Genomic DNA, 65,055 nt, shown 5'->3' on the forward strand with positions numbered 1-65,055 from the left:
AAATCAGGGTGGAAAATAAGTATTTGGTCAATAACAAAAAATACAACTCAATACTTTGTAACATAACCTTTGTTGGCAATAACAGAGGTCAAACGTTTACTATAGGTCTTTACCAGGTTTGCACACACAGTAGCTGGTATTTTGGCCCATTCCTCCATGCAGATCTTCTCAAGAGCAGTGATGTTTTGGGGCTGTCGCCGAGCAACACGGACTTTCAACTCCCGCCACAGATTTTCTATGGGGTTGAGGTCTGGAGACTGGCTAGGCCACTCCAGGACTTTCAAATGCTTCTTACGGAGCCACTCCTTTGTTGCCCGGGCGGTGTGTTTTGGATCATTGTCATGTTGGAAGACCCAGCCTCGTTTCATCTTCAAAGTTCTCACTGATGGAAGGAGGTTTTGGCTCAAAATCTCACGATACTTGGCCCCATTCATTCTGTCCTTAACACGGATCAGTCGTCCTGTCCCCTTGGCAGAAAAACAGCCCCATAGCATGATGTTTCCACCCCCATGCTTCACAGTAGGTATGGTGTTCTTGGGATGCAACTCAGTATTCTTCTTCCTCCAAACACGACGAGTTGAGTTTATACCAAAAAGTTCTACTTTGGTTTCATCTGACCACATGACATTCTCCCCAATCCTCTGCTGTATCATCCATGTGCTCTCTGGCAAACTTCAGACGGGCCTGGACATGCACTGGCTTCAGCAGCGGAACACGTCTGGCACTGCGGGATTTGATTCCCTGCCGTTGTAGTGTGTTACTGATGGTGACCTTTGTTACTTTGGTCCCAGCTCTCTGCAGGTCATTCACCAGGTCCCCCCCGTGTGGTTCTGGGATCTTTGCTCACCGTTCTCATGATCATTTTGACCCCACGGGATGAGATCTTGCGTGGAGCCCCAGATCGAGGGAGATTATCAGTGGTCTTGTATGTCTTCCATTTTCTGATGATTGCTCCCACAGTTGATTTTTTCACACCAAGCTGCTTGCCTATTGTAGATTCACTCTTCCCAGTCTGGTGCAGGTCTACAATTCTTTTCCTGGTGTCCTTCGAAAGCTCTTTGGTCTTGGCCATGGCGGAGTTTGGAGTCTGACTGGTTGAGGCTGTGGACAGGTGTCTTTTATACAGATGATGAGGTCAAACAGGTGCCATTCATACAGGTAACGAGTGGGGGACAGAAAAGCTTCTTACAGAAGACGTTACAGGTCTGTGAGAGCCAGGGATTTTCCTTGTTTGAGGTGACCAATACTTATTTTCCACCCTGATTTACGAATAAATTCTTTACAAATCCTACCATGTGAATTCATGGATTTTTTTTTCACATTCTGTCTCTCACAGTTGAAGTGTACCTCTGGTGCAAATTACTGACCTCTGTCATCATTTTAAGTGGGGGGGAACTTGCACAATCGGTGGCTGACTAAATACTTTTTTGCCCCACTGTAGCTTTTCAGCTCTAACTTTGATAATGAACTATGCTTGAAGTCTGGTAAAACAGCAATGCATAATGTCTGGATAGCCTCTTTAAATGAAAGAATGATTCAGCTAACCAAAGACCACCCTGAAAGGAGCAAGCTGCATTGCCACTGATTATCTGGCGTACAGTTAATAATTTTTGCTTTTCTAGGGCTAAAGTAAAGCCCACCTAGTCAAAACATACCTTAAAAGTCATACTAAGTCATACTAATTTTAGCATGTTAGCCTTCTAACAGTTCCTAAATAGTGCTAAGTACAAAGTGTAAATGCAAAATAGACTGAGAATATCTCAGTCTTGTTGATATAAAATAATTACACTGATGTTCATGAGGTAAATGTGATCACTATCCCTCTGTCAACCTTCCTCACAGATAATGCAGTTATAAACCTTGTCAAGGTGCCAAAGCAAAAGTCAGACGAGCACCAAAACATTTAGAACTTCTCCTGCAAACATAAAGGGGATGACAGACATCTTTTGAAATACTGACACATTTTTATCCAGAAGATCCTCTGCTTTCAACTCATACCTCTGCCCAGTAACCATATAATCCCACAGACTAGTCATACAGATCCTTTCATATACATTTAAAACAGCTGTTAAGAAAGCAGATTGCTTAGCTAACGCCTGGGTGTTAATATATATTGTGTCACGTTTATTGACACATATATTGTGTCTCAGTGTGATTTGGAAATGGCCGTTTATTCTTTTGTTTCTCACACTTCGATTAATGTAATTCATTATTGCTTTGCCCGAGGAAATTATTCCTGAATCGGTTCTCAATGTTACTACGAAACTACTCACCGGGTCCTCTATAAGGTCCATTGTGACGCCGATTTGATCTTCTTCATGCTGGTAAAATTTAGGGTTCAGTTTTGGTCATCACATTTAGAGCGCTTCATAATCAGATGTCCTGGATTTGGATTTATTAGTCTTTTTTTTTTTTTTTTTTGCCTGTCCCGTTTGGCTCTTTTGCCATCAGAATTATTGTCTAAAGGCGAAGAAAGATGCCCAACGGATTTTCTTTACCAAATTGACCATCCCAGCTTTGCCGTAATGGTCCATTTGATTCACCTTTTATTCTTTATTTTATTTTCACTTGCTGAATACGGGACAGACTTGACTGGGGGAAAGAAAAGGGAGAAAGAAAGAGGGAAAGAAAAACAATTGAGAAGAGGGACAGGGGAGAAGGGCAAAAAACAAAAACCAACAGAATAAGCAGAAAAAAAAAATACATATATCGATCACCTGGATCACCTGTTTGAGAAAAGAAAAAAGAAAACAAGCAGAAGAAAACGAGAGTAATACAATAAAACACATCACAATGATATATGGAAATATGACAGTAAATACTAAATATTAAACATTATTGTGCAGCACGTAAGATCAACAGCACAGTGTGCTTTGAGGTAGGAGCCAAAAAGGGTGTAGTTTGTGTGTGTGATCACCCGTGTGTACACCTGTGAGCATGGACGCGCTTGTTTCTTAAAGGTTCCTTCATGTAATGATCTGCTAGAGGGTGTGGGGGGCCACTGCCCCGTCCTCCAGGGCATGAAGCAGGTATGGAGGAGATCAAAACTCCAGACATCCAGAGGCCCCCAGAACACAAGAGACCAAGGAAGACCAACAGAGGGGCAGCCGTGCCACTGTCCCAGAAAGAGCTGAGGAGAGTCCCAGATGAGGGGTCACTCAGCAGCCACGGAGCAGAAGCCAGGGGGGGTTGCAGTGACGTGCCCCGTGAGCTCTGCCGGCAGCCAGCCTGTGCCTGAGTGACCGAGCCCCAGGCCGAGAGGCCGGGGGCAACCCCACCTCCGAAGTGGCCCAAGCGAGCCCCCAGGCTCCAGGCCCCGATAAGCAGCCGCCAAGGAGTGAGCCGGTGTGCTACCTGGACGCCCATCCCCGGACACAAAGAACCACCAAACGCACCGATTGTCTGAGGGAGTCCGTCCCTGTCAGGGGAAGTGGTGGGGGGAGATAGGCCTCCAAACCTTGGAGGGCCTGAGATGTCCTCAGAGAGGTGGCGTCTGATACCCAACCTGACATATGGACACAGACATACAGGCACACACAGATACAAACATCCATTCCCACCCTCATGCTCTCATATGCACTTACTCCACACTCAACCAACGTGGAGACAGCCATAAAGAGACGCTGTACCACACAATCACACTCCCCAAGCGTACTCTACGAACCGTCTTCTACATCATCCACATGCAGTTGCTAGGTCTCTGAGATCAGCTTGCTGGCTGCACCTAGATCTAAGTTAAAGACAAGAGGAGATTAGGACCCACCAGCCCACAATCACCTTTAATTAGTTTAATCAGTTTATACTGTTTTAATTGTTATGTCTTATTTTGTGACTTTTGATCTTGAACACTGCAATATAACTATACAATGCTTACTTATTTACATGGCCTAAGGTCAACCATCCATGATGATCTCTTGATCAGATTGTGTTGAGACCTTTTCTGACAGTTCACTGCTCTTGTGTGCCATAAAGACTGGATGTGGTGAATTTCATGCAGATGCTTTACCACTCAAGGTCACTTTCTTATGATTCTTATGGGTGGCTAAGCTTGGAAGTACATCCAAGCTGGTGGAAGCTGCTGCTGCTGTGTGTGTGTGTGTGTGTGTGTGTGTGTGTGTGTGTGTGTGTGTGTGTGTTGGGGGGGGGGGGGGGCTCCGTGGCATTCTGCACTCCTTCATTGTGGTAGCAGCAAACCATTCCAAGTGGCCGCTGACTTCCCTAGGATCTCTTACGCCCTGTGTTCTCACAAACGCTATCAGCTCTTGCTGTGTAAGGAGGTGAATCAGGTCCAAAGCTGATTTTTGCAGCCCACCTTTGGATATAGTTGTTTCCTCCCGTTTTCAGTCAGTGTGTTAAGCTAACCAGCTGCCAGTTTTACAATGAACTGACAGATGGCAGTGTCATCAGTCCTCCCACAGCGCACATAAAGAGCAAGCATGAGGCCAAAAAGCATTTTTACTATGTATTTTACTTCAGATTGCAATGGATTGTGCACACACAAAGTCTTCTTATTGTTCTAGACACTTGTAATTGTATATGAGAAATTTGAATAAAATTAGTCTCACACATCAATTCATCTACACATAAGAATCATCTCAGGCCTGTTTAAAGGCCTTTGGAAATGAGTCCATCTAGCATAAAACAGAAAGGGAATTCATGATGTCTTTTTTTTCCTCTGGGAACTTCTCATTTGAATTTTAAACATCTCGACTCCCATTATAATATAGATAACACCGCTAACAGAAAGTGTGAATTGGTTTGACTGGTGCAGAGTGCTAATGTAATGCTTCTTGCCATCATACTCTACTCATGTGACTGTTCTTGCATTTTAAGCGCATACATCGTGAGTGAAAGGAAGAACAGAGATGTTCTGAGAATCACTCGGGGCTATAAAGAGGCCTATGCACGACCCTTTGTGGTTCCACTTGTTCACTGTTCAAGGTTTTTCCATATTCTCATTCTCACTGATTGCCAGCAGCTCAAGTATATAAACTTTAGGTCACGAGTGAGCATGAACGTGTGCGTCGCCTCTGTAAAAAAAGCACAAGTATTGCTTCTCTATATTTTAGCATACACAGAGCACTTTGGGAATTTTACAGTATGCCACACAAACATGCTGATATATTGATGCCATTCAATGTATTCCAGTTTTTTTTTTTTTTTTACACCTTTATATATAAAGGAAGCTCCTTATTGGTTGGCTCTCCCTCCGCCCCCTTTCCCCTGGTTTCCCGGGCAACCTTGTCAGGGTGGAGGAAAAGAGCAAATCATGTGAGGGTAAAGCATCTTTCTCTCTCTCTCTCTCTCCCCTCATTCCCCCCTCTCCCTCGTTCTCTCTTGTCAGTGAGTGTGGTGTGTGTGTATAAAAGCCTCTCTCGCCATGCTGTCACTTCACTCTGAGCTCTTCATTGCATCGCAGTAGGCAGGCGCAAGGGTTGAAGACAGGGGAGGGGATACAACCAATGGAGGTCCCTGCTAGGCATTTCCTTTGACCTTCCCTCCCTTTGTGCCTCTGTCACCTCTCCTGCCCACTTTCCCCTCTTCTCCCAGTGTGTTGTACATTCCCCTCCTGTCGTCCCCGTCCATCCACTCATTAAACGTGTCCGCTCAGCTTGGACGGTGGCTGCATCGATGCAAAATGGGTTGTGGCAATTCCTCAGCCACCAGCACCACAGGAGGGGGTGAGTGTTTCAGGAATCTCTGTGTACATCTGTTTGTGTGTGCAATACTGGGTGAGCGTGTGTGTGTATGAGGTGGGCGAGGGGGTTGGAGGGGTTTGAAAGAAAGAGTTGCCACTGTATTTGCAGCGATGGGAGAAGATGTCTTGAATGTCAATGAAGTGTGTCGGGGTTGCCCTTGCGTTTAAAAGAATGTGTGTGTGTGTTTGTTTGGGGGTGGTCTCTCGAAGCCATGGGTGGCAGATCGATCATGAAGGATCTCCCTCGTCTGAGGCACCTGGATCTGAAGAATGCGCCGCTTTGATGCAGATCGCGGCTCCTGACACCATAAATGTGGCGTTAACATCTAAGTGAACAGCTTCTCTCTCAGCATCTTAGTGCTTGTTTGAAAGGGTTCGCTGAGGATGGAAGACAAGCAATTTCACTGACATCCATCCATCTTTGTCTTCCCGCTTGACTGATGTTTGTTGTGCCCTATAAGCAGGCGGCACTAAAAATGCCTAATCAACAGCCAGGTTCATTCATAAAGCCTGGAGGACATATTTGAATGGAAAAAAAAAATCCTGTATCGCGTGATTTTACCAACTCTCACTGGGCTATCGTGCTTTTCTGTTTGTTATTTTCCTCATAAAACACCTTTCTTAGTCGATTTAGGCTGATTTTAGACATGTTTCAAGTTTTGCGAAGTAAATCTCTGGGCTCCAGAGTCAAATTGAGGTAACTATTTTCCTGAAGTATCTGCAGGATTACCTCACCCACCACTACCTATTAAAGCACGGTGTGTGTTTGTGCTTCTGCAAATGTGCGTGTGTGTTTGCAGGTACCTAATCAGTACTTAGCAGGTGCTTTAACAGAGCTCAGAAAGCTACAGGGAAACACAGTCCAGTGTTGTTTTGTGCTTTAAATGAGATCCACCTTGAGGTACACAAACAGCATCTCGGCAGTTGTGTGAGTGTACTGTAACTGTGGTTTGTTTATCTATGAAGGACAGCAGCTGTGTTTGTTTCTGCATGGCAGGCCCTAGCCACTTTTTCTGCTCTTAGAGGTCAGCGATCAGCACAGTGTCAAGGGCATGTGACATCCTGTCACTCTGATAAATTTCGACTAGTGGCTGCACTCATTTGTCCATAGAGGCTGACACCAGGTCAGAATCAAGTGTTTCGCCTTCTGTAAAAAAAGATAAAAGCATTTCAATCGATGAACAATTATTTTGTCCCTATGATTTGTTCTGTTAGTGATAAGTTGCATATATACACACACATACCTGTAACTGGAAAGTTAGCCTGCAAGTATTCATCACAGAGATCATTAAGTTCAATAAAATTAACTTTGCTTTGCTTTGATTTTAGTGAGGGACAACGTCAAACCTACAAATGCACATTTTCAGGTATAAAGTTTAAGAACTCTGATGTGCAGCTGTTATTTTGCTTACAAAACTCAAAATGACGGCTTTAGTGGTTCTATATCACATTGCCTGTCCCTAGTCTTATGCACCCTGATGTGCTGCCTTGGATATGAATGAGCTTTTGTCAGGCCACTGAATAGGCCCTGTGTCATGTCAGCATTCCCTCTACGAGGATAAAATGTGCTCTAGCCTATTTGTGTGTAATGTAGATTATCCAATTTTCTACTATTGCAAGTGATTCTTGTGGTGTTCTTTTCAAGGTACATTTCTACTCTTATAAATAAGGTATAACATGAAAAAAGCAATTGAAGGACACAACTGAGGCTTTTGTTCCACCGCTGTTGTCCATGTGCGACTGTACATTCAAGAAAAAAGTCTGATTATCCTCCTGCAGAATGCATTATGATGTTATTACAATTCAAATCAAGCTCAGTTGACTGCCTGCAGTTTGGCAAAGCACAAAGTGTTCTCGGTCCATAAAAGAGTCAAACAGCATGGAGATGAGCTCAGTGGGTATCTGCAACTGAGGCATCATACACTGTATGTCCAAAGTTATTTTACAATATGTTCCTCTTTGTAGATCAAGTCATCACGATGGTTCTTATCAACCTGTTAACGTGCCATGTCACAAAGCTCAGATCATCCCAAACTGGTTTCTGGAACAGCTCATTTAAAGGCTATGAGAATCACAGACATCTCAAACATAGGCTGTAAATGCTGTTAAATTGGGAATGTTCATGCTGTGTATTTGCAGTTATAAAAAATGAATGAATAAATCCAGCATTAGCTATAACTTTGGTCACTAAGTGACCAAAGTTATAGGTGTGCAACTACCTCCACAAAAAGATTTCAGTAAGTAAATAAATAAAACACCAGCTTGCAGTGATGTTGTGAATATTATTGTGAGCACCAAAGATTAGTGTCACCAATTCAGTATCCAACTAAATGTGAAATAAGGCCAATATCACATCTTCTGTTGCTGAATTATGGTGCTGAGTAATGGCCAGAAAAGCATTTTTACAGAACATTATAAGGTCACAGAAGTTCACCGGTCATCACCTCTATTTGATCATATTAGGCATTTCTATTTGTCACAATTTGCATATGAATTTGAGTGGAAGTCAAAAATATGTTGAGTGAGGATCTTTGAGCACCAGATTCTAATCAGTTGATCCTTGTATCCCAGATTTAACACACTTCCAACCAGGTGTTTCCGAGATATCCTATCATTTCCTGGATATATGTTATTGTCCCAGTATTTAAACGTTGTACATTGTGTATAAGGTTTAGTGTGTGATCTGTAAAATGTTAGCTGCTGAAAAATGTTCTAAGGCATTAGAAATGAATATCAAATATTACCTTTTGAAATGTAGTGAAAAAATTAAAAGCATCTGATAACAAATAACGGCTTTAAATAAAAATGTCTCTTTACCTTAAAAGGTTGTCTCATTCGCAAAATTTAGACTGCACTAGCTAAGTACCTTCTGTATCGTGCAGCTTTTTATTTTAATGGACGGATATGGGTTGAATGTGTGTGTGTGTTATTTTTTTCAAGCATTTCCGAAAATGACCACGTCTCTGTAAATCCTGTATCTTAGTCACTGCAGGGTGCACTAAATTGGGTCCATCCTGTTGTTCAGCAGCAACATTTCTCAGTACAGGAAATGCATCTGCTGTGACTGAGGGGAATTGCAGTTAGGTAGTCAGCAGTGTTTACTTGAGTTTAAGCAACAAAAGCATTTTGAATATAGTTGGCAGAAGTTGTGGTTTTGGTTAACAGTTCATTCAGTTTCAACAAATAACAATTGTAATGCCTGGTTGAATTTCATGTTTGTCGAAACCGCACGTGATAATTACACTGGGAGGGGTTTGCTCTACACCTTTCCGAAAATATTGCCAGTTAACGGTTCACTTTCGTCACCCTAGCAATTAAAGGAGCCAATAAAGTGTTGAATTTTTGTAAGGCGAGTCTGATAAGTGTGGCAGATACAGAAGTAGTGTAGGCATTGTTTATGCACATTGAAGTATCTAAAAATACAGTAGCCAGTATACTGGGCAAGGCCTTGTTTTGCTCACAAAACAGCCTCTATTCTTTGTGGCGTGGATTCCTCTAATGACATATTTGCATTACATCACTCTTGTAGAATCGTCAGCTGCACATTCATGCTCCCTTTGTGCTACTGGACATATTAGCAGTGTTATGCTGAATGCAGATCTGCTTACTTGAGATACTCTCAGGTCCACCAGACTCGTCATGAGACCAGTGTGAGACAATGTTTGTGATGTGGTGTTCTGTCATACTTTATGGGAACATATACTGGGAGCATAAAGGAATCAAGTCATTGTAGCACATTGGGTGCATGGATTTTTACCCTTGAGACATTGCACTGCACTCTTGGAGCAAGATTGACAGATTGGAGAATGATGTATGAATGACGCTGGTGCATAGGTGTTCCTAATAAAGTGCTCAGTGAGTGTGTAGTTCACATTCAGTGACTGTTGATTAAAAACCTGCTGTGCAGTTCACTGATTGTAAATGCAAAGAAATTAATTATCAGTTTGGTAAAACACACCCGCTTTGACCACTTGTACATTTTATAATGGAATGAAATTAACTTCTGGCTTGTCATCTGTTCTCAGGGCCAGCAGAAGCCTCCAAAGATGTGTAAGTACTTAAGCCATTTTCTAATTATTTAAAGTATTTCTAAAACTCATCATCTGCAGGCTCCAGGCCTTGAAGGTTTGCATCAAATTTTACACTGTACAAAATTAGCTTTATGCCTCAATGCTGTATATTAACACTGACACTTAGGGTCATTTAACAATGGTAAATATGCAAGGGATTTGACAGTAAAGATCATTTTTAATTTACATGTGTCTTGACGCATGCTCAATCATCCAGGTAAGAAAATCTCTAAAGGTTGATTCTGTTCATCTGGACGTAGCGTTTTCAGTGGGAGAAATGTTTTGTCACTCATCCAAGTGACTTCTTCAGTCTCAGCTGACTGTTTATAAGATTAGGGAACCCTGCAGTCAGCTGAGACTGAAGAAGTCATTTGGATGAGTGACAAAACGTGTCTCCCACTGAAAATGCTACGTCCAGATGAACAGAATCAACCTTTGGAAATTTACATGTGACATGTGAAGTTGGGCACCACAGTGGTGTGGTAGTTAGCAATGTTGTCTCACAACAATAAGGTCCTGAGATTGACTCTGCCATCTGGCTGGAGCCTTTTGTGTTGACTTCACATGTTCTCCCTGTTTTTGTGTGGGTTCCTCCTACAGTCAAAGATGAACAGTTAACAAAATCTTAGGCAGCATAATGTAAAGTATGGTTGGTTACACCGTTGTGCAATAAAGAGGATGTACGTTGTATCACAAGACAGCTGATCAGTTTGTTTCATTAAGTCATTTACACAAGGCATTTTGTAGAGGTTTATAGCAAATTTGGCAGTTTGTTGTCAAACAATAACTGTAATCTGGACTTTTTATTCAAAATAGAATTATAGACTTATAGACTTTATTCTTAAAATGATTTTTCCCTCTAATGTGGCCCTAATACTCCTGCGTAGTTTGCTAACTGCAAAAATTAAACGTAAATTTACTGTGGGTCCAAAAGTGGATTGTCCCAGTTGACAGTGACAGAAATATTTAATTTCAGACTAACCACTCTGCTTTTGTTGTATATACTTTTGGTTAAAACTAATTGATTTTGGCCAACAAATAGTTTTGTGTTCTGTTCTTTTGGGTTTTTTTTTTATTTTTTTTATTCTAATTGAAATACAGAAGATATACTTTTCTTTGCTATCTAGAATACAGTAAAAAGCTTTGGGAGGGGCAGCTTTTTCCAAAGCATTTCCTGGAAACACTGTGTATGTGTGTTTGTGCTTTATTGTAGTTTGTGTGTGTAAGTGTGTGTATTCTCCTTCATAACCACCTGAACAGCCAGCACAGGACCCATGAGAGCTGACAGTAAAGCATTGACTCAGTGAAGCTAATCACAGGTATCTAGGTCTGTACTACACAGCAAACTACCACACAAAAGCTCATGCACACACACTCATGCACACATGCACCAACACACACACTCACAGAGCAAGACACATTGTTAATGGAATAATATACTCACAAAACTGAAAAGTGTGATAGAGCTTGGCTTGCATAGGGATAGTGCACACAGTGAATAAACCTTCACATCGGCTTCATGTTGTTACTATGTTTGATCTTAATGATCAGCCACCACATCAAACCTGAGACCACTTTAAGTTTGTTGTTCAGCAGGCCTGAAATAAAACTGGTGGTTTGGTTTATAGAAGTTCCTGACAGTGAAGTATTCCCTACAGGGCTTGAGCAGCATACTGAAGATTTCTGAGGCTAAGCAAAAGAACAATGTTTGCACTTTCTCTCTATTTTGTATATTTGTGATTTTTTTTAAATTTCCTCTCTGCTCCCATACGACCTGACCTGTGCCCATTCTCTCAATCAGGACAGAAGATCCCTCAGCAGAAGATGAGAAAAGAAGGTACTTTGTAGCGCCCTTGAGTGCACTTTGCTAAGACGACTATACTTGAAATGAAATATACTTTAAATTTTTTATCGCAAAAATGTCAAATAGTTTGTTTTGCAGCATTCTCATAATAAAGTGCAAGGTCTAAACAAGTAAATGAACAATAACTCAAAAAATAAATGAATAAAATGATAAATGAATTTCATTTAGAGGTCTGTCAGTTTGATGGGATACTGGTAATGCTATTAAAAACATCCACTAAAACAAAAATCAATGCCATCTATGGTTTTAAATTGCTACTTGGTCTTTAAAACCTCTCCTCTGCTCTCCTCTCAGGAACTATGGTGGTGTGTATGTAGGTCTGCCAGCAGACCTAACGACTGTAGCTGCCAGCCAGTCCAAAGCTACACGTAAAGGTGAACTGCAGCACGCATTACGTACATGAATCTCTCACATTTAGAAGCAGAACTCGGTGTGGCGAACAGTGAACTGTTATACCGCCGACATCTGGCAGCCTCTCAGGCATCTCACCACATGAAACCCCGCCACCACGTGGAACCACGTCACCAGCAGCGTCTTCGGTTTTATTTGACCTTTATTTTTACTGAATATTAATGAGAAACATTTACTTTGCTATACCCAACGGGGTACTGATATTTGCAAAGTTAAATATAGTTGACGACAATTATTCTGTCCAAAAATTGTATTTTTAATCAACATGGGCTTTACAGAGAGCCACATTTTTGTGCATATTTTAAATGTTATTCATTTTCTCTGTTTACAAAGTAAAACATCTTTATGTATGTAAAGGACTTTCTGATGGAGAAATATAAGTGATAAACTGCCGTGCCTCCTGAATTAGAGTAAACTCACATCGCTCTTGCGTGTTGCGGCCCTGAGGGCTTTCTTCTTGCATACATGTCCTTGTGCTCATTGAGGTTAAATATAATAATGGATTGATTCAGTTTTGTATCCTCTGGCATGAGAAGTATTGGCTCTTGTTTTTATTGAAGCCAAGATGTTCAAACTGCTGGGTGTGGAGTGTGTGGGTGTTTTTCAACACAGCCTTGACTGTGAGACAGAAACACCAGAGAAGAATAAAAAATTTTTTGTCAAATAATTGTCCTATAAATATCTGAACACTGACTCAGTTGTTTCTTCCTTCTTGCAGACTAGCAACCATTCAAGGAAACGCAACAGAGGTACCTGAAATATGAAGCCTCTTTGTTCGGCTTTTAACATTGCTTATTCAGTGCAAAAGACTCATGTGAAAGCCGCTGACTCCATTTTTCTCTCTCATCTCGACAGGATCCTGCATATTAATTTACGTACAAACAGTCACATTACAAGCAAAGAGCATGTAAGCCCTATGATTCTGCCCCACCACAGACTGAATAAAGTCTCAGGCACTAATACTCTACGAAGATGTGGACGGCCTGCAAGGGCTGGGGGGATGTTCCCTCACAGAGTAATGGGTGGCAAAGTGAAACAGAGGTGCACATCAGAGGCCTGCAAGTGGACTGTATCATCGCCCTTTACTTTGCAAATACTAGGAAAGCACTCAATCTGGGACTAGCAGCTGTGGACAGCGGCACCGGACTTATCGACAGTCATCTGGATTTCTCGGTCAATTCACTGGAAATTTCTCTTTCTCAGGAGGAGACAGATGATCTAGCCAACTTACTAAATAACTGGGTGGGGGCTGACACACTCCCAACAGCCCTCTGCAATAATAATCACTGATCAATGATTCATTGTGTGGCAGGGATAGAGTTATAGAGAGACAGAGATAAATCAGAGTTACACACACACACACACACACACACACACACACACACACACACACACACACACACACACAAAAGCAGCAAACACATTCCTGTTAACGTATAATAACGGAACATCTCAGTGTTGTTGAAAATAGTGCTGATTGCAATCAGGGTCCTGCTGCTGCAACAGAAAAGTCTGAAATGACACTGATTTTAACAATGGCTCTAAATGTTAATAACAGCGACGAGTCAAGTCGAGGGTTTCACAGATGATGTTCCTAAATGTCCCGAGTGCAGCAGGCAGGTCGTACCTGATGTTATCACTTAGCTTGGCCCCAGACTGATTATGTAACCACAGCATATGAGTCATGATACTTAGAGGAGCTCTCCCCGTCCACCCGTCTCTCTCTCTCTCTCTTTGCGTCCTTCTCAATTGTCTGCAGGATTGTATTTTCCTGTTCCCCCTGTTTATACACTGCTTGTGGCTCATTCACATAATTCTTATAATTTTGCTCCAGATGTAGAACTGACACAGTTTCTTCAAATCTCACAACATCCATGTATGTTACACACAACTGAAAAAAGAGAAAAAAAACATGTCTTAATATTTCATATTCATTTGCAAAAAAAAAGGAAAAACAAAAATAACCAAAAAATGTGAAGAATAGAGACAGCCGCCCGAAAAAGTGAATTCTTTTCTCTTTGGTGAAACTGCCGTTGTAGCAACTCCATTGAATGTATTATAATTCTACTTTATACTGTATAAGCATAGTTGTTTTATGTTTGTTTGCTTTTTGTTATCTTTATATGAAATGTGTTATTTTGTATTTTTTTTAGACTGTCAACAAGTCCTAATGAAAAAAAAAAAAGAAATCAAAGATTCTTGTGTCTAACTTAGGCTTTGCTCAGTCCACTCTAAGGTTGAGATAAACTCTGCGACCCTGTTCACACTTAATGCTAAAATGCTTCTCGGGCGATTGGATCAAGATTGGACTACAGCGACACGTTGCTGTTTTATATCTGCGAATCTGTGACAATCATGTGTCTCCAGCTGCCTTTGCTACTGTTGAACACAGATGTTTCATTGCCACTCAAGTGCCAGATTTACTTTAGGTCAGCAAAGAGAACGAGAACTAATATTTGTGTACGAGTTATTCCGGCTATTGATATTGTAATTTGTGAGACAAAATGAAGGAAATGTTCTGTCTGCAACAAGGACGATGCTTCATAACAATTTTCCAGGTTGTTTCTTGTTTTAGGCAATTCAGAAAATGAAAGCATTGACCTTACAATAAATATGTGGCTCAAACCAACACAGAAAGCGCTTTGAGTAAGTGGATCAGATTGCATGATATTGATTGTTCTTTATCTTTATCACTGTCCGTGTGTAATTTGATCCCAGAAGGTGCAATTTATAATCAAGTGTAGGCAGAGTCTATGTGTTTCTCCACCATATTGTTAAGAGATTTCTTTTTAAAGAATTTGGGCATTGCAGGAACAAATGAATTCTAATAGATGGTGCATTAGTAGATCAATTCGTTGTTGGGATCGGTCCATTTGTGAAGTTTGTTGACCTCGAGAAAAAAATACACAATATAATCAGCCTTATACTTTAACAGTAAAACCTCATCAAGCACTACGATGTTCCCAGAAAAGAAAAAACACATTACAGCTGGGTGAGCATTAAGGTCAAAGGTCATTTGTCAGCCAGACTCTTGACAGTTCTCTCCTCTAATGAATGTACAACATCTTCCACTGACCAAGACTTTAGGGGAGGGTGGAAATAGGCCAACTTTAAACACTTGAGATTCAAGAGATGTTCTGTCTGAGCTACACAAAGCTCTTTATACGCCTGTCTGTGTAGCTCTGACTGCCTCAACTGACCAGCCTCTTAAAAATGAGGACTTGTTTCACCCTGCCAGCACACAAGCTTACTGTTTACTGTTTTATCAGTTTTTATTGCGGGTGGCGCATCGCCAGTTATCAGTCGAGCTGATACCAAGGGATTTCGTGTAGTGTCTTTTGCGAGCCATTTGTCTACTCACATTGTTGCAGTGTGTGCATTGTTCACCTGTTGTAGAGACAGATTATACTGCAGATACAAAGAGCTGCTTCATGTACTTTGTAGTTAATGGTGAATAATAAAAGGAGCTGAAGTGTGCCTACAGTGCCAGATCACAAATTTGATCAGCAAACCCACCTGAGACGTTGCATTTTTGCTGTCCCTTTTCTTTGATGTCTACATTTTTTCCCTACCGCACCGGTGGCCTTTGGCTTTTACAGCGTGTTGTGCTGCCTGCCTCTCCCTCTTCAATCAGCCTCACGTTGCCCTTTATGGTTGTTCCTCCTGTATATGATGAATGTCACTGCCTTTGCCCTATTCAGTTAGCTTAACAGGGACAAGGGGGCAGAATGTGGATGAATATAACCGTCTGATGTCCTCTACATTAAAATGCTGCTGTAGTTGCTGCAGTACAGCGTGTTGAATGTAGTAGGGGTGGGCTGTGCTTATAGAAGATTTTTTGGGGGAGGAACTGCTATGGACGTCAAATGCTAATCAAAGCTAGCTACCAGCAACCTGTTAGCTTAGCGTAAACTTTGGAAACAGGGAAACAGCCTACCTTTAAAGGTCACCATTTAACACATAACATCAAAAGTAAGTTTTAAAAGGACACGTCTGTTGATACAAGCAAGAAAGGAATGAAATGCCTTTCTTCAAACTGTAATACTATTCCTTTTGTGTATTAAATAAAATTCTTACGGTTTAGTTGTATAATGATGCTGAAAATTCTGGACACCACCTGGAGTCAGAGTAGCTGTTAAATATTTTATTTATTCCAACACTAGAAAAGACCTGAAGTAGTCATAGAAAGCCCTCCACCCCCCCACCAATGTCACTTCATGGTTTTGACCACTGTAAAATTTTATGATTCTCTCTCAAGTGAGGTTCTTGGGTTGTTCAATGATGTTCTATGCTTAAAAAACATTTTAGGGGATATTTATCATGTCTGTCTTTCACACATAAATAATATTTACTGATCACTCCTTTCTAAACCGATTCTATCAATGATGCTGAAGATTAAAAAAATGTGACTGCCTCTGTGCAACAAATCCACAATTTTCTGATTGAATTATCAACAATTAAAGACTTTTATACTGTCCGCACACAGCTGTGTTTATTGATTGTGGTCTTTGCTGAAACGTATCTGCCTCCTGTAATCAATAGGCTTCAGACTTGAGGGATTAAAAGTGTTCTTAGTAAATATTCCAGACTGCATGAAGAAATAGAATAAGATTTGCTAACTGCCGTGGGCCTTTGTGCAATAAGATCAATTGCAAGTTCATCTTGATAATTGGCTGTGCTGAGATCGCATGAGGAGAGGAAAAGAGGAGCAGGCTGGGTTCACTGTCCCCTCTTTTACTGCATGCAAACAGTTTGAGCCTCTCCACTGGTCACATATCATGTTCTGCTCCTGGTGCAGAAACTAGAAAATATAAGCTGTGCGTGAAAAAGAAAAAAAACAGAACTTCCCTAATAAGTAATCAAGGGACATATATCTGCAGCATATAGGACTGACTCGCATATGAATGAAATTTTTTTTAATCATATATTCCATTTTTCTCATATATTGTCATATACATAATAGCCTTCATGCACATATAAAACATCCCAAAGAAGCAGATGTGGTTCTCTGTGACATGCAGTGTTAGCTGAAATACTTTGTTACACAAGCTCTGCTAAAGAGTTATTTCTTCCAAATGACAAAGGGCAAAAATGCTAAGTTCTAGTATTTACTGAACTCTCGAACTCTGTCTATTGAAAAATGTGTCCTTTGTGTTACGTCACAGACTAATTACCTTGCATTTTTTAACTTTAAGATGAACAAAATCAAATAAAAAAAATCTATTCAGTACTTAAATTGTTCTGAGACTAGAATTTCAGTCAGAGAAATCTCAGCACTGACAATTAAAATCAATGCCACCTACAAGACTAGGCACCATGAGAGACGGGAGAAAAAAAATACCGTAGTCTGTATTTAGTAATATAAGTGAACAAGCTGAGTGAAACGTCCCACTCAACAGAACACCAACATCAAACACAACAAAAAGGTTTGAACAAAATTGCTCCCGTCTTTGTGTTGAGGTAATCAGGTATATGTATCATGCACAGATAGAGATCTGACTCTGTGTGAACAGTGAGAGGTACGTGATTGAGAGCAGGTCCTTAATCATATCATCTGTGCATCTGGCCCACCATGAAATAGCAGCTGTTCTTTCTCAAGCTTACATTTTTTAGTAAACACTGGCGTCTGCCTTTCACTTCATAGCATAATTACTCACACTTCTTACTTGTTTAAAAAAGGAATTATTATCCGCCTAGGACCCTGCGTCCACATATGTGGACATCACATTTTGGGTTATTTAGACCAAAATACTCAATTTTGCTCTACAAGGGCCTGATATCCACTTACGAGGACATTATACTGCCACTGTTCTATCAAAACTTTAAACGAGTATCCTCATATGGCTCTTATTTTTCTTAAAAACAAAAATAAAGTAAAAAAAAAAAAAATCTGGTAATTCTTTGTTTTTCCGTTCATCATGCCCAATCAGCCCAAATATCAAAGAGAAATTCAAAATGCATGCCATGGAAGAGTTCGGGTCTTAGGAGGTTATAGAAAATATAAATGTAATTTTTAAAATTTTAATTGAAACTAATTCACTGCTACACCCAATAATCTATTTTTTGATATATTGTGAATATTAAAAGAAATACCTCTGACAAATCATAATCGCAACTTCTAAACTGCAACCCAACTGCAATATATCCTTTTTGCCTTGGCAATCATAGGGCACTAACTGACACACAAAAACTATTGACATTTATTCCAAAAATGTCACTTTTTAAATTTCTCTAAAGCGCATAAGGCTAGCATCAGACCTAACCCTGGACCTAACAGTGTTAATTTAATTTTGCCGCAACAGCCTCTCCATTTTATTTGTGCTTTGCACTGCAGGGCAGTAGAGGATAGCAACAGCATCAACGGCACACTTGAATATCAAGTGTTTTTTAAGTATACTTAATTTTACCATTTTTTGTTCTCATGGCCACTGAGCAGCTGCACAGGACCAAACATTGGTTCGTTGTTACAACTATTTTGGCTCATGGCATAGACGATGGACATAGTACAGTATGTTATAAACAAATTCATGAAGAAAGGATATCTTAAGATGTGTATAGGGCCACCAGGGAGAGCAAGCCTGTAGAAACTGAGATGTAGCCTTTGATATTTTTCTTTTTTTTTTGCAGTTTTATTTCGTTTCATTCGTTGCATTGCATGGTCTGACCTTGGGGTGAATTTGCTCAGCTGTCTGCTCTTGGCAACATTTGCAGTTGTTCTGAATGTTCTTCAAGTGTGAATAATCTTTCTCACTGTAGAATGATGGACTTCAAATAGTTTGAAAATCACCTTATAACCCTATAAGACTGATGGAGTCAGTCATTCCTGCTGTTTTCCTCCTTGGCACTGTGTTAACGAACTCCTGAATGTTCCAGGAAGCTGCAAAAACGTCTTCTTTAACAGAGGTCCTCACACTTGTCCTGATGTATAAAACCTTAGAATTTTAAAGAGGGTGTGCTTCCTTTTCTTTCTTTGACTGTTTTTTTGTGATCCTCAATAAAAACTAAGACAGTGATTTATTAGTAAGATGGTCCATTAGACTTGTCTCCTTTCAAGGTCTCCCTTATCTTAAAGGACAAATGCAGAAAACAGCCCTATTCGATTAAATATTCTGCACTGTTTTGGCACTGCTGAATTATTATTCAGACAAAAAAAATATTACTTTGCCACCTATTTGAAATTGTATTTGTAAGTCATCCTTTTTACCAGTAGATGTCACTGCTGCACAGCGTTAGCTTCAATTGTGGCAACAGCAGTAAAAATCTTGTGCACTCTCACAGTACTTTTGTCTAAAATTTTTTCCCTCTGTAATAGCCATGAAAAATGAGAGGTTTGTCTTCCCGCCCTCAAGGCCTCTGCAGCTTCTTTGAGATCTACAAAGAGACAAAATCATTAAAGCCAGCTATCAGTTCTAACAATCTTATTCATTTAAATTGAGAGGCCAGAGGTTTGCACTAATCTTGGCACCAGAGTTGCTAATCAAGCCCAGTACATGCAACAGGGTGCAAATTACTGTTTCGGTTGCAGAAGGGGGAGGGGGGTCGTACCAGCTTTCAGGGCAGTGAGGCCAATTACATACCCCTGAGTTTAACCTGAAGTGTATACAGCCAGTTTTAAGATCAATCTGGAATTTCAAAGTTTTTTATTATGTTAAGTTTTAAACTCTAAAATGGGGGCAAACAGCTACCTGGTCTTTGATTCTTTTTAAAAATCCCTGTCAAGGCCTTATGTTCTCCTGTAATATTCCAAATATTGGAGGCAAATCTTAACCTGAGATGGTGAGGTGTGAAAGCAGTTCTTTAAACTTAGTGTTAAACATCCAACTGAAGTAGGAAGTAGTCACAGTGCTGTCTGCAGACCTTTGTGATTTTGTGTGAAGAAGGAAAATATTTAAACCTTCATTTTTAAACCTTCATATTTTTGCATAGGTGCCAAGAATTTGAATCTATATATTTGTCTATTCCTTGTGTTGGAGCTATTTATTTTTAAACCTTGCTTTAGACTTGCCAAAGAGCTTTATGTGTAATACAGAGTGCTGTTTTTGTCCCCTTACATTTGTGATAGATATGCTGCATCATCGTGACTTTTGATTTCAGCAAATATCATAAATTCCTCTCTTATGCAATCCTGTTCTGACACAAAGACATTATGTAAGAGCTGATGATGCTCGTTTCTTGCATCCATGGCCTGTCCCGTTTAGACATCACAGACCGTAGCCAATGAATAGTACAGTATGCTGCTTGTGTTCTGAAAACATGTCAGACCCAATGTCAAGGTCTCCCTTCTCAGCAAACTCGTAACTGTCACTCACATTTAAGTCTTAGGTTTGAGTGCCACAAAGGACATGTGATACAGTCGTCCCACTGAACTGAGTCTGACGTGTAATGCCAGGTCGGTTAGTTCAATAAGTGCTCTCCCACTTGGCCTGGACCAAAAAGTGGCACCCGAGACCCAAAGGGATGGGATGTGGGGCGGGAGCAGAGGAAGGGAGCCTTGTCGGCTGTGTCGGCTTCGCTTTACTTTTGACTTCAGAGTGCATGTGCTTCCAATTACAGACAAAGGAGAGGCGGTCTTGTGCAGCATGTGGTTCCATTTAGAGCAGGTGAAACAATGTAGGAAAATAGATCCGTCATCCGTCGCATTCCAGAGGCCAGTGAGAATCAGCGCCAAATCATAGCAAAGCTAATCCTGAGAGGAACGACTGGGGTATAGGCAGTTGAGGGTCCTGGAGCCAACCTCAACAAGGACATGCTCACACTGGTCAAAAGGTCCTGGAATTCAGAGAAGTATGTGAACTTGATAGATTCATCCCCTTTCATGTTACCTTGGATTTCTATTGGCTCTGCTAATCTCCTGATCCTGAGCCGTGTTAGCAGCATGGGTCGATGGATGACGCTGTCAGCCAGACCAGAACTTCGGTCACGAATGAAATGTCTGAAGAACTGCTGCAGAATCTGACGGAGACAGTCGTGTTCCTCTGATGATGAATTGCAATAACTTGGCAATCCCGACTCTTTATTTAGGCTAAGACTTAGTAAAGCTTGGAGTTTGTATTCTTCTCGGTCTTGTTTAGGTTTAGTTCTAAACATTACATGCCTCTTTGATTTCTTGCCAGATTGCACTGGGTTTTTTGGATTCATCATTTACATCTCAATTTAAATATTATCAGAAAGTCTCAAGGTGGCATCTTGAGATGATCTGATTTTTCAGAATATCAGTCCAAAACCCTCAAAAATTAGTTTAAAAATGATAAACAAAAGCAAAATAGAAAATCCTCACATCCCGACACTGAGTTTCTTGTGATATTTGTCATATTTCAGAGAGTAAAAGAGTCTGAGGCCAGACAAGGCTGTGGAGCAGGGTTGTGTAGGAGAAAAGGCATGTTATTGACTGCCCTAGTATGCAAGAGAAGGTCAGCAGCTGATTTTATCAGACCCTTCCCTTCATCTGCCCTTCACGTGAGCTTTCTGTTGGGGCCTGGAAGGTTTTCCTCTTTTCAGCATGTGGTAATAGTCAGTTCATGCAACCACTCTACTCTATTGGAAAGAATTTAGGTTAATATAGCAAGTGGGATCTGGACATCTCGCTCTCATTTGCCTTTTATAGCCCATAGGAGCAAATGCATAGTGTGTGCTCCAAGCTGTAAATCAGGGGATGTTTGGGATCCCACTACTTTACAGGAGGGCGGCTGTAGGGCTCAGTTAGGCGATGGACCAGCAGCACCCAGTAAAGCTCTCACGTGCAGAATAAAAAGGAGGGGAGATGAAAGAAAAGGAGAAATATTTTTAGCTTGCATAAAAGCCCAGTGAGTGTCAACTGGACTCGAGTTAACAAGGCGTATTTGGGTGATTACTTCACAGCTCACATGCTTTCAGAGGCGTACCTTTTCCTGCATGCTTCCGCCAGTAACTATATTGTGGGAATTAATAAAAGGTATAGATTCCAAGGTGGTGCTGGAAAAGCCATGGGAAAATGAATCCAGTCACACATTAAAAAATGTGGCAGCTGATTTTCCATGGTTCCCCTCTATCCATACTCAGTTTCAGGCCTTCATGTGCTAAGAACAGAAATGAACTCTGACATTAATTTCTTACTTCATTTGTATTCTCGGTTAATGAGCAGGATTTTCCTTTGTTTTGTTTTTTTTGTTTTCTGGTATTTTAAATCTGTTTTTTAACATTTATTTTATTTTCAAGATTGGTAGTGTTTATCATACGTGTCTAGCAGATTCTTCATTGAAACATGTTTTTATAAGGTCAAAAATTGCTGTGCAGGTTGATTACTGATTGCAGTTAATATCAGGAAACAGAAGATTTCAGTCCATTAGGTTGATCCCCCAGGATTGATTATACCATCTCTCATTCCGCATCCCACAGCCCATTCCTGACTGTCAAGGCTCTCGCTCTCTCTCCTTGTGACTTCTGCTACACAAATTCTCTTATATTATGTCTGCTTGAAACCTACTTCACACTGTTCACAAAGATGTAACTTAAACATCTGTGGTTTTATGTTCCAAGTTTTTGGAAAATTGAACTGAAGTTCAGCCAACACCAAACAACTGAGTCGGATGGAAGTTTGACTGTGGATTATTGGGGTAACAGATGGTATACAATTAGTATCCTAAAGAAAATACTTAACCAAAACATGCCAATCAACATGTCTAATACAGCTAAAGATTAAACTTGTCATTTACTGTAGGCTCCAGTGCACCTTTGCATAAAGTTTCCCCATTTTAAAGGGGAGGTAAGTACTTTGTATGAGATTATTTAATAGAAAAAAGAATGTATTTATGCTGTACTCATAAACATATAGTTAATTGTGTCTGTCAACAAACTGATGCGAAAAACTTAGAATTTATCCTTAAAAAAAACCCCAAACCATAAGAGCAGACACTGTTTTGTGTCTTGGATACAGTGGCCCAGATGGACATTTCTGTTTCACCTAAGGACAATTTATGCTTGTGGCTAAAGGCAGACTATGGACGTAGTACTTCTTATAAGTTGCTTGCAATTTAAAGATCACAAAAAGCTCTTTCAAACTATATATGACTGTCGAATATTTGTACAACACTGTTACATTTATTTCAGAGAAAGTTCAACTAACACTGGTGAGCAGCAGAAACTCATCTCAGTATCACTGTCATTGCACAGAAGTGAGCTTCAGTGTATCTGACTGCCATATCGACTCATTCTATGCCTTTACACTCTTTCTACCCATTGTGCACATACTCCAGTGGATGGTTCAGTGTCTTGGCCTGATATTCACACAGCCTGATATTCACACATGTATTGTATAAACAGAGATCAGATAGCTGTTAGGCCTGCAGGGCATTTCCACTCAGTTTTATGGTGGACAGACCCTGTGCAGCTGGTCAGTGCAGGAAATGCTCAAAACAAATTGTGTTTAATTGCTGCAATACTCCAGTGTAGCCTCCATTCCCTGATCTCTAACCTTTCCCTCCATGGCCTCAGTTGTCCAAAGACAGGCTGAGAAGGATACACAAGCCCTTCTAAGAAGATAATGAAATGTATGCTCAATCTAATAGCAGGTGAACCTGTAATCACACAAAAGCTAGCAGCCTGCAGGCACAATTCCCACTCACCCAACAATTAACCTAGTAATAAATCATTCCACAGCTGCACCATCACGTGGGTTCCATCACCCGCTGCAACCCCTCACTCTGAGATAGGGGTCGATGAGAGAGGGGATAGCACCCAGAGCTTGGGGTTACAGATGGAGTGTTTGAAGTTTGAGATGTTATGGTTGGTGTAGGAGGGAAGATCCCCCCTTGAGAGAGTGTTTAGGGTTTGGGATGAGAGACTTAAACAGTGTTTTAGATTAGGCTCCTAATCCCTCTAATGAAGGCCAACTTTAGTGCTCTACTGTTGTGTAAATTGTTGTGCTTGTAATGCCCAAGCAGCAGTGAAAGAACCAGCTTCTTGTCTTTCATCAACACAGCAGTTCCACACACAAGCAGCTGTTAATCGAGTCAAGCTGATGTGGGGAATGGCAGCATGTGTATGAACATACACATGCATGTATGCAATTAGCTCAGAGCGTGTAAAAGTGTGTCTGCACACGAATGTGGGAGTGTGCGCGCGTGCGCTTGTGGTTAATGCGCTCTTTGCAAAAGGAAATGCTGGAGCACTAAATTTGGAAACAGCATTATTATGTCTTTGTTCTGAGGAGAAAATCATTTTGCCGTTCACAGCCGAACTACGCTAAGTGTTCACTTCCTATTTCCTGAACAAAGCCTTGATGTGTGCTTAACTGCTATCACACCCACATTATGGAGTATGGAGCAACTAAAAAGCCATATATTTTCCTCAAGAATTTGCACAAAACAGAGCTAGACTTTGAGCAAAAAGGACTGCTTTATGTTGCTCTGTCTGCTTCATATGTAATTACACATTCAAATTTTGCTAAATTGACAGGTGGTGATATTCAAATTTTGTATTTTTAGGAATTGTTTTTGCTGTTTATTAATGAATGTTTTGCTGCAAAGAATGCATTTATGACAGGTTGCTGCTTTTAATTATGCAGAGGAACATAGCCAAAGGTGGAAAACATGATGGTCTTGTTTTTTTTCAATGAGTTCTTGTCAGACACTTTAAAAATAATTGGCTACATATTTGTTAAAAGCATAGACTATATCAAAAAGATAGCAACCCCAAATCACTTAGCAGTAGGCTCATTCTCTCGTAGCCATCAGATACATCATTGCAACCAGAGGTCGATTAGAGGTAACGAAAGTAAACCCACTTTAGCGCTGTCAATTTTCAAGCTTTTATATACAGTCTGCAAATCAGCAACTCTGATTTCTTTTTGCAACCAGTGTGACCAGGAGTCCCCCCTACTGGACTCTAGAAACAGTACACATCTTTTATATGCAGCCTAATGTTAGAACTTTTGTGAAGAGTCAGAAAATATAGAAAAGTGTGACAGAAATGTACCAGGCATGGCATACTATTTTATCCTCCTGAGAAAGAGAAAAACAACACTCCTACCCCCTATATGTACACCCACAGACAGTGCTTTCCTCTAATTATGCTATTCCAGGAGCCATAATAATCACCCTTTTCCCTCTTTCACTCTCACTCAATAAAAACCCTTTAGTGCACTGCTATACAACACAATATTCTCTATCCATTAGCCAAAGAGGCCTGATGCTCACCAACGGTAGCTTGTGCCAAGCCACTCTTGTCCTCTCCACATCCTCTCACCTCACAGCAAAACCCACAGCCTATACAAACACAAATGCTTGGCAACGGACTTCTCTTCTCTGTGCTGTAGGTCATTAAACCAGTCCTGGCCATGCTTGATATCGATGTAAAAGGATATAAAGAGAAATTCAAAACAAATGAGAGTTGCTGATAGATGTGGTGTTTTGGCTTTGTTTGGAGACAAAAGCTTGTTTTCTGTACTGAGCTCTGAGGCGGAGGTGGTGGCTGGAGAATGGAAGGAGATTATGTAAGATCAGAGATGCCAATCTGAAGTGAGTGTCAGCTGTGGCACGAAGAGCTACTGAGGACCTGTCAGCAGGGAGGGAAGGGAGGCTTTCCTCGGGAACACATATGTGCATTACACAATCTTCACTGTTAACATCAGTTGAACATTTCCATGATAAAAGCCTTAATGAATCATGGGTGGTGTTACCGTCCTTTTCATTCACTCCTAAAATATTTATGGTGAAAGTTCAGTTTATTTTAATTAGCTTTTATTGGAATTGTACTGTGATTTTGTATGTGAGTCTTATATAAAGAACACATGGTACAGTATGGCAATAAGATCAAATTAGTAGTATTTTGTCTAATAATTCAGTTTATTTTGATTGTTTACTCATTACTAATATGACAGAAAAAAACACTCAGCTTTCAGATGTGATTGAGTCATTCACTCCATCACAGTAAGTATCAAAACCACATCATTTACTTTAATTGTTATGTTGTCATGTAAAAAAACAAATAAAGCTGGATGTGGCATGAAAAAAGCCCGATAAGTATATTTCACATGTACATGATATGTCAGCCCATTAATGCCACAGCACACTCACAGGGTCAAGGTTTCTGTTAGTGTGGAGTTTAAGGAGGCTTTGAAGCGTGCTCGTGGTGCGTGTTTACCAGTTTCGAAGAGGATGAGCACCATGGTTATACCCTCAAGGCTTTTCACGCTGAGCGCTTTTAAATAAGTTCTGACAGAGCCTGTAATCAGCAGGTATACATGAGATGCGTGTGAGACAAGCTGCACAACCCTGTGACACATTTCATATCTGACTGGACTTCAGGGTCAGGCTGTGAGGTTAAAATAGCGTGCGGTGTCATTGGTATCTCACAGTGACATCCTAGCTGCTTTTGGAAAGTGCAGTGTTTGTTTCCCTGTACGTCTGTAATCACCATCATGGAAATTTTGAGGAGAAACACATGCACCACTAGTTGAAATGTATTCAGGGCTGAGTGTGGTGTGGTTTTGAACGCACCATTGGCATTCGCATTCTGAACCGAGGACACAATGTGCCAGCAGCACCGTCAACACACCCCGGTGAGGGAAGGCAAAAGACAGAATCGGCTGCATGTCCCACATACCTGGAGCCCCCATCGGATTAAGAGATCAGCAGCGCACAGGTGGCCTATTTCATCACGTCTTTCAAAAATGCTGATACACAAATCTGTCCTCCATAAAGCTTTACTTTGACAGAATGGAGATATACACAAAATTCACAATTTCTGAAAAAGTTGTAATCTAAAATTCACAAAAATTTATTCTTTTGTATTTTTTTCTGAGAAATCAATATCCAAACTTTCATATAGGTTTTGTTTAGACTATTAAAACTATAGTATTACCATACCAAATGTCATTGTTTAAATCATAGTATCACAAAATTCTACAACATCACATCAGCTACATGAACCCATAAACAAGGAACAAGGACCTATGTTGTTTTTATAACGCATGGTCACCTACTGTATGTACGACCAGAATTTGAAGCCACTGCTAACATTAGCAAGCTGAGCTAACTATGTTACTAACATACTTGGCATAGTTTCGACGGTTATACACTATCTGGACTTCTTAAGCCCTTAGCAATATCAACCTAAAGCTATAGGATCACTGTGATGCTGAATGAGAAATTAGCAGCACATTTTGCTTTGTCAGCTACTTTTCTAGCTCTAATACAGTTTGTCAGTAACCTCCTACACTGTTTGAATGTCTGTGTCTTGTTATACTGTTATCATGGAAAAATGGCTAACTACACAAAAGAATCAGGCTTAGAATCCCTTATTTATTTACTTGCAGATAAAGTAAAGAGAGGCCAAATTTCACTTATGATGCTGGGCTGTTTTCCATGTTATCAGTAACACTGTTGTTTGCATTCTGTGTTTTGTTTTGAAGAGCGCTCTGTTTTGCTGGCTGACTTTTGATCTGGTAATAAAAGGGCCAGAGGTCAGCAGGTTTGCAGACAGGTTAGCAGGTGCTTATGTAACTGCGCAGCTGCAGTTTAAGTTCACTGCGTGTGTGCTGACCTGTGCAACAGCAACTGAAAGATTGGAATAAAGGTGTTAAAATGCTTGAGTGGTCAACAGCGACAGACAGACAGACGGATGGAGGATGAGTGAGATGCTTGAGAAAGCAAAATGCCTTTTGAATGCTTAACTGACTGTGTGCGTGCAAGCGTGCCTCTGAGTTATGACTACGTGTGCTTCTGTGTGAGTGTGCGTGTATATGTCTGCAGTTCTCTGACAGCAGCACCCTGTCATTAACAGCCTTGACTGCTGATTACTGGCACTGCATGGCCTGTGGAGGTGCACCTGGGAAACTGCTCACACCTGTCTCTGTCCTGTTCAGGTCTTAATCTGATTTAAGGTCTCCTGTTTGCTTCCCTGTCCCAGAATCAATGATCAGACTACTCATTTCAATGTTTTATAATGCTTTTGCTCTCGTGAATCATCATGAAAGAATGCTTTGCCCTGGTCTGAAACCTCTTATGTAATGACGCAGGGACAACATGTAATATCTTCTGATGTACAGGACCTACACCTGTTGGAACATGTTGCTCTTGTTGCAATGTGTGGATCATCATCACCTCTAATCCACTGTTCTGAGAATGACGGCTGTGGCTGTAGCTGGGTCATTGCATGCTTTATTGTTGATCAGGTGTTAGATTACATGACTGTGTTTTTTTGTTTTATTTCACCATTATACAACCGTCAGATTGCACAGTGCTGAATGTGGAGTTTAATACAACCTAAGGTGTATACTTACTAGATTCAAATTAGGAACAATGCAAATGTTTGGCCATTAGCATGCAAACATCACCACTGGGAGCATATTAGCAGACATCAGTACTTAGGATAGCTGTGGACTGTGGACTGAAAACAGTCGAAACAGTCAGAGTTGTTGTCCTGACTGATAAGGGGGCGTTATCTTAAGATATCAATAAGACACGATATACAAGGAAGTCCACTTAGTGTATTTAAAGGCTTATCAGATGCCAAAAATGCAGCACAAAGGTTTCCAGGTGAGATTTTTCCAACTGTGTAAACAAACAAACAAAAAATTATGGCAAAAACAATTTTATCTTAGTCATGATGATTTCGAGGTAAACACGTAGGTAATCTGTGGCCATGCAGCACTGTGGGTTAAAGCTGGCGTGCAAATGTTCAGTCTGATTTAACCTTTTTTGGTAATGAATTAGTTTTTTTCTGGTACACTTTGCATTGTAGCACTTAAGTGCTGCTGGACTGGCTCCACGTTTCAATAGAAAAGTAACCCTGAATAACAAATTGTTACTGGAATGATCTAATTGAAATATAGAAAAAAAAAGCCAAAAATTATTAAAATGATTAAAAAACAGCTGATGCCAACTGAATAATCTGAAATTGTATTATTACGTAAAGTAATAAAGTATATTACACCAGTGTTAAGCATCTCAATTAGGTTTTGCAACTTGAAAAAAACAATCTGTTGCCTTTACCCTTTCTTTATTTGCTGACTTCTATTGTCACTGATCTGTACGTCACAGAGATGTGTTTAAGTAGTTTCTTCAGATTATGGTGTTTTGCTGCTGTTAGGGTAAAAGGACTATTGAATTCACATGTTTTTTGAGAAGAGAAGATAAAGATAATGATGAGGTTTGAGGTCTGCTGTAACAGGAATTATAAAGTGAACTAATTTGTTGGTTCATATTTATAGATTTATTTTTCTGTGGTTGCTTTCCCAAACTGTTGTTGCTTTTAATTGTTCTATTGCCATGTTTCAATTGACTTATTTTATTCTAATCCTACTCACTTCACCAGTAAGTTCTTTAAGTTCTAACCTTATAGAAAAATCTAATTAAAAAAAGAGAATTTATATTTTAAAATGCCACAAATCTGCAGCAAATTGTTGCAACAAATATTTATCGTAGAACTAACTCTTCTAAAAGTCTTCTTTCTCATCTAAAGTCTAAAAGCAGTTGTAGTAAAAAGTGAGTCTGTGCTATTCAAACAGAGAGAACTCTTGTCTTCTGTTTACTGTTAAAATAAGTGCATGCCAGTCATTCTGACCTACTATTGTCAAAGGTTAGAGGTCAATACCATAAGAGGAAATGTTGTTAGGCTGCACCTTTGTTTGACAAGTCAGGAGACATTAGCCAAGGCTTTCGTTTAAAGGCTGCACATTCACTGTCTCGGCTCCTGTCTCTGTCGAGCTCATTAGAGTTACAACCTGAGATAATATGCTAGTCATTTTATTTTTCTCTCTCTTGTTTTATTATGCTCTCTTTATCACTCCCGACTCCTATAGCTGCCTGCATGATTTGTAGGCTGAACATAAGTGGCCTCTTCACTCACATACTGTACATATAGGGGCTGAGTGAGGTTTGTGAATTGGCTCTCACTTTGAGAACGAAACTCCAGCTTTTACTTATTTCACCTCCTTTTTTATTTCTTTCAGTTTCTGGTGATGTTCTCTTCTACAAAGACAAATGTAGCACAGAGGCCAAGAGGTAAAATAAATTGCTACTTGTACATTTGCAGAAGTATGTAGCCACTCAGCCCCCGACAACCCCCACCGCTTGGTTAGTCTTGCTCTCCAAAAAAAGCCTGCTTCATATATCATCTATGCACCACCTTGAAAGTAGGTCAATAAAGGAGAGTTTGGAGTGCGGTTCTCAGAAAGCAAAAAGAGGACAAGGTCTCAGAGGTAGTTGAGTGTGGAATGTGCCAGTTATCATGACCTGTGGCATTCATGTTTCTAGGCTATCCTCTTAACGTAGGAAACACTTAATATGTAGGACTTTTTATCCAAAGTTTGTGACACTTTTATGTCAATTCTAAACTCTGAAACACTGCAGCACCACAAGATGCACACAAAAAGTCTGCCTTATTACATAGTTATGGTGAATTGTGGCCCATGGTATGTTCATTTCCAATTGAAAATGAACCTCACAATAACACAAACTGACCAGCATGTAGCAAAACTGCAGCAGGTAAGCAGCCTTGCAAAGAAAGCAGACCCAGTGTGGTGTGCAGTTTCCAGAGAACTAACCCTGTGTGTTTACTTTTATTAAAACTCAAAGATGTATGTCGCTCTAAGGTATGTGGAGGACTACACCATAGCTTACAGCTCTATTTTTCCACCTACCCTTTTCTCGTGGCCAAATACCCCACACAGCTTGAGTTTAAAACCATCCAATCCAGTCAGATTACACTCACAAAAATGAAGAATTAAGACCTGAACACCATGAGAACTGACACTGATTTCAATTTGCTGTTTCCTTCTGAGACATGAAAGGATTTCATTGTTACTTGGAATTTGCATTTCATTAGGTTTTTCTTTTCAACGCAAATATGCAATCAGCCAAACGCATGGCAGCAACGCAATATATTTAGGGATGGTTTCGATGACCTGCTGAAGTTCAAAGCCAGCTTCAGATTGGGGAAGAAAGGTGACTTTGAACATGACATGGTTGTTGGTGCCAGATGGGGTGGTCTGAGTATTTCAAAAACTTCTGATCTACTGGGATTGGATGGCCTGAAAATGAGTTCTCTGGCCAAAAATGCCTTGTTGATCTCAGAGGCCAGAGGAGAATGGCCAGACTGCTTGGAGCTGATAGGAAAGCAACAATAACTCAGATAGTACTGTTTCTGGTGATATACACATCACGTTATGACCACGGTGCACTGCGTCCTGACGCCCATGCTTTCTTGAACATGACCGTGAGTTTGTTGTACTCAAATTCTCTTCGCAGTCACTAGATCTCAATCCAACAGAGCACCTTTCACATCATGTATGTGCAGCTGATACATCTGTAGGAACTGTGTGATGCTAAAATTGGACAAAAATCTGAATCTATGCCACAAAGCATTAAGGCAGCTGTGAAGGCAAAAGGTGGTCTATCCCAGTACAAGCATGATATACCTAATGAAGTGGTACTGTATAACAGGGGTTTGAAAAAGTGAAAATAAAACAGTGTGAACTTACTTTATAGACAGATATAAATACAATTAACAGCAGAATCTGTAGTATGGAGTGGGAAACACTGTTCAATCCTCAATATGTAAGACAAAGTAAGCAACTACCTGGATAATTCAATGGAAGCATGGTTACAGGTTACACAGAGACATAACATAAAGAAATCAATACAAACATGCAGTATTTACGTTAGCCTATATCTTGCCCAATTACTGATATACAACGCTTCACAGATCAATAGAGACTTTTTAATACACAGGTATATCACAGGTAAAAGTCAGACCAGCAGAGCTCAGTTTGACCTTGTTAACTCTTGTTTCATGCAGCTCAGTTCAAAGCTCTGTGGCCTCTCAGCGGTACGCTCCATGAGCTCTCATGTGTCAGAAAGTCCACAGTATCAGATGCCTCAGAAGAGAGGAATTAAAACAAAAAAAAAGAGGGCATGAAAGAGAAAAGAACATTGGAGAGTCATGGGGAAGCTTAGACATCACACACGCAGACACACTTCCACTTGTGCATTCCTAATAAATGAAGGCCACGCAGGAGTGTTTGTTTCACACAGGGAGAGCTGTCAGTCTGTTGTTCTTTGGCGGCAGTTTGAAGATGCATGAGTAGATGGATCTGCTTTAACTAAAATAAGAAATATATCAAATTACCTTGCCACCCCCCAATCCCCTCTGGCTCTCTTTGGTGAGTCAGTCCCAACATAATAACATTGAGTGGAACTGATTTAATAAAGAGAGAAAGAGAGAGTAAGAAAAAGACCAAAAGTGACAATAGGAAGTTGCAGCTGAATATCGCTTAAAAAGAAAAGTGTGGAAAGAAAGAGTATGCCAGTTGATAATCAATGTTTGTATCCCACACAGTGTTGATAACGTGAAAACAGAGGCTTTCATGGAGCACATTGCTGTTGTTTTAGGCTCAAACCGGATTGTGAAGAAGATGAGGGAAGGATGGTGAGCTGAAAGTAGGAAGTTAGGTGGGGAAAAGCAGATGCCAATGGGATTTGTTTTTAAAATACACATCTTCCATCTGGCCCTCATTGAATAGATAAACTTGAGTATCATCCCAGTTATGCAACTCAGTTAAACTACCTTAGGCTTCCTTGTTGGAGAATCACCAGAAACATCTCTGTATGAGTCGATCATCCAAGAGGTCATGCTTTAGTTAACCAACTCAGCTTTTTTGGGGTGAGATTTAGTGTCCTGGTTCACTCTGTGGGTGAGCTGAAAGCAAGTTTAGAATGGGTGGACATTGGTATAAGGTCTTGCCATTGTTTGTGAGCCAGAAAGAGCTTGTACTGCTGAGAGCCCAACTGTAAGGCAGGAGACTGTAGTGGGATCCCTCTTCACAGGCCTCAAGAAGGTAGTTGTGTTGTTGGGATCTGCAAAGTGTTCTTCCTTAGTGGCAGTGGGTTTATTGTTCTAGTGAAAGGGGAGAGGATTGATGCTATAGGTAGCAGGGGAAAAAAGCCGTGTGCGGCCAGAGTGTCTGGAACGCATTACATATTTGTCTCCCAGTCGAAAAATACCTCACCTCACAACATCGCACTCCCCATGTGGTCCGGCTCGCTACACAAGTTTCATGTTACAGAGGGATCATGGAATTGCACGCTAACAGGCAGCGTTTGGTTTTGATCTCTGAGTTAAAATGGTAGGAAATATTTCTGGGGTGAATGGAATTTGATATATATAATGACTGCAGATATGACTTTCTTTTCACATTCAGAGAACATGTACCACTGTGAAAAAGTATTTGCCCCCTTCCTGAGTTCTTTTTTTTTCATTTATTTTCCCGAGATCAGCTCACAAATTATAACATTTGACAAAAATATCCAGAGTAAGTTAAAAAAAATGATTTGATTTATTAAAAAATTGTGAAAAATTAATTGCCCCTTAAAACTGTTAACTGGTTGTGCCAACCTCGGCAGCAAGAACTTCAATCAAGTGTTTGGAACAACTCGCAATGAGTCTTTCTCGTGAAGAAATTTGGCCCACTTTTCTTTGCAGAGTAGTTTTCAGTCACACTGAGGGGTTTTCCAGCATGAACAGCGTGATCATGCTACAGCATCTCAATCTGATTTAAGTCTAGACTTTGACTAGACCATGCCAAAACTTTTTTTTAAATATCCATTTAGAGGTGGACTTGCTGGTGTTTTAAATCATTGTCCAGCTGAATAACTGTAACATGGTAGACTAATGTGCCTGTATTAATTCAGCTCCATATTAATGTGTGAAGTTGCACTGGGTTGGGAGTGGTTGTGTGTGTGTCATGTTTTTGGTGAGCCAATGGCTGTAATGGGGTTGGACTAATTAGAGGCAGGTGTAATTGATTGCACTGATCCACTGATCTACTTATAGCCCACACTACAAACACTGCTGTGTTATTTTGTCTCTCTGTGCAGGTATGTAATGTGATGAAACCTGATATGTTTGGGATGGATGGGTTTTACTAGTGATGGGCAGATGAAGCTTCATGAAGCACTGAAGCTTTTCATCCAATTGGTTCACCCCAGCACAAAGCTTCTTGAAGCTTCATTTGCTCTAGTAGGACACCTACTGGACGTAAAAATATTAGTTGGCATGAATTTGAAGAGTGTGGCCTTTTGCACACAGCCTGTAAATGTCAACAACAAAAGGAGTGTGTAAAACATGTATATTGTAGTGATGGCAGTATACTGTGTATATTTATACTGGCAGTATGGGTAATGATTATTTGGAAATGCTTAAAATGGAAATGATCATTTACTGTGAGGTGAGGTGTGGTTGGGGTGTGGACAGTAGTTGTGCTTTTGTAACGTTGAGGTATGGACAGCTACACACTGAGGCCTCAGTCCTGCTTGTTCCCATTTTATTCTGTAAAAACTGCATTTTCACTGCTTTTATGACCTTTTTAATGGGGAGAACATAGCTAGGATTTAATGATTTAACAAATCTTTTAAATCCTTTGTCCTCCACAATGCTAAATGGCTGGGAGTCCTCAATCACCATGCTAACCAGGTCTTCATCTATTTGAGATTGTTCTCCTGAGGAAAGACAACAAAAACAAAGCACAAATATAAATATCACACACGTAACTTATTACAGTTGTATAATATTGTTATATCATTTAGTAACATTACTGCATGCTATATTATCATGGCATTTGATGGCTCACCTGGTCTTGCTCCACTATCGGTGTTCCCCTTATTCTCATGCAAAGCTCTGTAGTGCCTAAGCATGGATGAGGTGTTGTTGCTATATCCCAGCTCCCTGGCACATAGCAAACACTTCACCTTGTACAAAAGTAAAGCCGCTTAACATAAGTTTTATGGCACCATCAATATTATGAAAATACATCTTCTGTAGAAATTTACATAACTTGTTGGGAGGAATAAAATCAAAATGTTCCCACACAGGGGAGGACATCCTCCTCTTCTTAGCTGGCTCCATTCTCTCCTGACTTTCTCTCCTCACTCTCATAAAGCTCCAAACTGTCTCTAACTCTCTCCAAACTGTCTCCAAACTCTCACTAACCGCAACTCTCTATCAAACACCCACATTTTTGAATGAAGTCTGAGGGGTTTATATCGCTGTCATAGCTCGCGGCAAAGTTCGAACCACTTCCTGAACCAGTCACGTGGTACAGCCGGGCAGCGAGGCTTCGGACGTCATCATTTTCAGCTCCTCCCATAAATGAAGCAAGCCTCGATACGCGCATCGCGGAAACGCCCCCTCCATTACTCGACACAAGCTTCGAAGCCTCGATACAGAACGTCACATCACTAGGTTTTACACTGTGAATTATATAGTGAAGGTGTTATTTTGTCTCTCTGTGCAGGCCAGGGCCTATTAAATGCCACAGCCTAAAGGCAGCGGAGTTGCAGAGGTTGGAGTGACCACTGGCTATCTACTTGCAGGGTGGTGGGTCTCAGAGGACAACTGGTAACCCTGTTGAAGTTGATGTGTGGAGTGCAACTGGCGTTGTGGCATAGCTGGCTCTGGCCTTGGGACTGTGTGTTTTTTACTTGATCCGCAAATGGGACACTAGACTGTTTTATCTTTTATCTTTTGATTACTGTGTCAATAAATTATCTTTTAGAATTTTATTGATTGTCATCTTTTGCCCACGGCTGAGACGGTTGGTCAGACCTAGAATCTTTTTGGGTGTGTTACATAACCCAAGGGTGCTTAAGCTTCAGGCTGATGGCCGGACACTTTCAGGATTTTCTGGTAAAGAGCAGATTTCATGATTTCATCAATTATGGAAAGTTGTCCACATCCTGATGAACATGTTTGCCTGTTGGTATGATGTTCTTTATGAAATATTGTATTAGTTCTAACAGTACTCAAATATTTCAAAAAGTTCAACTTCTGTTTCAGGAGTCATTTTCCCAAAAGCCTTTTTCATCAAGATCTTTTTCAAATGTGGGCCAAGCCTTTTTTGGGGGGGGAGGGAGAATCTCTCTTTCTTATTGTTGAATAGTGCCATGATTCATCATAAAAGCACTGAGGCCAGGAGTTCTTTAGATGTTGTTCTGGGTTCTTTTTTGACCTCCTTGATGTGCTCTTAATTTTGTTAGGCAGGCCACTCCTGGGAAGTTTCTCTGCCGTGTTCCAAGTATTCCCAAGGGATGCGTTGTTCAGCTCGTCCACATATCTGTTGTTGCAGCATAGTATGCTATGTTGCGGATTTCCTCCAATACGTTTGCCCAACACTTGTAATATAAACAAGGCAACTTAACTTGTGTTAAGTCTTTTCAGCTGCTTGTTATGTACCTGGAGTGCATGACGCCATACATTTATAGATATAAGCTTAAGCTAAGCCTTTATTGTCATGGTCCTCAGTCTGTAACTCAGAGGTTTTGATTATTATTATCTTATGTTTAAAGTTAATTCTTGTTTTGATGTTCTTAGCGGTTGGGTTTTGGTTATATTTTGAGCTCCTTCTGTTCTGTGTCTCTGTGCCCGCCCTGGTCCCAGTCTTTGTGTTTCCCCTGAGTCTGCGTCTGTAAGTTCAGTATGTGCGCTTCCTGTTTTACTTTGAAGGTCAGTGTCTCAGGTTAACGTATTCTGTTTTCCTTCCCTCAGTCTCATCAGGTTTGATTGCTCCCAGCCGTGCTCCCCTTGTGTCTCATTTCCTCGTTACTGCCTTTTGTATTTAAGCCCTGTGTTCTCTGTGCTTAGTGTTGTCATCAGTGTCTCCTCCCTGAAGCTGTGTGATTTTCCCTGTGATTCCTTGTGTCTGTTTATCATTCCCAGTCTAGTGTTATGTTCCTTTTCATTGTAAGCCTGCAATAAAGCAGTGATTTTTTTTTTTTTTTTTTTTCCCCAGTTCTGTTTCCGGGAGTTTTGCATTTGGGTCCTCACCTGCCTGCACACAGCCAGTTCATGACATTTATTTTATGGCGTTTGACTCTTATAAACTGCTCTCTCACATGATTATTGCTTAGGTGGTAGAAGGGGTTTGTTTTGGTAGTGTCTGTGGTGGGGGATGGTTTGCTGCATATATTGCACAATGCCGTTTTCTGCTCTAAGTCAGAACCAAACAATGTCCACGCACAGAGGTAGCCCCTTGTTCAGCTCAGTCCCCCCCCTTTTTCTTTTTTCTTTTTAACTGGGCTACATGTGTCTTCCAGTGGTGTAAAGGAAACCGACAAAAGTCAAAAATAATCACTCAGAAATAAAATATGCAAAACAAAAGCATTATTTTTGGTTTGGCACAAAACAAAACCAAATTTCAGGCATGTGCGACTGTTAACTGCACACTGTTTACTCTAAATTAAACAGTAAACAATTAAATACTTTGTGAGTGAAACAACCTTTTATGTACCACACATGTAGATTTATTTAAAAGGGCTCAGAGACTAGACAAATTATACTAAGTTAAATAAAATGTTTCAGAGTCACCACTTATAACTAAACCGGCAGTGAATAAAGAAGAAAGCTAACTGTAATGCCAGCCAGTGCCCATTTAATTAGTAAAAAGAGAACAGAACATGAGCCTAAATGGAAAGATGGGAACACACAATAAGCCAAAACTAAGAAAAACAGAGCAAAAGCAACACAAAGAAACACAGCAGTGTTACTGCGGGACAGGCCAGAATAGCCGCTACTGTCCCCATGATGCATGATTAAATTGTATTAGCATCAAAGATGATAGTAACTAAAGTAAATCTAGAATTGCAAGAAGCTAACCTTCTGAATCAGTCTTCTGATTTAGGGCGGATTCAACCTATATGGGGCTTATCCAGCTACAACCTGCAACCAAAACACCTGTTTACTGCCAGTAAAATGTATTTTTAAGCTTTAAAGAGCTACACAAAACTGAATTATTGAGGGACATTTAAGTAACAACATTAAAAATATACCTTTTATGCTCACCTGTGGTTAGGTAGGGAGCAAGCAAGACATAAACACAGATTTGTTAAACCACATAAGGAGCACACAACCAGCCTCAGCATTATAGACAAGCCTTGTGGGTCCAGGCTCCCCAATAAAGCCACCATGCCCCCTTAGGTGAATTCTACAGATACACGTTATTTTTATTTATTTTTTTTTACACCTTGTTTAGCTTTTATTGACAGTAACAGTGAAGAAAGGACAGGAAATTGGAGGGAGAAAAAGAGGTGAAGACATGCGGCAAAGGGCTGTGGGTCAGACTCAAACCCAGGTTGGCCACTCTCAGCCGTCATCCATGCTGTCGCCCGCTTAACGCACTGAGCTATACATTAATTCATACTGCGTCCCAATAGAATACTTGAACACCCATGTCACTGATGAGTTATTGCAGTTGGAGCGCAATCAAATTACTTTGTTAACAGTAGTTTGGTGCTTCTGCAGCAAACGTGTTAACTAACATCACTGAGGAAGACAGTGAATGGACCTGTACAGTTCAGACTTTGGGAAGCACCCCACGTCTCTTTGAAAGTAAAAAGACTCTTTAACTTGCACAGCTAATTTTAAAGCATGACCCTTCTTGAAAAATGCAAAACTAATGGAAATGTGTTGTAGATACTGTGCGCTCACAGTGACCTGTCCTAGCGTGTGGTGAGTTCATTGATCCACTTCTGTACCTCGGGAAAATCTCCTGTTTGTTTCCTCCTTTTCCTCTGCAATCTAAAAACAAAGAGATATTTTTGCACTTTTATAACTGTGGCTACATCTCTTTGTGAGTGTACTGTGCATGTATGGTTGTAATTATGCATAGCGTGTGAGTACATTTAAAAAAAAAATGGAATAACAAAGTGATTTCAGCTGAATGCCCCCCTGTCAATGTTGATTTCCTGTCCACTTCATACGGTCTGCTGCCAACCCTGGACACAACAAAAGAATAAACACGGGAATCAAAATATGCATGATTTGATGACGTGACTGGAAAAAAACATTTAATCCACCTATTTAAAGACCACAAACAAAAAAGTACTGTTTTCATGCAGTGGCAGACACTAACTTCTGCTAAAGACAAAAAAGTTCCTAAAATGAAAATAAAACTGGATGATAAAACTTTTTTATTTGTATATTTGCTTTTTGTTAATCTTGCTGCTGCTTTCAAACCGACTAAAGAGATGGAACTAGTCAGCGGTGGACAATAACATTCAGTTTCAGTTAGCATGCAGGTAGAGGGTTTTCAGATTTACCTTGCAGTGCTCAGTATATTAATGTGTTTATAAGTGCTATATCTTTGCTACTAGGCAGAGCACTGCAAAAAAGCAGGTGTAAGCCAGCTGTGAATGGGTTCGTGATAACACAAGAGGATGTTTTGGAAAGCTACCTGGCAGCGGCAGTCTCCCCTGGCATTTCTGAAATTCCTTTGTAGACAAGCATTCATCTTAAGCCAATAAGGTTATTCTGTTGCCTCCCTTAGCCATTTCAAAATGATTTTATGGCAACCCATCTGAAGCTATTTGGGCTCCAGCTATCCAAGCGCTGGCGATCTCAGTCGAGTCTTTAAACTGTTCATCAGACAACTGTTGCTGTGTGCTGGCACATTAACACACACATGCACACACACTTAAACTGAACTCCATCTGTGTAATGTATAGGCTCATTCTAATCCAAACAACCTCTCAGTGGTTCAATCAGAGCTCATATTCTGTGCCAATCCATTCTTCAAAACATGAGGCCCAACGTGATCTAAAAGCTACCAGCCTCTTTTGATTTATTATTGTGGGAGTGATCAAACCTAAATACACACTCTCTCTCTCACACACACACAGACACACACACACACACAAACCCTATAACCACAGTTTCAAATGCAGCTGCACATACGCCACGTCAAATGAATTGTTCAATTGTTGGTAATCATGAGATCTATATTTTCCCCAAAGAACCAACAATCTGGCTTGCATTAGCCTGGCCAGGAGCAGAATGAGCCCTGAATTCAGCAGGGCATACCTAAAGAGTAAAATGGTTGCCCTGTCCACATGTTGCTTGGAGGTCTGACCAAGAAAAGACAAAAGCCCATTCTGTTGTTTTTCTGAGACACAGCCCCCTCTTTGAATTGACCGTGCCATGTTAGGGAGACTATCAGCCGAGCATACAGAGCAGCATGCCATTAACTATGGACATTGAGTTATTATTACACAGCTCTGGAAATTGCTCCATTATTAAACCCCAAGGATTATTTGGGGCTTCAGCAGAACTCCATGTCTTTGCCACAACAGAGATTAGAGTATGTCTGAGAGTGAGGGAATGCAGAGTATATCAAAAGAACAATGGAGGTTTTTCAGTATTGTAAAGTCCACTATTGGAGTTAAATTAAAAGGTTAGCACCAGATTAAAGCATTTAGGTGACACATTAGCTCAATTACATCTGAACATGGGAAACGTTTTGAACGTTTTGTCTAATGTCAATGCAAGTCCACTCAAACACTGTAGCACATTATACTCCCGGGAGCCCTGATGACCGAATTATGTCAGCAGCATGGACCTCCTACATTCTTCTCAAGTCTCATGTTGCACAGGCTGTCTCAGCGGGGAGGCCATTGGACTCGAACAGGCTTTTAATTGGCTTTAATTGCTTCAGTGTTGTGGCTTAATGAACCATGCCTTCAGCTGTACTTTGCACTCACCAACAGCCATCTGAAACTGTATTAAGCCCATTTTAAAACATGTTGATCACCAATCAAGACATACAAGACCTCAAGCTGGGTTTACTTGTGTGTGAATGAGGCCTGATTCAAAAATAGTCCCCTGACATACTAAGCAGACAGAATATTTTATATATACTAAGTAGTAATTACCTGCCTTTTGCAGAATATAGCATTTCATCATTTTACTATTGGTTAGAGAGGTGCCATTATGAAGCCTCAAGCACTTCTGTTGTCCTGTCTGTATTTTTACTGCAGTCCAGATGAAGTTGGAATTACTCCCAGTCGGAACTTTTATCTGAAACATTCTCAACTTGGAATTGCAACCAGGAAAGTTGGAGCAGCCCCACCTACATGAGTTGACAATCTGAGGTAGCAGCACGGAACATAAAACTGCGAAATCTGTGCTGCTACTGTTGAGTATTTGTGACTCGCTAAATAAACTATGCACAGACTACTGATCAATTTCTAGCCATGAATGTACTGTGTTTTGGAAAAAACAAACAAACAAACAAAACAAGTATTGTGCAGTATTCCTAATGATGCACGGATTGCTATGTCTGGCAAGAACTAAAACAAATTCTGCTTTTACTATTGTAATGCACTTAACTCGAGAGCGACGTTTAGAGACTGGGTGACATTTCACGCTTGTTTGGCAGAAGAGACTTACTAACACAAAGTAAGCCTTTCCTAAACATTGGCCGGCTTTATCCTTACTTCTGACTCAGGGGTTGGCAATGAATTTTCCCAAGGGTCCACATGAGCTTCACCAAAAAACTGAACTCAATTCTGCTCAGTATTAATTTTTCTCTCTTTATAAACTCCTACTAGTAATATATGCTACAATTGAACAATGAAAACAATTCAACTTTTTTGGACAGAAATCTGGGCTATTTTGTTCTTGAACAATTGAAGTCAAATTCAATATCTGAGGTGGAAATACGTATGACAGACAGTCAAACTGTTAATATCAAACACAAGATCTCCTTTCCATTCTGCATTTGAGAGCTCTGGAATGTCCTTACCTTTATTCTCACAAAACACTCAAATTTCTGCTCTCAGGTCCCGCAGTATTTGTACTTTGCCCCTGCTGAGGGCGTTTGACTACATTGTGGTAGCCTATGTCACCATGTTCAGTATCATGCACCTCCAAAACAAACTGATTTACTGCTCTTGCCTGAACAAGTTAAATCTAATTGTTAATCACTGACTTACACCACACCTTGTGGAATATAATACAATGCAACAAATACCGCTTTTCATCAGTTTATCTTGCATCCACTTCAAAACTGACATTTTATCTGTTGTACTACCTGTTAGTCTGTCCCATTTCAGCCTAATCTTTTAAGCATGCAAGTTACCTCTATGAACTCATTATTCTCTATTATAGTCCCTTTATTAATCTGATTCCTTTCACAGAGTTTTATAGCCTCTTCCAGTGTATATAGATGATGATAGCATATTGATAGATGAAGGAATCAGCAGACTAACAGCCACACTCACTCACTCACTGTAGATGAACAACTGCCATAGTATTTGAGGTGTCTTATGGGTAATATCATAAAATATCACAAAATATTTCAATGAAACATATATAATTTTTATTTTTTAACTTATTGCAATGTGCTATATCTATAGATAGATAGATAGATAGATAGATAGATAGATAGAATATACTGTATACACAAACAGTATGGCCTGAATTTAATGTTTTTATCTTGCTTGGCTGACTAAAACTGTAGTTTGTCCTACAGTAATCACCACATTGAGGATTATATGGGGAAGGGTAAGAAAACTCTGTAATCTACTGTTATCTTGCACTGAGATTTTACAAATTGTACCTTTAAAGATGTCACATGACAAAAAGTTTGAAATCAATGCAATATGAAAGTTTATTTGCAGCATGCCTGAAAGAACATTTTGTTTGCTGTGTATTTTTTATGGAAAGCATCAACTGTTTCAGATCTGCACAGCATGTGTTTAGCTGATGTCGTCACCAACACCCTGGAAAAGTTTTCTAAACCTAAACACCTGGAGTTATTGTGCCAATCCAGATTCACCACTGCGAACATTTACAATAACAATAAATTCTCATAGTGTGTGTTGGCGGTGATATAGGACTAGAATCATCACAATAAGTGTTTGTTATACAATCAGTGGGTACAACATTCACACAAACTACTCAAGTCTTATTTAATCCCTTTGGCTGATTGTGGAACAGCTGTGGTGAAATGAATATGTTCTTCTTGGCTCTTGAGGACATACTTGTCTATTTCAGAGTCAGTGATGGTTTTGACCACAAATATCCTCACTCGAGTTTAATCTTTCCCCACTAAGGCAGTGTCCCACCTTCTCATACTCAGCTGCCCAGGTATCATTCAGCACATCCCGACTTTATCCCCCACCTTCAATTTAGCTTTATTGCTGGCCTGGAATGCCTGGTATGTCCACAGGCACACCCAACCTCTCCATCCACACATACAATCAACAATGCAAGCACACGCCTGGACTTGTACTTATGGTTTTCCACAGCAAAGTGGCAGGCCTGGCACTGACTCATTCAGGCATAGTCGGATAGGGTTTAGCCAAACCTCTGTCGCGGCACAAGCTTCAGGCCCTTGTCTGCATGTCTGACACTGTGAGCAGGTGGTGTCTACAAAGCACGTTACAATCTGAGATTTCACCTCCGCTTACCCCACCCCTGAACTCACCCAGAGACCTCTCCTTTGTGTCGGGTGGCACAGAGGAATCATATTGCGTGTTTGAAATATTCATGCAGCACAAGCTTTGATGAAAATCTACGTTCTTCTTGCTCCCACCTTTTCTGCGGAGGAAGTGTTTAAGTGGGCTCGTCATGGGGCAGAAACAGAATAGCCTACGGATGCTGGGAAAGTGTGTCAGGATCCGAGAGTCAAATGTCCCAAAGCCAGAGAATTTGAGTGCACGCATACCTTTGCATCCACAGACACCCACGCAGGCACATAAGCAGAATGCAATCAAAGTCTTTTTTTTTCTCGTGTGCATGCATACATGTGTATTCATGCTTTGCTCAGTGGAAATGATGGATGATGTGCATGAAATTCTTTAACATATTTCAGACCTCTGACTCTCCTACATCACCTCACAGTGGGAATAGGTGGAGGTCCTCTTACACTTTAGCTCTGTCTTGAGAAATGTTTAAAAAAAGGCTTAACATGTGGTGCACATAAAGTCTTTTCTAGGAAGTTTACTGTCCTAATAATATGTCTAAACAAAAAAGTCAAACAAAGGGCTCTACAGAGACAGACAAACAAGCAACATCTACATGCTCTTGTCTGCTGATTGCTCAGCGAAAGGCCCAACCCTGTGAATCTGGGAAGCATTTACCTCTATTTCATCTTCATGTATAGACAAATATCCTGCATAACACGCAGAATGGATTCTGGGACACTTTAATGTAAATTAGAACAGGATGTAGAGGTTGATGATTTTAATGGTAAACTAAAAGGAAAGCTAATGAATGCTTTCAAAAGGAGGAATGACATCCAGGTAATAAACACTTTCTGAGTTGCACATCTTAGCTCAAACCCCTCTGAATCTTTGTTAATACGTGCATGCATTCTTGTAGACAGTGTCCTCACAGCACCTCAGCTGCTTTGGGAGGTGCTCGCTATGCTCTTTGTGCGCCGTTGACTCTGAAAAGCGCCACTTCAGTGGAATAAGCCTAGCCTGTCATTAGTGAGCATGGCATAGGCATGCTGTTTAACCATTAGCGAGGAGTGGAGCTACAGCCCCACGCTCTTCCAAGAACAGCAATGCTGCGCCACGAGGACAAGGAGGAGAAGAAAGGCCTGCTGCATTTGAGAGATACATTTTACACTCATTTTGCTTTCATATGGGAAGTCTGACGCTTACTTGCTTACTATAATTCCTTTTTCTCTGTAACCATTCCTAGCTCTCTCCATTCTCCCCATTATCAAACCACACACTCCACATTGATTGACGGCCTGCAGGACCCCAGTCTCCTAAAGCAGCCATTCAACATGTTTCACAGAGCTGTGGGCAACGTGGCGAATACGGACGAACGCACTTGTGACGCAGACTGGTCAGGGGAACTGTGGAATCGGTGTCTCTGAATTACAGAGTACAACTGAAGGCACGCTGCTAGAGCTAAACCACCTCATTAGGTCGCGGTGACTGCATTTAGCCGGCATTTCCCCCTCACACATCCAGAGAGGCCGCATCAGACATGGTGATTAACTGCAGAGTAAACACGTCCATCTCAAAGGTCTCAGGTCTCCACCGTGCAGTGCCGATGACAACAAGGTTTACTGTAACAACCAACAAAGAAACACCCGAGCCCCCCCAATAAGTAATAAACCATGATTTTATAGGCTTGGAGAATTCATAGCGTTTCACCAACACTGGGTGGCAAACTTTTAGTTACAGTATGTTGTCAGTTGAAGTTCATTTGTAATTTAGGTCAGCGTTCCTTCAGGGTTTTTTTTTTTTTTAATTGTTGCCCCCAATAATTTAAAATGTCTTATGTTAAGGCACAAAGGAATGCTGTATAATTACCCAAGAACTCGGGGTGGGGAGTGGAATGCAGCTCTGTAAACTTTTAAGAAGATGTTTCTCAGAAATAATAAGAAATAACACAGTTCCCAAGGCAAATACACATGAAGGTATAGTTTAAAATTTGCCCCATCTAAGACTAACTTGGCCAACAGGGCAGAATACCGCAGCAGAAAAGCATGCAAGACCTACATTAATTATTGCTACATCTACAGCAAAGCAGGGCTAATTTGCAGCACACTTCATTTGGTTTTACTACCCCTTGTCTCATGGGGTGTTGTAACAGAGTTTAGCTTCGTCTGGGGAAGTTTTCTACCCTTTTACTGATGTCTGTAGTCAGTGGTTTGATTTTTAATGTGAAGCATTTGCCAAGGCTTTGCTGTTGCTTGGTGGAGAAAAAAAATGAAAAAAGACAGAGGGGGAACAAAATAAGCTGAGAGCACATTTTTGTTTCTTGTGTTTACTGTACTGTAAATGGTACTCCCTCAAAGGAATACTTAATTTTATGGACTATTCAAATACAAAATGTATTTTTAGTGTATTGTGTGCTTCTGTATGGCACAGTACATTGTTTTGGTGTTCATCCAGTACGCATTCTGCAGCACTACTTCCAGCAGACAACCCCTGTGTAGTGTGTGTGGGTGGTTTTGGAGAAAGCATGCAGTTGTGCTGTCAAGGTCATGGATGCTGCGAAGAGAGGACACAAAGGTGTTGAGAAAGAGCTCCGCGCTGCAGGCTATGGGACATACCTCCGGAGCTGCAACTCAGCTTACATGGAGAGTTGTAGACACCCTGTCTGAGTGAGCAGCTGGCCAGGATGTCTGGGAGAAAAGGAAAAGGGCGGTGGAAGATACCAAGATTGAGAAAAAGAGGAACGACAAAGATAAACGACAGGCATTTAAAAAAAAAAGAGGGAATTGGGAATGTGGAACAGGAAAGGGAGAGGAAGGAGAGGTAGACAGAGGTGACAAAAAGTAAAAGACTGGGAATAATACATCCAGAAGCTCCAGAGAGGGGCCTCACTGTGGGAAAAGAATGGCTGAGGGCCATAAATCTGACTGGGCCTGGTCATCCTGGCTGCCTGGTTCCGCATTGGGTTTGTTCAGGTGGCCCTTTCCATCAGCCTCCTCCTAGCGCCGCTCCTCCCTGCTCAGCGTGCAAAAAAAGCCCTGTCAAAAGAGAAATGTGTCGAAGGGAAGGAAAAGAAGCACTTCACGGTTTTATGGCTTCCTTTTCTCTGCCGGCACGCTCACACACTGAGTGACATGAAGTATGACATGAGCGGGAGTTTGGACTATGAGGAAAGTGGTGTGGTTGAACTTCAGTCCGTGTAGTTTTGAAACCTTTATTATTTTGTTTTTTGACTTAGTACAGCTATAAGGCAGTTGATGATTTGATGGATTCAAGATACAAGGTTTGAAAGACTTCAAATATAAAGTTGCAATTTGCATTCTGTTTTTTTCCACAAGACCCAAGATCCTGTAAACATTTTCAGAGATACTATTTACCTCTGAAGCTTCCCACTGTCAGTGGAAGCAGTTTACTTGCACATCCCCTTCATGTTTGCAATAATAAGCGAGTGCCTTTTGGAGTCTGAAATTGGAACAGATTTTTATATGTCTACTGTGCTCCAAGAATATGATCCTTTAAAAAAAATTATTATTATAATACATGGTTGTACCTCTACCAGCCAGCAAAGTGGATTCAAATTGGCAACCGCCGTCGAGAAGCTGGAAAGTCATGAAGCCCATGGTTCTACTGAGTTCAAGTAGGGATTTTTTGGCACACACCACTGGAGCCAGAAAATGGCCTCTCCGTGGCTGAGGTCCAGAGATCCTGGCCTAGTGGGCAGACTGACAGTGGGAGATGATACAGAGAACAAGAGGCGAGAGGGAAATGGAAAACTGAGAAAGCAGACAGTCTCTGCATCTCATGCACAAGAGTATTACAAATGGTCTTTCAGTGGCACGCGCTCATATGCATAAAATGATAACACAAAAGCACTGCTTTTGACCATTCACAGATAAACATATGAGAAAAATGAGCGCGCAAAAATCCCCCACCCCCACCCCCTGCCTCCAAAAAACCACGAAACATATCGAAAACCATGTAACACAATGCAAGCAGAGCACAGCATACTTTTCCACTTTGTCTCACGTGCTGGTAAGAAGGCAAGCGAGTGGGCTGCGTAGACAGGCCCCATTTTTCTCTTTTTCTGCGGCCCAAGTGTGTGACTGGAGATTTATTTTGCAGCTCTCTGGAGGGAGGTCACTGTTTTGCTGAATTTGAAACATTTGAAGTATCTGAGGCCCCCATCCCTGTTCCGCATTAGAGAAATGGCCCATTCATTTGGACCTGTCAGAGTGAATAATGGTTCTCAGATCATGTCTGCTTACTGCTCGTCAAACTGGGTCCACACAAACACTCCAGCCCTTGATCTCATTATGTAATTTAGCTCTCTCTCTTTTGCACTCACTTTCTGTAAAGGTGAGACAAAGAGAGAGACCGAGATTCACAGAAAGATTGGCCAAATGAAATTCGGCCTCACGTGAGGTACGCTACAGAGTTTCATGTGGGAGGAGTGTCCTGTGTCAGATGGACCTTCTTAGAAGTTGATGTGACCTTGAGCTATCTGGGCCTTATTTGCTATTGCAGATAAAGTTATGCCGTAATTGCTTTTGAAAGATCTGAAGCCAAAAGCAAACTTTTAGAGTTCAAAGTGAAATTTGAAGTAAGACAGCGACTGCAGGAAATCTCGATGTCCTGAAAGTAGAGCATTGACCCTTAGTGATCATTTCCCTGCTGTGTTCATGTATAAGCATTAAATCTTAGCATTAAAAGTCTTAACATTAGTTGTGGCACCACTAAGCTCACATTACGTCGACATTAATGATGTAAAATTGTTGTTTTGAATTGAAAACATCTCCAATTTGAAACAGACGCCTTCATTTTGAATCTGCTCCACTTATGCTAATTGAATTTGACTCTTCCACCACTCAGCTGGTAGCTGCACCATCATTTCCTTGAAATTCAAAAGGCAGAAACTTTTCGTGTGTTTTTGTCCTCACTGGGCCAACATTATCTGTTTCAAAGTCCCATGGAAAACCACAAGGGTGCAAATATACATTTACAGACACACATTTGTCTTGGAAAAAAACAAGACCAATAAACATTGAGGCCAGCTGCTCTCAAGTGAGGTGTACCAGTTTAGAAAGGGCTAGTTCAGAACTAGGCCGGGTATTCTCAGCCTAACGAATGTTTCCGCTTTTCTGCTTTTTGTTTGTATGCTTTCATGACCTCTAAACGGCAGAGATGGGTCAGTCCTTATACGCGCTGCTTTAATTATAAAAAACAGGACAGTTCTTTTTTAAGGCCTGTTAAGGTGGTCCTCTGCGGACAGCAGCATCTGTTAGCCTGCTCATGTTCCTGCTCTGTTAAGAACAAATTGGTGATCCTAATTTTTCAGTTCCATGCTACCATACTTGACAATGGTTTTTAAGAAAATATCTAATGATTTTTCCCACCAATACTTGTGTTTGCACCACTACAGTGCTGGAAATTACATTTTAACAGACCTTAAATCTTGAAGATGGGGAAAAATAATAATCCATCCTTGCTCTGTTTGTCATTATCACTATTTTTTTTTTTTAATCTATATTTGATTGTATTCCCGTTAAATAATTCTCTGTTACTCCTAACAGAACCATTCAATTCTTAACATAGATTTTTCAAGAAAGCCTAAAAAAGAGTTTTTAGCGTCATAATTACATCAATTGTAAAATCGTGCAAACACAAATTTGATGGTGAGAAAAAACAACAAAAACAACAATGAACTGTTTTTATACCACTAAATAATCCTTAGCTATGTATACAATAACCGTTTGCACTAAGAGAACCCCCTCGTCTACCCCCAAAGAGGTGGTGACAGAGTCCATTACTTTAACTTAACAGAGGTTTTGCTTCACTTGAAGTGGGGTAATTAGCAGCACACTTTGTGCACTGGGCCTTTTTTATTGAACCTTGGCTAACTTGAAAACACTTTTACAGGAGTCAGTGGTTCATTCTCAAGCCTTTTGGGGGTTGGCCAGACAACACAAGGCTGTTGACAGTGATGAATGGAAGTTTTGCACGCATGGAGCCTCTCGGAGAACATCTTCAGTGAAGAACGCAGACTTTTTCACGACCCTGCTGTGTTTGCCACCTTGTTTGTATCTCGCAGCAGTTAAGTCAAACGCTAACAGTAGGAGCTGATCAGCAGACATGATAAAGTGGAAAGTGCTTTGCAGGTGTGTGACCTTCTCGGCTTCTCCAGCCTCTAATCAGACTGTGTCAACACTTGAGATGTGTGAGTAACCCATTTACCCACAGCATTTACCCACGTTGTTGCCTATATGTTTGATTTCACAGCTGCTAAATCTGCCCTACATAGTGGTAGGCATTTTTTCCCCACACACACATCTACTTATTTTATTTATTAATGCAATATTACAGCTTATTAAAGTCTAACTTGTCAGTACAGATGTAATTAATTTTTTAACGTTAGGCCCAGTCCTCCCTGGCCTAACGTGTTTTCCCAGTCAGGGTGCTTAATATGCAGGGACAGACCATCTCATCGCCGTTGTGATCGGAGGGTCTGGCCATCATAGCATGGTGGTGAAAGACGCCGCCTCAGAGTGTGTAGGTAATGTGGCATACAGTAGTTTATGTAGTGCAGTGTGAGCTGTGGAAAGTCATTTTCATGATTTACCTGGTAGTGGAGCCAAGCACAGGGGTCGAAGTTAAGGAGGAAGCTGCAGGGGAAGTGGAGGAGCAGTTGTGAGAGAATTAGATGATCCTCAATACATTGCTGCATAAATACCTCATGACTGCAGTGCATCTGTCTCCTTGAGCAGTAGTTACTCTACAACCTATAATACTGTGCAAAGGTCTTGAGCCACCCCTTATTTATTTATATTTTTGCTAGGAAAATAGGAAATAGATGCAGCAATTAATTGAAATGTGCAAATATACATAGAAATACAATACACTGTATAAGACAAAAGTAGAGTGTGGAACTCTAACAAGCTCGAAAGTCAATATTTGATATAACAAAGAGTATTCTAAACAAAAAATTTGCATTCATGAGACCTGTTGCCACAGATTTTCACTCCAGTTCTTGTGAAATTTGGCGTACCTTCACTTTTTCTCCCTGTTTCCCTTCCTTAGGAATTGCTTCTTGACAGCCAATCTTCCACTGAAACCATTTCTGAGAAGGTTTCAGTGAACAGCAGATGGATAAACTAAAGGACCAGATGCATGTCTGAGGTCCCCTGTCAGATTTTTGCTGGATATTTCCTATTTAATAAAAAAAGAACAAAAAACTGTTATATTTGGCACTTTTACAGATTCCAATAAAGACATGGAAACTAATCGTGTGTTTTTGCAACAGGCTGCTATTAAGCCTGTTGCAAAAACACAAGTGTCTAAAGTAACAATTAAGGACTGGTTCTTTGCTAAGTTGTCTGTTATGTGTAAACACAAGCACTGGGTTTTACCTTGAGTTATGTGACTTTTTTATGCTTAAATGATTCAGAAATCAATCTTAAGTGGGTGAACAAAAAAAATAAACAAAAAAAATGTTCCTCTGAAAAAGGTGAGGAACAAAGATGTCAGTCTTAGTTTTACTGAATCTCATTTACTCAGAAAATGAGTAAAAAAGCAGCCAATGTTCAAAGAAAGACTTTAGAGAGCTTGATGAACTATCGCTCAAGACCACTTGAAAAAAAAAGTATAGGAAAATCTGGATCTTTAGACGCAAAATATAAATAAAATAGGGGTGACTCAAAACTTTTGCACGGTACTGTGGATCATAAAGGGACATTTCACCCCTCAAATCAAAGCTGGATTCTTTTCCTCCAGCATGCGGTGATATTTATTCATCTGGATCGTTCTGGCATGAGTCCCCAAGTTTCTTTCCACCAAACTGCACCAACTATTTTGCTGAACATACAAAGAACTATGACAGGAGGCTCTTGCTTGGAAAGGAGATAAACACTGCTGTTTTGTCTCTTAAAACCTGTGCCTGTAGTAGATGTGGTCTATTTTTATTCAGTGGAAAGAAGCTCTAAACTTTGAAAGAATGTTTTAAATAACTTCAGCCTAAAAGTTATAGACTCGTTATGCAAATTCAAATTTGCTCCATGAAACCCTGTTTTATTTCCACTTACAATACCACCGATAGTGGGTTCTGCATGGCCTTCCTTGTGCATTGGCACAGTGAATTGCAGTGTGGAGACAAGTCTGTAAATGTGAGACCAGTGTGGGTCTGGCTTAAGGGTGCAGCCACCACAGAGAATTCCCATTGCTAATTCTTAACTAACTCCACATTAAATTGCTTCAGCATCTGTTTTTTTCTTCTTTTTTTCCAGACTTACACAGCCTAAATAAGGGAGGGGACTTGTATGGAAAAGAAATGAGATCAGTCTTTCCTTTTGTTGTCCCTTGGGTGTCACATCATCACATGATCTGCGATATGGTGCTCTAAACTCTCATGGATCCCGTTATACCCATCTGCTACTTATGGGGGGCCTTGGGGAGACATCTAAAAGCTGGCCACACGACACAACACGCAGAGCTAACCACAGAGGAACAAGAGTGAGGAACTAGTCCATTTGGAAGAGGATAAAACATGTATTTAGAGGAAGGCAGTATATTAAAAACAAAACAAAAAGAAAAGGAAAAAAAATCGGAAGACAGGGGTCACATATGCTTGTGGAAAGGGAAGAATGCTGCCCCGAAGATCACAAGCAGAGGAATAATTTATCACTGCTCCCTCTATCATTTCTTCTGGCAGAGACAGATGGCTTGGAGTCAGATTGGATCGCTTCTGGTTTTCTTTGGGATTTTTGCCCGCTGTGCGTTCTGAGTATATGTACATGCACGCGTTCATTTATTCTCACACACGTACGCTGGAGGAGACCGGCAATTAGCAATGTCAGCTAAATGAACATCTGCCTTCGATAATGAACCTATTTCATTTGAACGTATGATAATTGCAGAGACAGAACTCAAAAGCATGAACTCATGCAAGGTAGTTAATCTTTCATCAGATCGATTAAGGGGTATATTTAAGCCAGTTTTCTCTGAATAAAGGATTTAAAGGCGCTTTGTTTCAGATAAATGGTAATCCATCATCCTTAGCGCCGGAAAAATATTATTATTTTTGCCTGTCTTCAATTTCCTGACAGCGTTAGAAAGACAACATTTACAACTAGCATGCAGCACTGTTTAAAATCCTGTGGTTCAGAAAGGGTACACGTAATTAAAGAACATTTTGCACAGGGCCCACCTACATGCTTCCTTCAAGTTTCAGCTTTTCAATTTCTTTTAATCACTGGCATGAATGTGGCTGTCTAGGCCACTTGCCATCAGTTATTCCTCCACACTTAAAATGGAAACAGAGACTTGAAGGAAGCAGATTATAATGACAGTCAGCCAGTGGGGAAACTCACATATTACACTGAATGTATAACTACCTACTGTGAAACAAGGGAGCTGGATATTTTTAGAATGCTGGCGGAAATGACTTTTAGACAGAGTTGTTATTTTGTGATTACATCTTACTCAGATGTAAAAAATAGGATGAGGATGAGACAACGAACATCCACGAATGCATCACGAAGATGGCCCCAACTGACCAAGTGCTCAGTGAATACCTCAGGCAGCAGAAACCCAAGAAAGTGGAGGAAGGCGAGGAACCATCATGGAAGGACAGGCCCCTGCATGGTATGTACCACCGGCAGATAGAGGAGGTGGCTGATATCCAGAAATCCTACCAGTGGCTGGACAAAGCTGGACTGAAAGACAGCACAGAGGCACTAATCATGGCAGCACAAGAACAAGCTCTGAGCACAAGATCCATAGAGGCTGGGGTCTATCACACCAGGCAAGACCCCAGGTGCAGGCTGTGTAAAGATGCCCCTCAGACAATCCAGCACATAACAGCAGGGTGCAAGATGCTAGCAGGCAGGGCATACATGGAACACCATAACCAAGTGGCCGGCATGTGTATACAGAAACATCTTTGCCATCTATGGCCTGTAAGTCCCTAGGTCAAAATGTAAGATGCCCCCTAGGGTTGTCAAGAATGACCGAGTTAAGATCCTGTAGGACTTCCAGATACAGACAAACAAAATGGTGGTGGCTAACCAACTGGACATAGTAGTGGTAGACAAGCAGAGGAAGACGGCCGTAGTGATAGACATAGCGATACGAAATGACAGCAACGTCTGAAAGAAGGAACATGAGAAGCTGGAGAAATACCAAGGGCTCAGAGAAGAGCTCGAGAGGATGTGGAGGGTGAAGGTGAAGGTGGTCCCAGTGGTAATCGGAGCACTAGGTGCAGTGACTCCCAAGCTAGGCGAGTGGCTCCAGCAGATCCCGGGAACAACATTGGAGATCTCTGTCCAGAAGAGCACAGTCCTAGGAACAGCTAAGATACTGCGCAGGACCCTCAAGCTCCCAGGCCTCTGGTAGAGGACCCAAGCTTGAAGGATTGACCGCCCACAGGGGCGAGTGGGGAATTTTTTTATTTATATTTATTTGGCATTACATTGTAACTATTAATGGGACATATATACCGTACACTACAATACAATTATCAACAATGAAAGTGAATGTGGGTGGATGGTAGTGAATATACTGCTCACATCTGGGAATCCTCCTCTCTCCCCTGATACTGATATTTGCTATGTTAGACAGGTTAGCCTTTCTCTTTACTAAATATAGTGCTGTCAAATCTTTCTTAAGCTAAATGAAGGTGCATGCCTCTGAAATAGCTGAATTCTGAAACACTGGCAAGGCTTACTAGTATATGTAAATGGAAATATCATTAGTATTATTAGTTACATATGTGCTTTCCCTGCCATGAACAGTCAGTGTTTGAAGTATACAAAGAGAATTATTAATGTCTGATGTATATCCTGTAGTTCAAAGGTGCTCTGAATTTGGGTGAAAGTAAGCAAAGCTTAGTCCAAGGGGTTTGGGAATGTAGAAATCCAGGGTATAAACAGTACAGCCCTGAGTGTAACAAAGGAATGAGTGGTTATGCTGTGCAAGGCAAGGCAAGTTTATTTGTGTAGCACAATTCAACAACAAGGTGATTCAAAGTGCTTTACAGAGACATCAGAAACAAAAACAAATAAAAAGCATGATTTAAAATTGATTAAAACAAGCAAACAAACAAACAAACTAATTAACAAACAAACAAACAAACAAAACAGTATATAAAATCAAAACAGATAAAATCAGAACAGTAGATAAAATCAGTAGTTAAAATGTAAGTTTTGAAATTTAAGCTTAAGTGCGGATTTGGTGCTTTATTTAAATGCAGCTGAGAATAAGTGAGTCTTCAACCTGGATTTAAATAAACTGAGTGTTTCAGCTGATCTGAGGCTTTCTGGGAGTTTGTTCCAGGTAAATGGAGCATAAAAGCTGAATGCAGCTTCTCCGTGTTTGGTTTTGACTCTGGGAACTGATAAAAGACCGGATCCAGATGACCTGAGGGATCTGGAAGGTTCATACTGGGTCAGGAGGTCACTGATGTATTTTGGTCCTAAACCATTCAGAGCTTTATAGACCAGCATCAGGACTTTAAAGTCTATCCTCTGACGGACAGGCAGCCAGTGTAAAGACCTCAGAGCTGGACTGATGTGGTCCACTTTTTTGGTCTTAGTGAGGACTCGAGCAGCAGAGTTCTGAATGAGCTGTAGTTGTCTGACTGATTTTTTAGGTAGACCTGTAAAGATGCTGTTACAGTAATCAAGCATACTAAAGATGAATGCACGGACTAGTTTTTCCAGGTCCTGTTGAGACATCAGATCTTTTATCCTTGAAATATTCTTGAGGTGATAGTAAGCTGATTTTGTTATTGTCTTAATGTGTTTTTCTAAGTTTAGGTCTGCATCCATCACTACACCCAAATTTCTCGCCTGGTTTGTGGTTTTTAGGTGTATAGATTGAAGTTCTCTGGTGACCTGTAATCGTTTTTCTTTGGCGCCAAAGACTATTACTTCAGTTTTGTTTTTGTTTAGCTGGAGAAAATTGTGGCACAACCAGTCATTAATTTCCTCAATGCATTTACCAAGAGCCTGTACAGGGCCTTGGTCTCCTGGTGACATTGTGATATATATTTGTGTGTCATCTGCATAGCTATGGTAGTTTATTTTGTTGTTCTTTATAATCTGTGCCAGTGGGAGCATGTAAATGTTAAACAGAAGGGGTCCCAAGATGGAACCTTGGGGAACTCCACATGTGATACTTGTCTGCTCAGATGTGAAGTTACCTATTGATACAAAGTATTTCCTGTTTTCTAAGTATGTTTTGAACCAGTTTAGTACAGTTGCTGAAAGACCTGCCCAGTTCTCCAGTCATTTGAGTAATATGTTGTGGTCAACTGTATCAAATGCTGCACTGAGATCCAGTAAAACTAAGACTGACATTTTTCCACTGTCTGTATTCAGACATATGTCATTAAACACTTTGGTCAGAGCAGTTTCAGTGCTGTGGTTCTGTCTGAAACCTGACTGGAAGGCATCATAGCAGTTATTCTGTTTTAACGAGTAATTGAGCTGTTGAGAAACTGCTTTTTCAATGATCTTACTTAAGAATGGGAGATTTGAGATCGGCCTGTAGTTGTTCATTTGTGTCTTGTCAAGATTGTCCTTTTTCAGTATAGGTTTTATTACAGCAGTTTTTAGTGATTCTGGAAACACACCTGATATTAAAGAAAAGTCGACGATCTGTAACAGGTCTGACTCCAAAGTCTTTGAGACCTTTTTGAAAAAACTTGTTGGCAGGACATCTAAAAAGCAAGAGGAGGAGTTCAGTTGACCTAAGATGTCCTCCAGGTCTTTGCTGTTAATAGGGTAAAACTGTTTGATGGTGTTTAAACAGTTTTTCGGTGGACACAGTACATATCCTGAATCTGCTGTTGATGTACCAATTGCTTGTCTAATCTTTTGGATTTTTTCTGTGAAGAATTTGGCAAAGTCATTGCAGGCCATGGTTGAATGAAGTTCAGCTGCCACTGACACAGGAGGGTTTGTTAGCCTGTCAACTGTAGAAAATAAGACCCGAGCATTATGGCTGTTTTTAGTGATGATGTCAGAGAAGAAGGACCTTCTTGCACTCCTCAGTTGTAAATTATAATTGTGAAGTTTCTCTTTATAGATGTCATAATGAACCTGGAGGTTTATTTTTCTCCATCTGCGCTCAGCTTTCCTGCACTCTCTTTTTTCATTTTTTACTAGTGTGGAGTTTCCCCATGGAGACTTTTTCCTTCCAGAGATAACCTTCACCTTAATGGGAGCAATAGTGTCCATTACATTTAACATTTTAGCATTGAAGCTATTGACAAGTTCATTGACTGACCCTCTGGACAGGTCAGGTGTTAATGGGAAGACCTGGTTAAAAATCGCACTACTGTGTTCAGTTATACACCGTTTTGTGATCACTGCTGTTGATATATTTGTGTGGGCTGAGATTTTACTTTCAAAGAAAACACAGTAATGATCAGACAGGCCCACATCAGACACAGTAACATTTGAAATGCTCAGGCCCTTGGAGATCAGTAGGTCAAGAGTGTGTCCTCTATTATGTGTGGCCTCTGTTACATGCTGAGTCAGCCCAAAGTTGCCCAGAGTGTTACTCAGGTCTTTAGTCCCTTTGTCCTGAGGGTTGTCCACATGGATGTTAAAATCCCCAACAATAATTACACAGTCGAAATCAACACAGATCACAGACAGCAGTTCACTGAGGTCATTAAAAAAGTCTGTGCAGTATTTGGGAGGCCTGTAAACAGTAAGAAACACAACTTTGGTTGGGGCCTTCAGCTGTAAAGCCACATATTCAAAAGACTGAAAACTTCCAGGAGATAGCTGCTTACATTGAAATGATTCATTAAATAAGACAGCAACCCCTCCTCCTCTCCTGCTCACCCTGGCCTCACTGATAAAACTGTAGTTAGGAGGGGTCGTCTCGATGAGAACAGCTCCGCTGTTACTTTGGTCCAACCAAGTTTCAGTTAAAAACATAAAATCAAGGCTGTGCTCAGTGATTAAATCATTAATTAAAAATGTTTTCCCAGCTAAAGATCTAACGTTTAATAAAGCCAACTTAAGTGTTTTAGAGGTATTACTTGTCCCGTCGTGTTTGGGAGCAGTCTGTGGCACACAAGGTATGTTTACTGTATTTAAAGATCTTTTAGAGTGCAGCTCTCTGTGTTTTGACCAGGCCACATGTCTCCTTCTGTCACCTAAAAGTACAGAAATTTTAAAACCTTCTAGTAAACAGGGTCCCAGCTTCTCCTGGGAAAAGTCACCACTGCCATAATCCTCGCAGCCCGGACCCTTCACACATCACACATCAGACTGCGGAGACAGGGCATGAAGGTGGTAAGGAGGAACTAAGGGGGGCGAGGCTGGGCAATGTGACTTCGATTGCTCTGTTGAGGGTGGGGCTCGATGGTGAACCTTTGGCTGCTCTGGTGGGGGGTTTATGGGGGACAAAAAGGGATTGAGCCGGGGGGTAGATCTGAGCCCAGCATTGACCTGCTCCATCATCTCCTCAGTGAATTTCAGGTGTGGGGAGGAGGGAGAAAGGGAGGGGGAGGAGGGTGATGGCCTGTCAGGGGTTTGGGGGACTGGGGAAGATCGTGGTCCTTGGTCCTGGTCGTTGGTGTTGTTGAGAGAGTTGGAGGCAAATAGGGACCCCTCTTCTGCAAAGATCCAATCCAATAGTACCTATTACACCTTTAAGAGTGGATCCTGCTTCAATTAGCTTTTAAGCAAAATATACATATACGTACAAATATGCCACCTTCATCTACCTAAAATCCCGTGAGCAATGACAGCTGCCTTCCCATAATCACTCACTTGTAAGCATGTAAACACAACAGGGTATAAACATTCACAATGTCAGTTTCACCCTCATAGTCATTGCTAAAGCATCCATATAAAACAGGCCTGTGTAGTAAGGGGACACTCTTACATAAGCTAAATTAAACCAGAGAGGAGGAGGAGGATGATGCCAAAGCACAGGAATGAGCTAATTGCTGATTTGTTGTACAACACAAGTTGAAAATGTAGCGCACCTGATTCGCCTCTTTGATGTTAATGAAATACTGCTGGCCAGCTTTTACCTCGCAGAAGGGCACAGCAGCCTTATTGTAAACTGGAAGCTCTTTTTTTTCAGGATGAAACTGATCAAAGACAGACAGACCTATTGCTCTCCTTATATCTCATTTATCTCCTCTCTGTTTTTATCCAGTTTATCTACAAACACTCTCTCTCACACATGCACGCACGCACGCACGCATGCACGCACACACACACACACACACACACACACACACACACACACACACACACATGCCTTCATCCTTCATGCTCTTTGGGGAAAGTTGACATGAACTGCATTCGTGATAACCAACTTAATGTGAAGATCGTCATGCTATGGCTTTCCACAGTTCTTCCTGTGGAAAGCTGTCTCTCTAGTTCATCTTTTCTGTCAACATGCAGATGAATCACCGATTGAATGAATGAATGTACATGCAGTGGACTTGGGCAAAATGTTTGGGAATGCTGGAAAGCCTTGTTTTCATCCCACGTCAATCGAGTTATCTCGGCTTTTCATGCATTTTAGTGATGGATATGCCTACCGCCGCTCCAAGCAGCAATTTAGCGTTAAGAGGTAAATATGAGCGGGAATAATGCTCGGTGAAGAGCAGATATTGGCTTTTTTTTGAAGGCTGGAGTGGGAGCTGGCTCATTTGAGGACATCAAACACCTTCATGCTCCAGTACTCATGTGAGTGTGAATTAAATAAGAAAAGAAAATTAACTCATGATTCACAGCTCGGCTCATTCGACTGCGTTCACAGGCAGTTTGTTCTGTCTGCCAGACTCTTAGGTAAACACATACTTATTTGCACGCAAAAGACATATAAGAAAGAGAGAGAAAGAAAGATAGAGAGAATATTAAGCTCTGAAGATAACAAAAATAAAATACTGTGCCCAAACTTTACCTCACTGACACACACATTCATCAGCTGAATCAGCCAACGTGTGAACGATATGAGACACCTCCAAGTGATGATGAATGGAGTGCAAACTCTCCTGAACTTTATAATTACAGTGATCACACATGGCTATAATTCTCACTCAACACACTTTACACTTCTGGGTCTCCCTCAGCTGGCACAGACAAGATCCACATTCCTCCTCTCTGAAGACATTAAAGGAGCATTTAATGTGTATAATACTCTGAAGCAGGGTGTCAGTTTTAATCAGCATACAGTAGGCTTGTGCAATAAGCTGTAAAGAGGATTAAACATTGCAGAGCCTTAAAAAAAACATAAAAGCAAAAATAAACAGGAACGTCTGTGTTCTCTTCAGAATAAAGCAAACATCCCTAAAAATCCCTCTCATATTTGTCATTACAATAAAAACTACCCGAGTCCTAAATAAACCTTCATTTTAAACCCCTTAAAGAACGATCAGTGTTTTAATTTTCTCAGTGAAGTTGTGCTGACAAAACCATTATTTATTTATGTTTTATATATATCTCACCCATTAAACCTGAACCTAGACTCCTGGGGGAAAGCCTCGGGTTTAAGCAGCGCCACAGCTACGCACTTATTTACACTGCAGCCTCAGGTGAACAGGGGCATTTTTGTGTCCACCAAATTTGATTTTCTTTGCGCTTTATTTCCATGGTGGTGGCAAGTTATGTTCAAATTACAGAATGAGGTTAGGGGTAATTTCATATGTTTCTATGAGACCGCTTGACTTGAGTACTGCTTCTCCCGAATGGCTACTTGGCAAGTGGTTTTTTTTAAGTGTGCAGTTTGAATAAAGAGTAATAAAGTTGACTCTTCACTGCAGAGTTGGACATGTTAGCTCTAAAAAGACAGTTAAAAAAAAAAAAAAACAGAAAACGTGTCATGGTAACTAATTGATTTCCTTCAATTGTAAAACTTTTACCCTTCAAAGGTATTTCCTCTGACTGCTAAACATGCAACTCAAACTTTATAATATCTTTAATACATACATACATACATACTTACATATATACTTACATGCATGCACACATTTCTGCACAACCTATCAAGCATTTGCTCAAAAATTCTTCATTTCATTACATCTTATAATCTGTATCAAGTGCTACTACATCTATTAACTGTTGCGTTTTACAGCCTTTTATTCATGTTTGCTTTTACTGGAACTTCTTTATATTTTAGCACCAATTAACTTGGGTGCCTCAGGAGCTTTGAGAAAAATATGGCTTTCCATAATCCCTTTAATGATTATAACCTGAATATTCACACAAATCTAGTTTACAAGTAGGAAACTGCTCAAGTAGGAAACATGTGGCTACAATACCTCTGGTATGAAGTGAATGAGACTGAACATTATGACTTGTCAAGAGAGGTAAATCCTTGAGGACTTTGAGGGATTGCAGTTAGCTCCAATTTGATTTAATGACAGAAAGAACTGTGTTTAAGTCTCAGACAGAAGGATGTGTACAAAAGATGGATGTCGCTTGTTAGTCTTAAAAGTGAAGACAATGGGAAATTGCCTAAAACCTACATTCTTTCTCAGAAGTTAGTGTTGTATAGAAGTCTATGGGAAAATGACCCTTCACCTTTCTTGGCCTTTGACTGTATGTAGACACAATCACTGGTCAAAAACATGAACATTAAATGCAACATGATGTTATTTGTGGCATTAGAGTCAAAGATTTGACATTAAAGCATGGTTTGCTTTAAGGTGGACATATCACTGACAAGTTCTTATTGGCGTGTAGGGTCCTTACGTTCCTCAGTAACATCTACCTCTTGCTTGTCACATTTGCTTTGAAAACACCAAGAAGGCCATCATCAGAACACTCCTCTTCAACCTGAAGTATGTGAGCTACCTAAACAATGGGTGACATCATATATTTCTTTTCCATTAGTACCTTCTCAGGTTGACTTGACTCAAAGTGGTTTTTAGGGTTTTTCATTAGGTAGTAGTACTGGATACCAGGTACTTTTTTAGTATCTGCTCAACAGGGTTCCAAGTAAGCACAGTAGATCCTAAAATGTGATGTCAGCAGACTGCATGACTGCAGGCTGCATGCCTCCGACTGGCCAATCAGTGCCAGTCGCAAACTTTTTTGAAACCAACAAGAGAAATGGCTGCACAAAAACCACACCAAGGTCCCTGAGTCTGACAATAAAGCCATAGACCGAGCAACAGGTCTACCATGACCTCGATGTCCTCCAATGTTGTGTTGTGTTTGTGTCTCATGCAAATGACATTTCCATTTGCATGTATCATGCATTCGTTGCTATAACGACACCACGTGCTAGTACTCGTTTGTAATGGAAAAAAGACTGAAACTGAGTCAGGCCAAGTAGGTGCTAGTGGGGAAAAAGGTAATAGTGATGTCAAGGTGGTTTCATACATCAGGTCAAGTGATTCTACTGACCTTAATCTAAGATATTTTAAAATCACTTTATATGGACACATCTGGCAATGCAGGGGTAGAACACTTCTGCCAGTCTACAGCGGTCAGGTTAAGCCTGTCAATAAATGTTTATGTAAATTAATATTAGGTTCGGTGTAGTCATTTACACAGTTGTCTGACAAGCAAAATGATCCCTGGTTCAGTCCCGTCAAGGAGACACAAGTCCCTTTAGAGTTGTGTCATCAGGAGCATCTGGTGTAAAAATCAAACATGTGGTATTACCTGTTGAAGTGACTCTCTTGTAAATGCGGGAGCAGCTGAATGTAGCTGAATAGTAGGTTTGCTGATGTGTAATGTGTTTCTTTGTGTTTTGCCATCACTCTCTCGTGGGATTCAATGTTGATTTAATGCTTGAGCAGAGCAAAAAAACAATACCCCGGAGGACATCGCAAGTTTAATAGACCTGTTTTTAAATGTTTGGAAATAACTCTCCCCCCCTCACACCTCACCCATTTTGTTCTTATCACAGACATCCCAGAAGCTTCCCCAAAACAAGCCAACATACAGACACACCTTGCGCCCTCCACTACCCACAATTCTTATCTGCAATGTAAATAAAGGTCCTCGTCGTGTCTGGATGGATTTTTTTTCTCGCTTTGTGCACAAGGCTGGCCAGAGATAAGGAAAGGTCAGAAGAAAAGGGCAGTGCATCTTGCACAGGGTAAAGAAAGAGTAAATATCCACATCCAGGATCATGACCCCAATTTGGGATGACAGAGGCTATAGCAGATTTTTGTATTTTACTGATTCTGCATTTTAAGGCTTTTTTGTATTATATTTCTTATTTATTCCTCTATGTTTATTGTTTTCTAATATCTCTCTAATTCACGTATTCTTTCTGACCTGTGTGCTGTTGTAACAAATGAATTTCCCCGGTGTGGGATTAATAATCTAAATCTATCTGCTTTAAGAAAATGCTGTGTCGTGTTGTTTTTTCGGAAAAAAAAAAAAAAAAGCACGAGTCATTATTGCCTGGTTTACGTTTAGGTCAAAAGGGAAGAGCATGCCTTTTGTAACAGACACCTACATTGCATATTAAGCTGCTGACCAAGCTGCTGATTCTGAATTACTCTTCGTTCTTTTCATGTCAGTGTAAAAAGTTTCAGGGATGTTTTAAAATTAAAAAATTAATAAAATTGTGCAGACCTATTAACAAACGACCCATATTTATCTGTGCAGAAATCCAACACAAACCCACTGCGTAGCTTAAGGAAATTGTTTTATTTCCCTACACTACACTCCCGCCCCCTTATTTTCTTTCTAGGGAACGTGAAGGCAAAGCAAAACATGAACTTTTCGGTTTCAGCTGCCAACTGGAGAAATCAAGTGTAAACACTTGCGCGCCTGTCATTTATTCACATCGTGAGTGGAGAAGCCAGAAAACAATCCAATTAATCTTTGGCAGAGGACAGGGAAGACTGAGTATCATACAGGATAAACACATTAACACACACGCAGGGAGAGAGGATATAAACAGTGATTGTGGAGGAAAATGTGCCGTAGAAGCCACCCCTGCACGGTCATGGGACTGGCTGAAATGTTGGCAGGACAGGAATCACTGATCAACTTTGAGAATTCACTTGTAAACACTCGTTATCAGCAGGAGGACAGGAAGGATCATCTAGAGGTGCCAGACACATGCGAGTGGATGAATGGGCGTGGAGCCTTAGGTCTTTTTAAAGATTACAACCCTGAATGTTTATTTCTACTCTCCATAAAAGTCCCTATAAGAATAATTGGTAACAGTGCAGAAGTTTGTTTTATACACCCTCAGAACCCGCAATCATAAAGTTGTAAGCAGACCTTCAGACAAAGATAAACCATAATTAATTAATGCACAGCGATCCTTGTTTTACTTGTGCTTGTAATATCTTTCTTACTTTATATTTATACTGTTATTACTTTACGTTATGTTACCACATCTTAGTAAGCTGCGGGGGCCACGAACCAAATGAACACCGCTCATAATTGAGATTTCAGTATCCACCACATCTAATGTACACATAACATAGATACAAAGTGCAAGAGAAGAACCAGCGCCTCCAGAAACTTTACTGGTCCCACTTTTATGTTTCCAAACAAAATGTTATTACTTGGCGCCATGGAAATAAGTGGAGGTAAAAATAGTCACGGTAAAAATAACACATTCCTGCCGAGTGACAGATCGACATTTGCCCATTTAGTCCAAATGTTGCTGGGCTCCCGCGGCTGCGAGGAGAAATATCAGTGGGAGGCACGTTCCCAGAAAAAGGGCCCTTTCTTGTCTGCGTGCTGAAAAGGATAATTGCTCATCTGAGCTCACACAAGATGCCTCTCTCTCGCTCCCTTTCCAATGGCAACATAAACTTCTTCTGCATTCTTGAGGGAAGAGTTATCTTGACCTCGTCTCCCTCTCGCAGGGTGTTTGTGTGTGTAAAGGAAACACTGAGTGTGAGCCTGCATGCAAGTGTGTATAACATATATGCACAAAACATACTATGTACATGCATAATACTATGTGTATGAAGTGTATGTGATATGAATACTGTTTTTTTTTTTCCAAAAAAACCCCACAATGTGAGCTTTTCTGGAGCGGGTGAGTTGTGTGGGAGAAGAAGAAGAAGAGTTTGGTAGTGGTGATGGAGTTTAAAAGAGTAATGGGTGGGGGGATTGGGGTGGTGGTGGTGGTGGACTTCACTAGTGTTTGGATATTTGTGAGTCAGACTTAAGCAATGAGGGAGTAACAGAGGCAGTGAATGAGAGTGCTTGTTTGTGCGGGTCGGCGGCCTCCCGTTTAACCCCTTCAGCCTTCTCCGCTTTGCACAGGAAGTAGCCGTTCCACCCGTGGTCGAGGCTGACTGAAAGACAAATCATGTGTGCGGGAAAGGAAGTTAAACGCGCCGCCAGTGAGATGAAAACCTTTCATAGTTTATCGATGCAGAAGGCTCAGTGCAAAAAGGCCCTCCAATGATTCTTATGTTTACAATGGGGATGCAAAGCTTTCGTTTTGTCACACTAGCTGCACAACACGTTTATCTTCACCCACACAAGGTAGAGGTTAATTAGAATAAGATTGTCTTCCTATAACGAAATGCTATGCTTTGCGGGAGGGAAACTAGATCAGGACTGAAACTCTAAACTGTCTTTGACATTTCACCGAGAGCCAACTGTGCCGAAGGAAGCCTTGGCCCTTGCAGCGTTGCATGCACACAAATTGCTTTTTCCTGTTTTTGCAGCTGCTTTATTGAGATAAAATTCCAGATAAAAGAGCCGTTTGAGGATGTGAATTAGATGAAGGAAAATACCATGTCTAAATACTGTATGCACACCTGGTGTACCTTAGTCACAACTTTCTCAGTGTTGAAGCTTTGAGTAAAAATTCAAAAGGTAATTGAATTGTCAGATTTGC

General features: G+C 40.7%; 1 protein-coding gene and 1 pseudogene across 2 annotated transcripts; both read left to right on the forward strand.

Annotated features, from left to right (window-relative positions):
• Positions 1–4,518: 4,518 nt before the first annotated feature.
• Positions 4,519–16,522, forward strand: c25h12orf75 (chromosome 25 C12orf75 homolog). 2 transcript variants are annotated; one of them, XM_085167832.1, is made up of 6 exons: positions 5,036–5,681; positions 9,724–9,748; positions 11,570–11,605; positions 11,927–12,006; positions 12,762–12,792; positions 12,899–16,522. In XM_085167832.1, exons 1-5 carry the CDS (start codon positions 5,639–5,641, stop codon positions 12,764–12,766), a joined length of 189 nt encoding a protein of 62 aa, XP_085023958.1. In that variant the 5' UTR covers positions 5,036–5,638; the 3' UTR covers positions 12,767–12,792; positions 12,899–16,522. The 2 variants fall into 2 exon arrangements, with proteins under 2 accessions (XP_085023957.1, XP_085023958.1); XM_085167831.1 differs by lacking the exons at positions 12,762–12,792; positions 12,899–16,522 and having other exon boundaries at positions 4,519–5,681; positions 11,927–12,753.
• A 34,944-nt stretch (positions 16,523–51,466) lies between these two features.
• Positions 51,467–53,797, forward strand: LOC146515223 (uncharacterized; annotated as a pseudogene).
• The last annotated feature ends 11,258 nt before the right edge of the window (positions 53,798–65,055 follow it).

This window comes from Neolamprologus multifasciatus, chromosome 7 (genome assembly GCF_963576455.1).
Source record: "Neolamprologus multifasciatus chromosome 7, fNeoMul1.2, whole genome shotgun sequence".
Classification (NCBI taxonomy): domain Eukaryota; kingdom Metazoa; phylum Chordata; class Actinopteri; order Cichliformes; family Cichlidae; genus Neolamprologus; species Neolamprologus multifasciatus.

Coding starts and splice junctions, on each gene's coding strand:
- c25h12orf75 (XM_085167831.1), top strand. CDS start 5,639: ATGGGTTGTGGCAATTCCTCAGCCACCAGCACCACAGGAGGGG. Junction 5,682..9,723: donor CACCAGCACCACAGGAGGGG/GTGAGTGTTTCA, acceptor ATCTGTTCTCAG/GGCCAGCAGAAGCCTCCAAA. Junction 9,749..11,569: donor GCAGAAGCCTCCAAAGATGT/GTAAGTACTTAA, acceptor TCTCTCAATCAG/GACAGAAGATCCCTCAGCAG.